We start from the raw sequence: 72,089 nt of genomic DNA, 5'->3' as shown, positions 1-72,089 counted from the left end.
GTGATTATCGTACGATTAGAATGAATTTAAAAATGAAATTTTTATTTGAATTTTCGGGATGTTACAAGTTAGTATCAGAGCCTTGGATTAAGGGATTTGGGCATACTCTCGGGTGTGCCTGAACTCAAATAGAGGAATTGGTAGATTTTCCATAAAAGAAACATTTTAATTAAGGAATTTTAATAAAAGAAAGGTGTGTCGTCACACCCCCAAACCAGAACGGCGAAAACGTCTAGGGGCGGATGACTTCATGTACAGTGTCATACCATTTGAATAGTAGCGATCAAAGCATTAAAACCATTGTATTGAATATTTAATAAGTTTACATTGTGCTTAAAACATTGTTTACATGATATCAAATGCATATGAAAAAAGTAAATAACGTGATGCGACGACGTCCCATCTACCAAAAACTCTTGTGGTTACCTGTTTACTTATTTCCTGAGAATACAAGTGATTTTGAAAAGAGTCAACAATTAAGTTGGTGAGTTCATGTCACAACTAGGAATTTTGATGCCTTGTAAACATTGAACAATGATAACAAATGTGAACCAACAATGTGAAAGCATGCATGATGCTTATTCTATAACAACAAAACTTCCATCAAACACTTCATATAAGCACATCAAATAGTCAACAAAGAATTGGAAGCTCTAGAAATCCCGGTTTAAGTCCATTTTGGATTAGGATTTCCTTATCGGGCATAATGGACCAATAAGCTTCCAATTTAACTATCTTGGACATAGAACTCTAAAATGGGCCCTAATTGGACCCATATACATGAAACTTAATATTTTGGGCCTTACAAGCCTAAAATGAACTAGGTTAACTTTAATGGGCCTTATTGGGCCACAACAAATTTATATAGCCCTAATGGGTCATAAAAATCATTCCTTGAATTATTTGGGCCGAAAATTTACTTAATTGAATCATAATATGGGCTTAAACACAAAAAGCCCAATACTCTTTCTTTCTCCTCTCCTTTTCTCAGCCCAACTACACCAAAAGAGAAAGGGTTGACTTTCCATTGCCACCTCACCATTATTTTTTGGGTCTCCATGCATGCAACTAATGTTTCAAAGCAACCATCTCATCACCACTTTCTCTTCTCCTCTCTCTTTTTCTCTCGGCCGAAACCAACTCAAACATACACACACACACACACACATCTCACTCAAACACTCTCAAAGAAAATCTCTTCATCCTTCATCAAATTTTTGAGATTTAGGAAGCTCTTCAAGGAGATTATTCCACAGATTCATCATCTAAGGTAAGTTCATGCTTGGATCTATGATCTAGATTCTTTGTTTTATCAAAAATCTCTTCCTAATCTATTCAAACTCATGATCACCCTCTTAGAAACATCTAAGTTCGAGATTCTCCAAGAATACTTCCTAGGATCGAATCTTCTTAATTTCTCTCGTCAAAAACCGAACCTACAACTCAATGTGAGCTTCATACCCCTCTCTTTTCGGTTTTCATAAGATTTATGGGAATACAAGCAAAATGAGTAGATCTATGTGTATGTGGGTGCTATGTATGATTTTATGCATGTATGTGTGATTTTATGTGTTTTTGTGTTGAATATGTAAACAAAAAGGGAAGAAATCTCAAGATCTATGACATAAGAAATAAATCAAACATGATCTAAGTTATCTTACACTAAACTAGTTAAGAATAATAAATTATAAGATTGTGATAAACATATTTCACCACAAAACCCATTTTTGGACTTAAATTGTCAAATATACAAAAGTTGGGCTAAAAGTTGCTAATTAACGTTTTCTTAAAGGTCTAAAGGGTCAAAACAGTTACAATAATTGCTTTTTTGAACATTATGATCTTCAAAGGACTTAAAATGTAAATATTAGCTTAATGGGCTAAATTTTTGAGCTTTCGGCCCAATAAGCCCAAAATTGCGAAAATTTGACATTTAAAAGGGCTGAAGTAGTAAACTCTTCAAAACAGGGGATAAAAAGTGTAACAAAACTATTTCAAGGGTTAAAGATGGTCTTCATTTCCAAAAAGGATCGAAAATGTAAAGTTTTTGGATTTTGGGCTAAAAGTGTAAAAATTGCAAAAAGTTAGGCTTTAACCGGAAAATATCATTCTGGAAGGGCTGAAACTGTTAACAAAATAAGTTTCGAGTTAAAAATATCATTTTAACAAATCTATGATGCAAAAGTGTCAATAAAATGTTTTAAGGACCTAAAATGACTTTTCTTTTATACTAATGACTACGTTTGTTATTTTACAAAAGAAAGAGGCTGAAAAGGTTAAACCACTATTTTTAAACCAATTGTTTTATTTATAGAATATTGAGTCAAAAATACTAATCTATGGTTTACAAAAATCGAAATACATATACACGTATAACTCCAAATATCGTTATAAACAAATCGATCGGTTTCGAGTCGATACAAAACAACAATCGTTAAATCGAACTCTCCAGTAGATATGCGATACCTAAGACAAGTAAACATTAGACACTTGGGCTTGAAAGTTTCAAATTTATGCTTGTTGGACCTTGCAAGTCCATTAACATGTTCTTTGGGCCCAGGGGATAATGTTGGTATGTTATTGGGCTTTCTATGACCCAATTCCATATAAAGGGACCTTCAATGGCTCTCAAGTGCTATTGGGCCCTAGTGATCCAATAGTATTGCCAGTAAGGTCAAAGTAATCAAATGGAAGATGGGCCAACGAGTCTTTCGCATCCCCCGACGGCCTAAAGTAAACTCACAGAAGTAGCAGTATTTGTACTCCTCTTTTCCTCGTTTGCTAGGCTTATGAGTAATCAAAGTAAACAGATTCAGGTTGATAATAGAGAGTAATCAAGGTGGTTGGACTTAAGTGAGCGATAATGGACGACACCTCTATGGATTGTTCGCAGTCTGGAGTTATAACTAGTCATTGTCATGTGTGGTTATAACGACTCACAACCTTTAATTAATCCAAAACTACCCAAGAAATCAAGGAAGAGTAATCAAAAATCATTCATTGTGGCCGTATATCAAATTGAGAAATCACTGTATTTTATGTATTTGGAAAACATCGGGTTTTCCTGGGAAGTTCAACATTTTCACTTGTACGCTTAATACCAAATCCTACAATTATACATGTCTTTTTGAAATCATCATGCATATATGTACGGATCTTTACACTTTTTTTTTATAAACAATGGTCTTTTCAGAAAATATCGGATTTTCTGGGTTTTACAAACTACACAAATCATTTTATCACAACATACTTATGAACTCACCAACATTCCATATGTTGACCGTTTTTTAAAATAACTTGTATTCTCAGGTAACAGGTAAGTCGAGGAATAAGTACCAAGTATGTTTGGGTGTTTTGCTTATGAAAACTATCAAACAATTTATGTATGGATCTGTAATCTTAAAACAATGTACTTGATGTGAACAATGACGGTTGTAATATATTGATGCATGGTGATGTTTATGTTATAATTCATGTATATTCATTGTGATGATATTTAATTTAAGTCACACGAGCCCTCAGACGTTTCCGCCGTCTGGTTCGGGGTGTGACAGGTTGGTATCAGAGCTCTATGTATAGTGAACTAGCATATCGAACCACACATTGATATGCAACTATAAACCAAAAAGGGGACAAAATAACTCTGAACAAAACAAAACAAATAAAAACACAACGATAAAACACTCCTACTCGTAAGACACAGAAAAAATAACATAGCACCAAACCAAACAAGATAATGCTGACATCTCGGTTAAGCCGGGATTGTTCATAGTCGTATTAAGGAGTGAATGTAGCCTGATCAATTACATTTCCTCTGAGGTACAACTATCGCATGCCCCGAGGAAATCGCGATAGTAAGTAAACCTAACAACGTACCCCTCTATTACCAAAAAGAGAACATCAACTCAACTTATACAATAATTAAAACGTCTTAGGAATAATGTTAGCATGTTTATACACTCTCACAGACAGCATGGATGGTTTCCATCACCCCGGAGATCCTTATTTCCCTAATCAGGGAAATAACGGATGGTTGGAAGAATCTGAAGAGGAACCCGTGGAGGAGCCTGAAGAGGAACTCGAGGAAGACCCCGAAGAGGAACCCGAGGCAGAAGCCGAGGATGGACCTGCTGAGCCAGTGGTGGACTAGGAAGAAGAGGAAGCCGAAGGAGGTTTCAAGGAGGAGCCCAGCGATGACGAAGATGGTGATTCGGACGCGGAGTGTGAAGTCATCAACCCCCTTATCCGGTTAGGGTGCCAGCTTATCGGATGGGCCCCACTGGTCCTACACCCCTGGGGTATTGATCTTTGGAGGTGGAGCAGACAGCAGGGACAACGACCCCCGTTCGGCATGTCATACGAGTTCTATGACCTGAGGGAAGGAGGACCGGCCGATCGTGCACTTCCGGTCATGGTGAGACGATTGCGGAACACTGGCGACCTAGCTCAGAGCATCGCCAATCAAATGCACCAGATGCGGACTAGGGTCGAGCGTGCAGAGTAGGAGATACGAGAGGTTATCCGAGAGTTCCACATGAGGCAGGTAAGGTGGGAGGCTTAACTCCAAGATGCGGAACGACAGGTAGCTCGCCTTCAGGGAGCATCCACTTCCATAACACCACCCCCTGGCACGTCCCACCACGACTAGGACTAGCTGTATCCGTCTTTAGTATTATGTATTATGATCTATGCTATGGACCGACGACGCTATGTTTAAGTGATTACACTACTCATAGAGTCATTATGCTGCCAAACTTGCACCACTTATGTATGCTCTTTAGAGAAAATTTTCATGTAACAAAGTACGAATATTATTAATGGAAAATATATGCGTTTTGTTGTGATGTTATTACTTCTTATGTGCTATGCTTCTATGTTTATATGTTGATATGTGAAACTACCTAAATACATGATATAAACTTGGTCATGAGGCCACAAACCCACAATAACTTGGGCACTCAACATCTTTCCGTTTCGTGACAGAAAGATGCCTCGACGACCAACCCACGGAAACCCTGGACCAACCCCACCCGAAGTCAACTCAACTGCATTCCAAGCGGCTGTATCTACTGCGGTTACTGCAACAATGGTACAAATTCACCATGGGAACAATGAAGGAGTCAATGGGCAAGGGGATGGAAATTCAAACAATGGGATAAATCAAGGACCTACCAAGACATGCTCCTACAAGGACTTCACCAATGCCAAGCGACGAACCTTTAATGGCACTGGGGGAGTGATAACTCTAAAAAGATGGATCGAGAAGGTAGAATCGGTGATCGAGATTTGCGAATGCCCGGAGGAAATGAAGGTGAAGTTTGCTGCATGCACCTTCGTTGATCAAGCTCTCACTTGGTGGAATGGACATGTAGAGACCATGACTCTCCCCGTAGCCAATGCTATGCCATGGACGGAGCTGAAAGAAATGCTGATGGCTAAGTACTGCCCTCATGGCGAAATCCAGAAAATGGAGCAAGAGTTGTGGACTCTCACCGTCCGAAAATTCCAACATTGATGCATACATATCAAGGTTTAGCGAACTGTCTCTGTTGTGCCCTGGCATGATTACGTCAGAGGGGAAGAAAATCGAGCGATTCATCTGGGGACTAACCTCCCTGATCCAAGGAAATGTGATAGCTACAAATCCCGAAAGCTTCGACAGCGCTAAGAGATAGGCCAAGAAACTGTACGGCCACAACAACAAGAAGGGCAAGAAACCTGTGGATATTGATGGCATGAAGGAGTGTGACAACAAGAAGTGAAAGAATAACAGGAGAAAGGGGCGATAAGGCTCGGAATCGTCCAAGAAACAACAAACAGTGGCAGTCAATGTTGCAACCACCCAAGCTCCATCCACACCACATGCTCCAGCCTCAGCTGCTCCAAGTGCTCCTAGGCAATATTCCGGTAATCTTCCTAAGTGCAACAAGTGCGGTCTCCATCATAATGGGGAGTGCAGAGAGATGCATTGCACAAGTTGCAATCGAAAGGGTCACACGGAAAGATATTGCAGGACCTGTCCTCCCCAGAATCAACAACAAAGAAACAAAAACAGCAACAACAACAACAACACCAACAATAGCGACAGTACCACAGGGTCAATCCCCACCTGCTATGGATGTGGAAAGACTGGGCATATCCGTCGAAACTGCCCCAACACCAACAACCCTGGGAACGGGGGAGCAGGAAGGGTGCTAGCTATGGGTCAGGGAGAAGCGGTTCAGAATCTCGCAGTTGTTACCGGTATGTTTCTCCTAAACCACACTTATACATGCATCCTATTTGATACCGGAGTAGAGGGAAGTTTTGTGAGGAATAAATTTAAACAATTGTTAAAACAACAATCCCAGAAGCTCGATGAAACCTTCACGGTGGAAATGGATAATGGGAAAACAAAATTCACCAGGGAAATCTATATCAGATGTACCCTAGCCTTAAATCATCACGTATTTCAAATAAACTTAATGCCTGTTTCCATTAGGAGTTTCGATGTGATTATTGGCATGGATTTGTTAAACCCCCACCATGCCGAAGTTATGTGTCACGAGAAGGCTGTTCGCCTTCACCTTCCAAATCGCGAAACCCTAATTATATACGGAGACAAACCCAACACAAACCTTCGTCTTATCTTGTGCATCAAGGCACAGAAGTATCTGTGAAGGAAAGACTTGAAGTTCCTGGCTCACATAGTAGACAAATCCAAGGAAGAGGTCAATGTTCGAGACATCCCAGTAGCTTGTGAGTTCCTAGATGTCTTCCCTGATGATCTTCCGGGGATACCCCCAGAAAGACAAATCGAATTTCGAATTGACCTTGTGCCAGGAGCCACTCCCATCGCTAAATTGCCTTATCGATTAGCTCCTGCGGAGATGCAAGAATTGTCCAGTCAACTCAGCGAACTTTTGGACAAAGGATTCATCCGACCCAGTTTCTCACCATGGGGAGCTCCAGTTCTCTTTATCAAGAAGAAGAAGGGATCTTTTAGGATGTGCATTGATTATAGAGAACTAAATAAGCTCACTGTCAAAAATCGCTATCCACTTCCACGAATCGACGATCTATTTGACCAGCTCCAAGGAGCTAGTTATTTCTCAAAGATAGATCTGCGATCTGGATACTACCAACTCAAGGCCCGGGAAGAGGATATTCCCAAAACTGCTTTCCGAACTCGTTATGGACATTATGAATTTGTAGTAATGCCCTTCGGTCTAACGAATGCCCCTACCGCATTCATGGACCTAATGAATCTAATATGCTGACCATTCCTCGACAAATTTGTCATTGTTTTCAATGACGACATTCTAGTTTACTCTCGAAGCGAAGAAGAGCATGGCCAACATCTCCGACAAATCCTGGAAACCCTGCGAACCGAAAAGCTATATGCAAAACTCTCTAAGTGTGAGTTCTGGCTTCGTAGTGTGAACTTTTTGGGTCATGTTGTTAGCCAAGAAGGAATACACGTGGATCCTTCTAAGGTCAAAGCCATCGAAGGATGGGTAGCCCCAACAACACCCACATAAATTCGCCAATTTCTAGGTCTCGCAGGCTATTACAGGAGATTTATCCAGAACTTCTCTAAGACAGCCAATCCGCTTACCATGCTTACACAAAAGGGCGTACCCTTTGAATGGACGGACAAGCAAGAAGCTGCATTCCGAACTCTGAAGCAAGCACTCAGCAGTGCGCCGGTGCTATCACTACCAGAAGGAACAAAAGATTTTGTAGTATACTGCGACGCGTCAAATGAGGGTTTAGGTTGCATACTTATGCAGCGTGGGAAGGTGATAGCTTATGCATCACAACAACTAAAGACACACGAAGTGAATTATACAACCCACGATCTGGAGTTGGGAGCTGTGGTCTTTGCCTTGAAATTTTGGAGGCACTACCTTTACGGTACCAAGTGCACCATCTTCACCGACCACAAGAGTCTCCAGCACATCTTGAATCAAAAAGAGCTAAACATGAGGCAGCGAAGATGGGTTGAGCTGCTAAGCAATTATGAGTGTGAAATCAAGTTCCACCCAGGCAAGGCTAACGTGGTAGCTGATGCCTTGAATCGAAAAGAATACTCAAATCTTCGTGTGAAAAATCTCTCGATAACCATCCAATCCCACTTAACCTCTCAGATCAGGGCAGCCCAGTTCGATGCCATGAAGGCAGAAAACAAAACAAGCAAAGCATTACGTGGAATGGAAAAGAATCTCGAAGTGAAAGAGGGCGGATCATATTATTTCATGAACTGTATTTGGGTCCCTAAACTTGGGGAATTCAGAGATGTAGTCATGAACGAAGCCCACAAGACGCGATACTCCATCCATGTAGGTTCAGACAAAATGTACTTGGATGTTAAGAAACATTATTGGTGGCCTAACATGAAGGCAGAAATTGCCACTTACGTGACCAAGTGCCTCACATGTGCTAAAGTATCAGAAGCCCTCCGGATTACTACAACAACCAGTAATTCCCGAGTGGAAATGGGAAAGGATTACTATGTACTTTGTGACCAAATTACCCAAGTCAACAGATGCATTGGACACCATATGGGTAATAGTCGACAGATTGACGAAATCCGCTCATTTCCTGCCAATAAAAGAATCTTACAAGACGGAGAGGTTGACGAGGATATACATCAAAGAAATTGTGAGACTTCACGAAGTGCCAGTGTCTATCATCTCAGATAGAGATAGTAGATTTACTTCACGCTTTTGGCAATCACTTCAAAAAGCTATGGGAACGCAACTTGACATGAGCACTTCCTACCACCCAAAAACGGATGGTCAAAGCGAGCAAACCATTCAAATGCTAGAAGATATGCTTTGTGCGTGTGTGATAGACTTTGGAAAATCATGGGATACCCACTTGCCTCTGATCGAGTTCTCATACAACAACAATTAACACTCGAGTATCAAAGTAGCTCCTTTCAAAGCATTGTACGGACGTAAGTGTAGATCACCGTTGTGTTGGGCTGAGGTAGGAGACACCCAGCTAGCAAGAGGACAAATTCCAAACAATGCCTTAATGGGACCGGAAATCATATGTGAGACGACCGAAAAGATAGCTTAGATCAGTGCCCGACTGCAATCATCACGAGACAGACAAAAGAGGTACGCCGATAAACGACGAAAGCCCTTGGAATTCAGAGTCAGATATAGGGTGGTGCTAAAAGTCTCTCATTGGAAAGGAGTTATTCATTTTGGAAAACAGGAAAAGCTAAATCCATGATACATTGGACCCTTCGAGATTCTTGCCCGAATTGGTCCAGTGGCGTATAGACTGCAGCTACCCGCTGAGCTCAGCAGGGTACACCACGTATTCCATGTTTCCAATCTAAAGAAATGTTTATCCGACAAAACCCTCGTCATTCCTTTAGAAGAAATCAAAATCAACGAGAATCTCCTGCTCGTCGAAGAACCAGTCGAAATCATGGACAGGGAGGTGAAGTGCACTAAGCAAAGTCGCATTCCGATTGTGAAGGTACTGTGTAACACAAAGCATAGGCAAGAATTCACATGGGAACGTGAAGACCAGATGAAGCAGAAGTACCCTCATTTATTCTCTCATTCTCAAATCTAGCTTTCAAAAGAATTTCGGGACGAAATTCCCTCTAACGGGGGGATGATGTCACAACTAGGAATTTTGATGCCTTGTAAACATTGAACAATGATAACAAATGTAAACCAACAATGTGAACGCATATATGATGCTTATTATATAACAACAAAACTTCCATCAAACACTTCAGACAAGCACATCAAATAGTCAACAAAGAATTGGAAGCCCTAGAAATCCCGGTTTAAGTCCATTTTGGACTAGGATTTCCTTATTGGTCCTAATGGACCAATAAGCTTCCAATTTAACTATCTTGGACATAGAACTCTCAAATGGGCCCTAATTGGACTCATATACATGAAAATTAATATCTTGGGCCTTACAAGCCTAAAACGAACTAGGTTAACTTTAATGGGCCTTATTGGGCCACAACAAATTTATATAGCCCTAATGGGTCATAAAAATCATTCCAATTATTTGGGCCAAAAATTTACTTAATTGAATCATAATATGGGCTTAAACACAAAAAGCCCAATACTCTTTCTTTCCCCTCTCCTTTTCTCGGCCCAACTACACCAAAAGAGAAAGGGTTGACTTTCCATTGCCACCTCACCATTATTTTTTGGGTCTCCATGCATGCAACTAATGTTTCTAAGCAACCATCTCATCACCACTTTCTCTTCTCCTCTATCTTTTTCTCTCGGCCGAAACTAACTCAAACACACACACATTTCACTCAAACACTCTCAAAGAAACTCTCTTCATCCTTCATCAAATTTTCGAGATTTAGGAAGCTCTTCAAGGAGATTATTCCACAAATTCATCATCTAAGGTAAGTTCATGCTTGGATCAATGATCTAGATTCTTTGTTTTATCAAAAGTATCTTCCTAATCTATTCAAACTCATGATCACCCTCTTAGAAACATCTAAGTTCGAGATTCTCCAAGAACACTTGCTAGGAACAAATCTTCTTCATTTCTCTCATCAAAAACCGAACCCACAACTCAATGTGAGCTTCATACCCCTCTCTTTTCGGTCTTCATAAGTTTTATGGGAATACAAGCAAAATGTGTAGATCTATGTGTATGTGGGTGCTATGTATGATTTTTTGCATGTATGTGTGACTTTATGTGTTTTTGTGTTGAATATGTAAACAAAAAGGGAAGAAATATCAAGATCTATGACATATGAAAGAAATCAAACATGACCTAAGTTATCTTACACTAAACTAGCCAGGAATAATAAATTATAAGATTGTGATAAACATATTTCACCACAAAACCCATTTTTGAACTTAAATTGTCAAATATACAAAAGTTGGGCTAAAAGTTGCTAATTCACGTTTTCTTAAAGGTCTTAAGGGTCAAAACAGTTACAATAATTGCTTTTCTGAACATTATGATCTTCAAAGGACTTAAAATGTAAATATTAGCTTAATGGGCTAAATTTTTGGGCTTTCGGCCCAATAAGCCCAAAATTGCGAAAATTTGACATTTAAAAGAGCTGAAGTAGTAAACTCTTCAAAACAGGGGATAAAAGTGTAACAAAACTATTTCAAGGGTTAAAGATGGTCTTCATTTCCAAAAAGGATCGAAAATGTAAAGTATTTGGATTTTGGGCTAAAAGTGTAAAAATTGCAAAAAGTTGGGCTTTAACCGGAAAATATCATTCTGGAAGGGCTGAAACTGTTAACAAAATAAGTTTCGAGTTAAAAATATCATTTCAACAAATCTATGATGCAAAAGTGTCAATAAAATGTTTTAAGGACCTAAAATGACTTTTCTTTTATACTAATGACTACGTTTGTTATTTTACAAAAGAAAGAGGCTGAAAAGGTTAAACCACTATTTTTAAACCAATTGTTTTATTTATAGAATATTGAGTCAAAAATACTAATCTACGGTTTACAAAAATCGAAAGACATATACACGTATAACTCCAAATATCGTTATAAACAAATCGATCGGTTTCGAGTCGATACAAAACAACAATCGTTAAATCGAACTCTCCAGTAGATATGCAATACCTAAGACAAGTAAACATTAGACACTTGGGCTTGAAAGTTTCAAATCATGCTTGTTGGACCTTGCAAGTCCATTAACATGTTCTTTGGGCCCAAGGGATAATGTTGGTATGTTATTGGGCCTTCTATGACCCAATTCCATATAAAGGGACCTTCAATGGCTCTCAAGTGCTATTGGGCCCTAGTGATCCAATAGTATTGCCAGTAAGGTCAAAGTAATCAAATGCAAGATGGGCCAACGAGTCTTTCGCATCCCCCGACGGCCTAAAGTAAACTCACAGAAGTAGCATTATTTGTACTCCTCTTTTCCTCGTTTGCTAGGCTTATGAGTAATCAAGGTAAATAGATTCAGGTTGATAATAGAGAGTAATCAAGGTGGTTGGACTTAAGTGAGCGATAATGGACGACACCTCTATGGATTGTTCGCAGTCTGGAGTTATAACTAGTCATTGTCATGAGTGGTTATAACGACTCACAACCTTTAATTAATCCAAAACCACCCAAGAAATCAAGGAAGAGTAATCGAAAATCATTCATTGTGGCCGTATATCAAATTGAGAAATCACTGTATTTTATGTATTTGGAAAACATCGGGTTTTCCTGGGAAGTTCAACATTTTCACTTGTACGCTTAATACCAAATCCTACAATTATACATGTCTTTTTGAAATCATCATGCATATATGTACGGATCTTTACACTTTTTTTTTTTTTTTTTTTTTTTTTATAAACAATGGTCTTTTCAGAAAATATCGGATTTTCTGGGTTTTACAAACTACACAAATCATTTTATCACAACATACTTATGAACTCACCAACATTCCATATGTTGACCGGTTTTCAAAATAACTTGTATTCTCAGGTAACAGGTAAGTCGAGGAATAAGTACCAAGTATGTTTGGGTGTTTTGCTTATGAAAACTATCAAACAATTTATGTATGGATTTGTAATATTAAAACAATGTACTTGATGTGAACGATAGCGGTTGTAATATATTGACGCATGGTGATGTTTATGTTATGATTAATGTATATTCATTGTGATGATATTTAATTTAAGTCACACGAGCCCTCGGACGTTTTCGCCGTCTGGTTCGGGGGTGTGACAGTTCATAAGCGTTTTGTATAAGAAGGATTTGTAACTGTTTCGAGTAAAATGATAGTGTATACTTCCAGAAAATCCGATATTTTCTTTATAAATGAGCTATAAGTCTTAAATCCCAAGACTAAAAATGTAAGTAATAATGTATTGAAAAATGGTGTTATGAAGTTTTATCTTTATATAGAACTACTTGAACATATGTTAACCCGTAAATCAAATGTGTTGTCAGTACTCTATGTGAGTTACTATAACCAGACTAATGCGACTAGTTGGCCTGAATGACGTTCTTCAGGCGTTAGAACTGTTACGACATTTGTCACCCCAGACCTTCCGTTCTAACTGTAGCTAACAGTTTAGGTGTGGGGCTGTCAATCTCGTATAGATCTATACTCAAGTGTCACACTCTCCCTATAAGAGACTCTAGTTATAATTCAGGGCTTAATGTGTACTCTGGTAGGTACAGTGAAGCTAAATGTCTCACAACCAGTATCAACCGATTTACATGAACTGAAAACTCCTTTTTTCTTGTAAATGAAATAATTATATGTTTCTTCTTAAATGATAGTGTAGTTTTGTGACTCCCAAACTATATTAATTATAGTTTATCTTGTTTGTTTGTTGAGACTATTTGTACAATCTTTTATATAAATACAAAGTTGTTATCTTGTCTAGTGTCAAAATTTAGGGTCAAAACATTATATTTTTGGGTTGTAACCCGCAAAATAGTCAAATAACTATAATGTAACTTTTTTTTGTTAGAAAAACTATATTTTGGTAAAGAGCTTCCAAAAATCTTGTAGTTTTACAAATCATAATTTTTTTTATGATTTGTATAACATAGATTATGTTTTGTTTTTTTAAGTTTTGCATTTCAAAACTAATATATCTCAAATAGTTGTATAAAATCTAGTGAAAACCATATCTCATGCAAATAATGTTTTATTTTAAAATAGTAATCGATCATGCAAATGTTGGTGTTAAAAGTTAACTTTACTAGTATCCCCCCGGTCCCTAAAAACATGAAAAACTGAAAAATGTGGAGGTATGAACTCACCTTGAGTGGATTTATGGGATGTTTGAAGAGATGGTGTGAAGATTTCCAAGCCTAAAACACTTGAATGTGGTTGATGAACTCTTTGAAGGTGATATTACCCTAAGAGTTTGAACACATAATAGTATGTGTAAATAAGATGAAACTAACATGATAGTGTATAAGAATACTAGATTAACAAGAAAAGATTACCAAAACTCTAGGGATAAACTTGAAGGATTTGAACTTGGAAGATTTTTGGCATGCTCCTTGAAAGAGAGAATGGAGTAAACTTTAGAGAAAATGGAATGGGTGGGGGTTTGTGGGTGTGTTCTGCCGTAGTTAAGGAAGAAGGGATGATATGATACTTTCTTAGTTATCTGTTGGTTAATGCATGGATATTTGTTAGGTAAACTTTATTATTGGAAAAGGGTGAGATATCTAATCATAAAGTCAATTTTCCTTCTCTTCCTTTCCCACCGAAATCACCCTAAAACTTCCAAAATCACATGTGATTTTGGCCTTGTACCAACCGAGATCACCATGTGATTTCGGTCATGTACAAACCGAGATCACATAGTGATTTCAGTCTAGGCACAAACCGAAATCACAAGGTTTTGGTGTTCTAGGCCGAAATCTCTAATGCATGATTATGATTGGTTCTAACTTGTTGACTTTTCAAAGGCGCTTTACAAGTATGATTTTCAAAGCATATATATTTACTTATACAAATCATGCCCTTTTGGTTTACAAATTTTTATTGCATAAAGTTTTGTTATGAATTCACTTATACACAGTTACAATTTAGACCTTGCTTGCTCCAAAATTTTCCAGTTGTCACATCATCCCCCCGTTAGAGGGAATTTCGTCCCGTAATTTGCAAATTGGATGAGTTCTTGCAACTAGAGGAAAAGTTGTGGGTATTTCTGGTTCATTTGATCTTTCGTTGCCAGGTGAATTCGGGTCCTCGCTTTGCATTCCATCAGACCTTCACTATTGGTATTTGGCTTTGTTTCATTCTCTTGATCTCCTTGTCCCTGATTTCAACCAGTTCCTCTATGATGTGTAGACTCTCGTTTACATCGATTCCGTCGTACGGGAATACAAGAGATTCGTCGGACATACACTTCTTTAGGTTGGATATGTGGAAAGTGGGGTGTATGTTACTGAGTTCTTTTGGTAGTCGAAGTTTGTAAGCCACCAAGCCGATTCTAGCAACTATCTTGAATGACCCGATATATCATGGATTTAATTTCCCACGTTTCTCAAAACGAATCATTCCCTTCTAGGGTGAGACCTTCAACAGAATGCAGTCACCAACCTGGAATTCCAAGGGTTTTCGTTGCTTATCAACATAACTTCTTTTGCCAATCCCAGGACGCCTTTAATCGTTCATGGATGTGAACGATCTTTTCCATAGTTTCTTGTATGATCTCCGGGTCGATGAGTGTACTATCAGGCATTCGTCTTTTTTCCAGTTGCGCGTCACCCACCTCAGCCCAGCAGAGAGGGGATATGCACCTGCGTCCATAGAGGGCTTCGAATGGCGCATATTTGTTGCTAGCGTGATAACTGTTATTATAGGAGAATTTGACGAGCGGTAAGTGGGTGTCCCGGTCTTTACTAGAATCTATCACACAGGTTCTCAACATGTCTTCCAGTGTCTGAATGGTTCTCTCGCTTTACGCATCAGTTTGAGGGTGATAGGCTATACTCATGTTGAGTTTAGTCCTCAAGGACCTCTGTAGGGACTGCCCAAACCGCGAGGTGAAACTACTATCCCGGTAGGAGATGATGGATATTGGTACCCCATGTAGTTGCACGATTTCTTTAGTGTACGTCCTTGTTAGCTTCTCCATCTTTTCGGTCTCTTTTATTGGTAAGAAGTGTGTGGATTTGGTTAATCTGTCAATGATCACACAGATGGTGTCAAGTCCACCCGTCGTCTTGGGTAACTTGATTATGAAGTCCGTCGTTATCAGCTCCTACTTCCACTCCAGTATGTCTGGTTGTTGAAGCAAACCCGAGGGCTTTTGATATTCTACCTTGACATTGGCGAAAGTCAGACACTTTCCCGCATTGGTAGTGACCTCTTCTTTCTTGTTTGGCCACCAATTGAGTTTCTTGAGGTCCATATACATCTTGTCTGGAGCGGGATGAATAAATTATTTGTCTTGTGAGCCTCATTCATGACAACGTCTCCGTACCCGCCGAATTTCGGTGTCCAGATTCGATTCCTGAGATAATAAGCTCTGTCATCCTTAACTTCAAGGTTTTTATCCATTCCTCGTAAGGCCTCTCCTGCGATGTTCTCGGGTTTCAAGGCTTCTAACTACACCTTCTTAATTTCTGTGGACATGCATGAATGGATGGTCATGGTCAACGATTTTTACTCTGCGGCCCGAGTATTCTTTCCGACTTAGGGAGTCTGCTACTATGTTGGCTCTGGACAGATGATAACGAATTTCGCATTCGTAGTCATTTAGCAGTTCCACCCATCGTCGTTGTCTCATGTTGAGCTCCTTTTGATTAAGGATGTGCTGTAAACTCTTATGACATGCAAAGATGGTACACTTTGTGTCGTAAAGGCAGTGTCCCCAGATTTTCAGGGAAAACACCACAGCTCCTAGTTCGAGGTCGTGCGTGGTGTAGTTGTTCTCATGAGTCTTGGGCTGTCTCGAGAACCTCTTTCTTTGGAACTTTGTGCTGAGGATGTCTCGGCCTTGGACCAACTTTTTGTGAAATATCTCATTCCTAGAAGTTGGTTGAACGGGTCGTCGATTCGTGATAAGGGGTATCGGTCCTTGATGGTTAGTTCGTTCAGCTCTTGACAATCAACTCATATACATAATGATTTGCCTTTCTTCTTTACGAACAAGACTGACGTTCCCCAAGGTGAGAAGCTTGGTCTGATAATTCCTTTACTCAACAGCTCATTCAGTTGACTGGACAGTTACCGCATTTCAGTCGGTGCTAAGTGGTATGGGGATTTGGCTACGAGGGTGGCTCCATGCATCAAGTCGATTATGAATTTGACACGGCGTACGAGTGGTATTCCCGGGAGGTCTTTTGGAAATACATCGGGAAAGTTACAGATTCCTGGAGTATTCCTGGATGTACTACACTTCCTGATTCATATTCCTATCGTGGCCTAAGGAAGAGCATGGTACCTCTTTCCTAGGTACTTCTGATCCTTGATGCAAGGTACGATTCGGGGGTTTGTGTCGGATTTGTCATCATAGATAACAAAGGTTTTGGTTATTTGGTGAGTTAAGTCGAACGACCTTTTTGTAACATATGGTATTGGTATGATGAGAATTTAACCAAAACCTGTAAATGGTTGCGTCGAAGTTTCCTGTTGTCATTAGTATTAGGTTGGTTTAGAATGAATGTTTGCTTAGAGTTAGAGTGCATCCTAGGTATGCGTTGTTGGCGGATTTAGTTCTTCCGGTAGCTATTGCTACCAAGAATATTTTCGTGAATGTTTGAGGGTTTTGATTTAGTATGCAATTAAACTTTGTGAATCACGAGTTTCCTCTTCGCACTCTTATTGTAAAGGTATGCATGCATATGAGTTATTTGAGGAGGAAACATACCAGTAATCACAACGGGGTCCCTTGTTGCTTCCTCATGTCCCGTTGTTGGAAATCCGTTGATGCTTCTAACATCTTTGTTTCTAGTCTTTGGGCACTTCCTTTTGAAATGCCCTGCCTCCCCACATTTGTAGCAGGTCTGACCCACCCTAGCATTTGCATCTTGGGTGGTTTGTTATGCTGGCGCCTTATAGAAATGGGTGGTATGCCCCTTTCTGTTGAAATTATTGCAGTGAAACTCTTGGCAGAATCCAAAGTGATGGAAGTTACACTTGATGCATCTAGGCAGGTTCCCATCATATGGTTTCATCGGCACAGAGACAGTGGGGGTAGTGGTGGTATGGACTACCATAATTTGTTGTCTTTTGGCAGATTCCTGAGTCAAACGACCCCCTTTTCTTGTTCCAGAACATTCGTTTCTTGAGTAGTACTCTACCCTTGTCGTGGGAGTTCCTAGGTTTGTAATTTGGGGTGTCCTTGTAGGAATACCTCCGCTGGCGTCCTTGGTTTCCACCATGATTGGAACTACTGGCACCGTTCCCATTTCTGTTTGCGTTGTCAGTGCTACGTTGTACCATGACGGCTATCACCGTGACTGTTACAGCGACTTGAAATGTAGTGGGGTCCATTCATATAACTGGTGTTGCGCCGGTATGCTGGCTACTTCCTTATTGCAGCATGATTCCGTTGTATGGTATGAAATGAGTTCATATGTAACCATGGACATTGCTAGTTGTATCCCATCTAAATTTATATTTATATACATATAAACTATACATTTTGCTATACGATTTCCAAATGTTTCAACCAACATCATCATAATGAACTTATGGTAGTAAGTAGTAGTAGGTATTGTACGAAAGTTAAGTTACCAAACTAGGACATAGACGTCAAATACAATATGTTGATTCGGGTACACGGGCTTCAGAGAGCGTATCTCGCTTGATTTACTACTATTGGTTGTGATAAAATCCACAATAAGTCTAACACCTAGTGGAAGTAGCTTAGTCACTAACTCACTAGGCTATACTAGTTTGCGCAAGGTTCCCGTTATCTGAAACATCTTGCGAGTGGCCACCTCCGCTCTCTATTATGCTATGACTATCCTAGCTTGAGCTATGATTACCCTTTCCTCGAGAGTCGAGTGCCTCTCCTGGTACTTCCCCGTTTCCGCTCGAGAGGTGATGAGGTCCTTATGGAGGAGATCAATGAGATGACATGCCCGGGGTAGTCCCTCTCCAGTTGTCGAGTTCGTGCGTCAGTGGCCTCAATAGCGACCCCCAACTCTATGATCCGATTCACCGATGCCCTGGTCTGATATCCAAGATGTGTGGTTTGTTGAACCATAATAGGGAGGTCCCTGTCTGCTGGTCCTCCGTGACTAAGATTATAGAAACCTCACTCCATGTCGTTTGGAGAATGCTGGTGTTGCTTCCTGTTCCACCTTTCCAAGTCTTCCACCCGTCGGGGCGTGGGTCCTTGGTAATCCAACGATGTGCGGGAACCCGGGTGATGTAAGGAGGTTTATGACTTCGAACTCTATGTCCGAGTCCTCCTTTTCTTCTTCCTCATCTGGATCCGCATACGGGTTCTTCTTCCACTATTTCCTTAGGATCCTCCTCGGGATCCTCTTCGATCCACCCACCATTTCCTTAATTAGAGAAATAGGGGTCTCTAAGCATGTGAAATCCTGCCATGACGTCTGTGCGAGAATAAATATATGAGAAATATATGAAGGCTTAAGTGTATGATCCTCTAGTATCGTAAAGTACTTCTATAGTATTTTATACTTAATGTTTGATTCTAGGATTTCTTGGTATATAGGGTTGGTAAGTTTTGGATTCGTTGCCCACAACGATCATTCCTAAACACATGTTGGTCATCTCTCATATAAATATAGTTGATCATACTATATTTATCCCATATATGATTACATAACTGTCTAGGCTTAATCGTAGTGTTTAACTCCTCCAAATACTTTTTATATAGTTTTTATTATGACACTGTTTCTAGTATGTATGCATGTATGTATACTTTTTAGAATAATACTATTATATTTTAAAAGTATACTTCTTAGTCAGAGTGTTTTAGTCCCAATATATTTATAGTTGTATATCTTACGTGGGTTGATATACTTAGTTCACTATAAACAATGCTCTGATACCAATTTGTCACACCCCAAACCAAAACAACAGAAACGTATGGGGGCGGATGACTTCATGTAGAGTATCATAACAATTGAATAGTAATGATCAAAGCATTAGAACCATTGTATTGAATATTTAATAAGTTTACATTGTGCTCAAAACATTGTTTACATGATATCAAATGCATATGACAAAAATAAATAACGTGATGCGACGACGTCCCATCCACCAAAAAGTCTTGTGGTTACCTGTTTACTTATTTCCTGAGAATACAAGTGATTTTGAAAAGAGTCAACAATTAAGTTGGTGAGTTCATAAGCGTTTTGTATGAGAAGGATTTGTAACTGTTTCGAGTAAAATGATAGTGTATATTTCCATAAAATACGATATTTTCTTTATAAATGAGCTGTAAGTCTTAAATCCCAAGACTAAAAATGTAAGTAATACTGTATTGAAAAATGGTGTTATGAAGTTTTATCTTTATATAAAACTACTTGAACATATGTTAACCCGTAAATCAAATGTGTTGTCAATACCCTATGTGAGTAATTATAACCATACAAATGCGACTAGTTGGCCTGAACGACATTCTTCAGGCGTCGGAACTGTTACGACATTTGTCACCCCAGACTTTCTGTTCTAAATGTAGCTAACAGTTTAGGTGTGGGGTTGTCAATCCTGTATAGATCTATACACAAGTATCACACTCTCCCTACAAGAGACTCTAGTTATAATTCAGGGCTTAATGTGTACTTTGGTAGGTACGGTGAAGCTAAATGTCTCACAACCAGTATCAATCGATTTACATGAACTGAAAACTCCTTTTTTCTTGTAAATGAAATTATTATATCTTTAAATAATTATATGTTTCTTTTGAAATGATAGTTGTGACTCCCAAACTATATCAATTATAGTTTATCTTGTTTGTTTGTTGAGACTATATATATATATATATATATATATATATATATATATATATATATATATATATATATATATATATATATATATACAAAGTTGTTATCTTGTCTAGTGTCAAAATGTATGGTCAAAAGATTATATTTTTGGGATGTAACCCACATAATGGTGAAATAACTATAATGTAACCCTTTTTATTAGAAAAATTATATTTTGGTAAAGAGCTTCCAAAAACATTGTAGTTTTACAAATCATAATTTTTCTTATGATTTTTATAACATAGATTATGTTTTGTTTTTGTTAGTTTTGTATTTCAAAAATAATATATCACAAATAGTTGTATAAAATGTAGTGACAACCATATCTCATGCAAATAATGTTTTATTTTCACATAGTAATAAATCATGCAAATGTTGGTGTTAAAAGTTAACTTTACTAGTATCCCCCCCCCCCCCCCCCTAAAAACATGAAAAACTCACAAATGTGGGGGTACGAACTCACCTTGAGTGGATTTGTGGGTTGTTTGAAGAGATGGTGTAAAGATTTCCAAGCCTAAAACACTTGAATGTGGTTGATGAACTCTTTGAAGGTGATATTACCCTAAGAGTTTTAACACATAATAATATGTGTAAATAAGATGAAACTAACATGATAGTGTATAAGAACACTAGATTAACAAGAAAAAGTTACCAAAACTCTAGGGATAAACTTGAAGGATTTGAACTTGGAAGATTTTCGGCTTGCTCCTTGAAAGAGAGAATGGAGTAAACTTTAGAGACAATGGAATGGGTGGGGGTTTATGGGTGTGTCCTGCCGTAGTTTAGGAAAAAGGGATGATATGATACTTTTTTAGTTATTTGTTGGTTAATGCATGGATATTTGTTAGGTAAACTTTATTATTGGAAAAGGGTGAAATATCTAATCATAAAGTCAACTTTCCTTCTCTGCCTTTCCCACCAAAATCACCCTAAAACTTCCAAAATCACATGTGATTTCGGCCTTGTAACAACCGAGATCACCATGTGATTTCGGTCATGTACAAACCGAGATCACATAGTGATTTCGGTCTAGGCACAAACCGAAATCACAAGGTTTTGGTGTTCTAGGCCGAAATCTCTAATGCATGATTATGATTGGTTCTAACCTGTTAACTTTTCAAAGGCTCTTTACAAGTATGATTTTCAAAGCATATATATTTACTTATACAAATCATGCCCTTTTGGTTTACAAATTTTTATTGCACAAAGTTACGTTATGAATTCACTTATACACAATTACAATTTAGACCTTGCTTGCTCCAAAATTTTCCAGTTGTCACAGGTGTGATGCGTGCAGTCAACCGAGCTCCAGTAAGTCTTCTCAAAATACGCATACATGTTATATGTTTTACGTTATGACATGTGAATTTCCTGTTAGTTTAGGATTAAGGATCTGCTAATGATTGCATGATAGTATGCAAGGAGATATGTCTTTATGTGTTTATTGTATGAGATTGTAGAATTGCATGCTAGTATGAGATTAGTTATCTGATAGGTTGGCCTGTTTTGGTTTTGTTATGACTTGAATTGCTTGATGCTCGCATGCTGCGTGCTTTGTGCTTTTAGGAAATTTTATTTGTACCACCTGACTAGTGGACAAATGCCTTTGATTACATATTATTGAGATTAGATAATTTTAGATTGATAGGTTTAACTCTATTGTGCAGCTCTTGTTTGAGTCCAACCATTGTAGTGTGGTAACTTTCATTCAAAGAATTATCTTGTACCGATAGTATGTAATTGTATTCGTGTAGTAGTTAGACGGTATTAGTGAGAGTTCCTTCTGCAACTGATAGCAGAGAGTGGTGAGGAAAGGAACCCAAGGAAGTCCCTGGAGTATGTATTGGTGCGTAGGACACCTTATAGTACGAGGATAGTATTAGATGGGAAGGAGTGACTTGAAGGAGTCGAGGTAGTGCTTGAGGAGGGTATAAATAGGTGTGGAAGGTAGTATTAGGCCTGTACTGTCACACCCCCAAACCTGAACGGCGGAAACGTTCGGGGGCGGATGACTTCATGTGGTAACGTAACAAATGAATACATAGTAAAGAAAGCAATACAACCATCATATATATAATTGCAAGTTTACATTTGTCAAAAGTTACATGTTCAAAACCAATTACAATATGATGTCAAAATACGAGATTAAACTGGCGCCGCAGCATCCCTTCATCAAAAAGTAAAATGAATACCTGAAATTACTGATTTCCTGGGACATACAAGAAATTTTGAAAGAGTAGATCAGCATTTAAGCTGGTGAGTTTCATAAGTATTTAAGTGACAATGTTTGTATGAAATGAAATGTTTTGTCTTTGTTTGTTTGTGTTTAGAAAATCCTATATTTTCTACTAGTATAAAAGTAGCCTTCACTCAAGACCAATGTTTGTTTCTAAAAATATATGTAAGTGTAAAATAACCAATGTGTTTGAAAACCTTGTAAATCAATGCATTTTTAATACCCCATGTGAGTTTTATAACCATACTATTGACTCGGAATGCCTATACACAACGTTCTTCAGGTATTGGAATGTTATGACGTTTGTCACCCCAAACGGTGGACTGCAGCTAACAGTCAGGGCGCGGGTTGTCAAGCCCGTATAGATCTATACACAAACACCATGCTCCCCCTCCAAGGGATTCTGGTATATAATACAGGACTTGAAATGTGTACTTGAACGTACATGAAGTTAGTGTCTCACAAAACCGTGGTATACAAACATATCTACTTGTTAAAATGTTACGTTTGTTCTTGTATACGAAAGTGACTTCTTGAAATTCATGATTCTAGTACATAAGAGTTAGAAATTTGTTCGTAAAACTATACCTTTTATAGTTTTCTAAAAGTGTGTCTCGTTTGTTTAGAAATACTTAGAAAAAAGGAATCATTTGTTATGAAAGCATAGATTTTTGGTGTAGAGTCCAAGATAGACAAGTATACATATAATCTAAGAAAAGTTTAGTTTATGCATGCATTACGACAATTTATATTTCAAAAGATAGAATGCTATTTTAACATATGTTATATATATATATATATATATATATATATATATATATATATATATATATATATATATATATATATATATATATATATATATATATATATATATATGAAAGTTCCTTATAAAGTTTGTAAATCGCATGTGATTTGGATATATAACAGCATATAAAAGAGTTCTTTATGTAACACACGATAATACTCGTGTGTTTTACTTGTAATCCCCCCCTTGAAAGCATGTAAAAGAATTTATAGAACATTTAAAAGGTAAATTAAGGGGTATGAACTCACTTGAAAGTTTGAAGATAGCGAGATGGAAAACCGGGCAGAGTTTCGTCTCGGGAAACGGATTTTTCTCGGGATTCTCGGAAATAAAATTGACCCTCGGGACTTGAGCAAAAAGACCAGAGCTTCGGGTTTGAACGGGCACGGAAAACGAGGCAATATCGTGAGAGAAAGGAGAGAAATGAGCCTCTTTTTCGGAAGCCTTCGCATGCTATTTATAGGGGGGTCTGAGAAGCCTCGTACGCGGGGCGTACGCTCGTACACAGCGCGTACGCGTACGTCATGCATGACCGAAGCCTCGACTGCCTCGGCTTCAGATGGGACGGATCAGTCTGGCGGGTCGGATGGGACGGCGGGTCGGACGGGCGGGTCGGACGGGTCAGTAGTCTCGCATAGGGCGACGTGGAGGATCATAGACCAAGGCCCTAGGGTACGCAGGGCGTACAGGGGTACGCAGCGCGTACCTCGGATGAGGACGCTGACTCCTCTTCGGATAATGCTTGATTTTTGAATTAAATAAATATATAATTTATTTAATAAACTTCAAAAATTCATATCTTCTTCATACGAACTCCGTTTTCGATGGTCTTTATATCCCCGCGTAGGTGAGACTACGCTCTACAACTTTCGTTTAGACTCCGTTGGCAAATTCCGAAATTATTTATATTATTTATTTTATAACTCATCGTGTTTAAGGAATTTCTTCAAAAATTTATAACTTCTTTATCTGACGTCGGTTTTTGCCAGACTTTTTACCGCTGAAATACCATTGTCGAGACCTTCGATTCTCGTTTAGGTCATTCCGGCCAAAAGTCGCTCGATCTCCGATTCGAGTTTTTAGCTGTCTGTTGCTAAGCTGAACTTGGAAAAATCATAACTTCAATATACGAAGTCGGATTTGGGCGTTCTTTTTACGTACGATCATGGTTTAAAGACATTTAAACATAGAAGGAATTTAAATAGAACTATTTGGACATTTTATTATGAAAGTTAAATTTTATTACTCAAAAGTGGTTACAATACTTGACCTTTTAGGTCATTACAAAGAGTTGAAATATCGGGTTGTCACATGTACTACTGAAAACACATGATTTATACCCGAGACCAGGAAGACCATGATGAATCTAGGAACCTCGAGAGTGTGAACCTCTTTGTGTGTTTACGGATTGTTTAAGTGGTTATGTTTCATTATGGTGGTGACACGCAATGGAGCAGGGGGTTCATGGATCTAGTTCAGGCACAAGCACCAAACCAATTGATGAGGGATTACAAGAGTTCATTGCATCAAATATTACTAGAGGCATCCATGATGCGACCCCGGTGATGTTTGGATCGATTGAGGAGGGTATCATGGAGCTGATGGAGGATTGCCTTCATATCTTCAGAGTTGATTTGGTCGATAGCCAGTTTAGGGCCCACACTCTCTCCTGCAAGGATTTCAGGGGATGTGGGGCACCAGAATTCTTTGGGGTGAAGGACCCCATTGCCTCCAAGCGTTGGCTAGTAGATATTGAGTGTGCCCAGATGATGAGCTTCTGCCCCGAAGGGCCGAAGGTGAGGTTCACTGCAGGATGTATGAGGCGGAAATCTCGGGATTGGTGGGAGGATGTTGGCTATACCTTGGGAGCCCCAACCATTGAGGCCATGACCTGGTCGGATTTTGTGACCCGGTTCCGAGCGGAGTTGGGACCAGTTGTTGAGGTGCAATCATTAGCTATGGAGTTTCTAGATATGACACAGATGAATGAGGCCGTGGCGGAGATCACTGCTAAATCCAAGAGAGAACTTTATTGATACCCCAGTACGCTGCATATGAGGAGATAATGAAGACCCAGTACCATGACATGTCGAGACCTAATATCAGGGAGTTTGTTAGCTTTTTCGCCTGACCGACTCCGACTCTGGATGACATGATATCCAGGGCTCGGGAATGGGAGATTGATTTGGAGCACATAAGGAAGAGGAAGGCAGAGCATGGGCAGACGACTGGGGTTTCAGTGAAGAAACCCAAGCAATTCGATTCTAGATTGAAGGGCCACCAGGGCTGGAGCCACTGTGGCAAGTGAGGCAGGGCACATGATAGAGTCTACAGAGCTGGTGGTTCGGGCTGTTACAAGTGCGGCAAGACAGGGCATTTCAGCAGGGATTGCACTGCTACTACCATCACTACCCATACATTAGATCTGATTTGCTTCCATTCCAATCAAAGGGGCCACGAGAAGGCCAACTGCCCGAGTTTAGCATCAGAAGGACTAGTAGTAGCACCAGCTCCAGTGACTCCGAGGATCACTGATGGCTGCCAGGGCAAGGCGGAGGTGCCAGTTGTTTAGAGCAGGGCATTTTAGCTGACAACCGAGGAGGCTCGTGCAGCGCCCGATATGATCACTGGGTCATTCCTTGTGAACAATATTCCTACATTGGTCTTATTCAATTCAGGGGCTACCCAATCTTTTGTATCTCTTGCGCTTAGCAAGAGGTTTGACGATGCTCCAGGAGAGTTGTATTATCCATTAGAGGTTGAGATTGCCAATGATCGTCCGGTGCAAGTGTTGAGGGTTCACGGGGGATGCACTTTGGAGTTATTCAGGGAGCAGGATCCGATTGATTTAGTTCCGATTCCCCTGCTCGAGAGTAAGGTCATTGTGGGGATGGATTGGTTGAGCTCCAATGGGGCGATAGAGCAAAAGACAGTCCCAATGAACTACCATTAAATTCTGATCGGGACTTTGTTTACCCGGTTCCCCTCGCGGCTAAAGGGTACATCCGGGGCCGGTCGCATGGACCTACTTACCTTTCTTGTAGAAAGAAAGAAAAAACTTCCCTTTCTTTCTTTCCTTTTTTTCCTTCGACGAATTGAAGATATGACCAATGGCCCCCTAGTTTAATAGGAGTAAGAAAGCTACCTGAGAAAAAGGCAAGGTTCACCTTGGATTGATTGATTGTGGGCTTTAGTTGGTATTTGTTTGGACCCCAATTGGGATAGAGTTGGTGATCAACGGTGAGGGTGCTCAGCATGGGCTGACTCTCTGTTCGGTAGCCAGGTCCAAGCGTTATCTTCAGTAGGGATGTTATGGGTTCGTGGCCTATGTGATGGATGCCCGAGAGAAAGGTGGAGTGACCATTGATGATGTACCAATTGTTTGGGAATACCCAGATGTGTTCCAGGAGGATTTTCCTGGAGTGCCTCCGGAGACACAGGTGGAGTTTCAGATTGACTTGGTTCTAGGTGCGGCTCCGATAGCCAAAGCACCTTATCGGTTGGCACCTCCAGAGATGCATGAGTTGTCTACACAGCTGCAGGAGCTGTTAGATATGGGATTTATTCGGCTAAGTAGTTCAACTTGGGGAGCACCGATCTTATTTGTGAAGAAAAAACATAGGACACATTGGATGTGTATTGACTACCGGGAGCTGAATAAGCTAATGATGAAGAACCACTACCCACTCCCAGCGATCGACGATTTATTTGATCAACTTCAGGCTACATCTTGGTTCTCGAAGATCAACATGTGTTCGGGTTATCACCAGATGAGGGTCAGAGAGGAGGATATGCAGAAGACGACCTTTCGGACTTGTTATGGTAATTACGAGTTCGTGGTGATGCCTTTCAGGATCACCAATGCTCTAACCACATTCATGGATCTCATGAATCGCGTATGCAAGTGTAACGCCCGTAGATCAGGGCTAGTCAATTTAAAGACGATAAGTGTCAAAAATGAGTTTCTGATAGAAGATTATTTAGAATGAATAATCTTAACTAGGTTATATTATATGTTACAAGGATTCCGTACATATAAAGAACGTCGAAATCCGAATTATAATGAAGAAGTTATGACCTGTTGAAGTTTCGCGACAGAACCTGCACGACGCTGAATGACGTAAAAAGTGAATTTATGTTAGAGCGATATTTTGCCTTAGTGATCTAAACGAAAGTTGTAGAGTTCGTTAAACCGTGAGCGTGCATAAAAAGAACGTCCAAATCTGACTTCGTACGAGGAAGTTATGATTTTTCTAAGTTTCAGCTTAGCAGTATGCATCCTGAATACTCGATTTGAGATCGAGCGGTTTTTAGCCAAAACAATCTAAACGAGAATCGAAGATCTCGTCAATTGTAGTGAAACGATAAAAAGATAGGCGAAAACGGACGTCAGATGAAAAAGCTATAAATTTATAACGGAGTTTTCCAGTCCCGGCCTACTAAAAATAATATAATAAAAATAAATTCAAAATTAGCCAACGAAGTCTAAACGAAAGTTATAAAGCGTAGTCTCACCTACGCGTGGATATAACAAACGTCGAAAAGAGAGCTCGTATGTGAAAGTTACGCAATTTAGAAGTTCGACGAGTCAAATTACGCCCAGTGTAATTTGAGTACGCCCAACGACTCAAAGGGGTAAAACTTGTCTGACCAATACTCGAGTGCCACCAGTCGACGCACGCAATGACGTCAAAGTTAACTCGAGTACGCCCAGCGTACTGAGTACGCCCTGCGTAATTTGAGATTACGCCACGCGTAATCCCAGACCCTTAGCCTATAAATAGAACTCGAAATCAGCCATTTTCTCTTGTTCAAACTCTTTATTCTCTCTAGTTTTTGCCTCGTTTTGCGTGCCGTTTATACCCCGAAGCCCCGGTAATATTTCCGAGCCCCGAAGAAAGATCCGAAGCCCCGAGGATCCCGAAGAGCGTTATTCCCGAGCCGAAGCGCTGCCCGCGAGGAGCCGGTTTTTGTGAAGATCTTCCAGATCTACGGAGAAACACTACTTCAGCAAGCCGTAGTGATGTCCGATCATCTTCTGATCAAGTGAGTGTATAGTCACTTTCATCTTACACATAAATATGAAGTATTTTATAAAATACGTGCTATGTGTTATATATTAATTATCTATTTGAGATGGATTTGGAATTGATGTTTTTATACGGGTGTTAAATGATTTAAATTGTGTTTGTATTTATATCTACAAAAATGTTGGGTAGAACATGGGTAGATGGAATAGTTGGTGACGATGCGACTTCGTACCTATTGAGTAAGCCTTGGTGACGATGCGACTTCGTGCCTATTTGATAAACCTTGGTGACGATGTGACTTCGTGCCTTTGGTGTAAACCCAGGTGACTATGAGACGTAGTGCCTATTGTGTAAACCCTGGTGACTATGAGACGTAGTGCCAATTGTATGAACCCTGGTGACTATGCGACGTAGTGCCTGTTGTATAAACCGTGGTAGCAAATGGACTGTGTGCCAGTTCCTTAGGTAAACCCTTAGGAATGAATGAAGAAAGTATAATCCATTCTTAGGGTAAAACCTTAATAAATAAAGAAGATAATGGGGATGGGTATTTGGGTTGATTGTTGATAATTGTATTTAATAAATGTATTATTGTGGGTTGAAAACCCTATATGCTCACCAGGCTCCCAAGCCTGACCCACTCAGTTTTCTTTGTATCACAGGTATCAATACGAAGACATAATTCACTGAGAGAATAAAGGAGATGTAAATCATTAGTGTAAATAATTGTAAGTTCTGTTTATGCTTATGTGTCTGTATCAGAACATGACATCCCGAGATTTTGTTATATAATGAAAATACTTTTCTTTAAGAAATGCTTTGATAAATTCTTATCATATTTTTTTATTTTGGGGACAAATTCCGCAACAATTTTCTTTAAACGATTACTCTGATTTTAAAAACAAAGCATAAACAAATCGGTCTTTTCTGGCCATGAAATTGGGGATGTCACAGTTGGTATCAGAGCATTAGTTTAAGCGAACTAGGAATTTGTAGGAAATTTCTAGACTTAAACTTAGAATGCTAAGTAATGATTGTGAGGAGTGTGTCTAAAATATGTTAGGTAGTACACCTAAATTGACACAAGCACTTGATGCCTAAAATGATTTTATGTGCAAAATGTTTTGTGTGATAACTATATTGATGCTATTCTTTGTTCGGATCTATGGTTTGTTGCCGACCGGATCTGGAAACCTTATGTGTTTAGAATTCTAAGCGTATGGTTACGATATTAGAACTAGCATATAAACGTTTCGGAGTGATAAGGACGATTTGAATATCTATCGTGAATGAGGATCTAATTTCACCTTATTCGGTGTGTAGATAAAAAATGGTGGGAACAAGAAGTGGAGTTGGAAATGCTAATGAAAACAGGAATCAACCACCCCGTGATTGAGCAAATACCTGTTGTAGCAGCAGCACCTGAGCTGATAACAATGGTTGGTGTACAATTGATGATTCAGCCGATGTTGGATCGTCAAATGGAAGAAACTAGACGTCTGCTTCAACAAAATCGTGAAGAACTTTCAATCCAAGTTGAAGAACCCGAAGTGAATGGAGGGCCATCGGAAGATAGAAACTTCAGTGGTACCGTTGGTCAAGCCAACCCACCAATTGTTAGACAAAACAATTGTGATGGAGGAAATGATGGAAGAGGATGTAAATACAAGGATTTAATGGCATCCAAACCACCGTGTCTATCTGGGAGCCCGACGCCGGTGCAAGTCATGGACTGGATCTCCAAGATGGAGACAATGTTTGGAAGTTGCGAGTGTAGTAACAGACAGAAGACCGCTCTTGCAATTCCTCTATTAAAATCTGGAGTATTGAGCTTGTGGAAGTTACTGGCCGGTTCGATGCCCAAGGGGGAAGCTAGCAAGATGTCTTGGGAAGAGTTCGTGGTACAATTGAAAATGCAATACTGCTCTGAGCAGGATCTCCTGGAAATCAACAATGAGTTCCAGAATCTGAAGAAGGGAAGATTGAGCATCACTGAATACGCCACAAGCTTTACGGAAAAGATGAAGCTTATTCCATACCTACTTCCAACTGAACTTTCCAAGGTCAACAAGTTTGCCAATGGATTACCAGCGGACTTTGGTCCGATAGTCAAGCAAGCAACCACTTTGAAAGCCGCCATCTGGGCAGCCAAAAATGTTGAAACCCAAATAACAGAAAAGGTTCTGGAGAGAGCTGAATTTGGAGAGAAGAGGAAACATGAAGGGTGTTCAATAATCAACAAAGAAACCAAATTCTCGAAATCTGGAGGAAGAGATGAAGCTAAGTGGTGCGAGAAGTGTAAAAAGAAACACTTCGGGAAGTGTAGCGAGGATATGACTTGCTACAAATGTGGGAAGACGGGGCATTACGCCAACAAGTGCGCATCCAACAAAAAGGTGTGCTACGGATGTAACGAGGAAGGGCATATTTCTAGAGACTGCCAAAAGAAAAACGCACCGCCACAGCCAAGGGCATTCCACATGATCCTCGACGAAGCAAATCAAGGATGAGGAATTTATATCCAAGGATCAACTTATGATGTAGCCAATTAAAGGCATAGTATAGGGTGAACTTGAACTTTTGTGTAATCATTTCAAGTTATAATGTAAACCCTGGTTTTGATATTTATGTGATATTTATGGTTTTAGTACTTGATGTGTTAAATGATTGTGTGATTTTTGTATAGTGACTTGGTTCGACTGAGAGACAATACTTGGGACGAGTATGAGTAGGTGTGAAAGGTAGTAGATGCATATACTACCGGAAGCACAGGACTCGCACTTGGATCAGGGAAAGTCACAAGGTTACCAAGAAGCTAGTGATTAATTCCATTTTATTCTGGTATGTCATTACCATTGTTTCGGTAATGACTAGTAAGATTGTTCTTGTTCCGAACCTAGTGGTCATGTTTAAATTTGAGTTCGACTACGAGGAGTATGTTACGTGGTCTAGAGGACCAAGTTAGATGTAACATCTGACTTAAGTCAGAAGGTTGAAGTTAATGCGATTGATAGTGTCGCGCTCGCTGTTAAAAGAAGTTTGTAGGCAGAAATGCTACATGCTGAAATGTGATTATATCACATTAGAATATGAAGGAAGGTATATTCCATTTTGGAATTTAACTCTAAGAGACCTGAGTCTAAGCATTACATCATTCGATGAGAGGTCATTAGAGCACGACTCATCAGTCTGTTACAATAGATAAAGGAAAGTATTTATCCTAAGAAGAAGAAGGAGTCCACAATAAGGACTTATTTGGCAACTTGAAGGTTACGATTGAAAGTACAACATGATACGATAAGCAGATGCAAGATTGGGCATCTTCTGCTGTCAAGAAAGCCATAAGAGTTAAATACTCTTTCGAGGAAACATAGAAGTTAAGGTTATTACCTAGGATGAAGAAATAACGTGTGGAAACATTATGCAAGTCCTATTTCGTTGATGATTCCGGGACGTAATCATCCTAAGGGGGAGATAATTGTAACGCCCATAGATCAGGGCTAGTCAATTTAAGGACGATAAGCATCAAAAATGAGTTTCTGATAGAAGATTATTTAAAATGAATAATCTTAACTAGGTTATAGTATATGTTACAAGGATTCCGTACATATAAAGAACGTCAAAATCCGAATTATAACGAAGAAGTTATGACCTGTCGAAGTTTCGTGACAGAACCGGCATGACGCTGAATGACGTAAAAAGTGAATTTATGTTAGAGCGATATTTAGCCTTAGTGATCTAAACGAAAGTTGTAGAGTTCGTTAAACCGTGAGCGTGCATAAAAAGAACGTCCAAATCTGACTTCGTATGAGGAAGTTATGATTTTTCTAAGTTTCAGCTTAACAGTATGCAGCCCGAATACTCGATTTGAGATCGAGCGGTTTTTAGCCAAAACAATCTAAACGAGAATCGAAGATCTCGTCAATTGTAGTGAAACGATAAAAAGATAGGCGAAAACGGACGTCGGATGAAGAAGCTATGAATTTATAACGGAGTTTTCCAGTCCTGACCTACTAAAAATAATATAATAAAAATAAATTCAAAATTAGCCAACGGAGTCTAAAAGAAAGTTGTAGAGCGTAGTCTCACCTACGCATGGATATAAGAACGTCGAAAATGGAGCTCGTATGTGAAAGTTACGCAATTTAGAAGTTCGACGAGTCAAATTACGCCCAGCGTAATTTGAGTACGCCCAGCGTACTCAAAGGGGTGCAACTTGTCTGACCAATACTCGAGTGCCACCAGTCGACGCATGCAATGACGTCAAAGTACGCCCTGCATAACTCGAGAACGCCCCGCGTACTGAGTACACCCTGCGTAATTTGAGATCACAGGTATCAATACGAAGACATAATTCACTGAGAGAATAAAGGAGATGTAAATCATTAGTGTAAATAATTGTAAGTTCTGTTTATGCTTATGTGTCTGTATCGGAACATGACATCCTGAGATTTTGTTATATAATGAAAATACTTTTCTTTAAGAAATGCTTTGATAAATTCTTATCATATTTTTTTTTTTATTTTGGGGACAAATTCCGCAACAATTTTCTTTAAATGATTACTCTGATTTTAAAAACAAAGCATAAACAAATCGGTCTTTTCTGGCCATGAAATTGGGGATGTCACAGCAAGCCCATCTTGGATCAGTATGTGATAGTGTTTATGGATGACATCCTGGTCTATTCCAAGACCCAGGAGCAACATGAGGAGCATCTGAGGGAGGTATTAGAGACTCTAAGGAGGGAGAGACTGTATGTAAAGTTCTCCAACTGTGAGTTCTGGTTATGTGAGGTGTCGTTTTTGGGACACCTTGTCAACCAGATCGACATTCTGGCCGATCCGGCTAAGTTTGAGGCAGTGATGAGGTGGGAGGTTCCAAGGTCTCCATCTGAGATTTGGAGTTTCCTTGGATTGGTAGGTTACTATAAGATATTTATTCAAGATTTCTGCAAGATAGTAGTCCCCTTGACCAAGATGACAAAGAAGACTATCACATTTCGTTGAGGGCCTGAACAACAGACATCTTTTGAGACCTTGAGACACAAATTATGTGAGGCACCAATTATGACCTTGCCATAGGGTGTTAAGGACTGTGTGGTATATTGTAATGCTTCAATCATAGGTTTAGGTGCAGTGTTGATGAAGTGGATTCATGTGATTGCGTATGCTTTGAGCCAGCTAAAGCCTCATTATTTGGCAACATTACCTCTATGGGTCTGTTGTACTATCTACATAAATCATAAAAGCCTTAGGTATTTGATGGAACAAGAAAATCTGAACATGAGGCAACGCAGATGGTTGGATGTGGTGAAAGATTATGATTATTAGATCCTTTATCACCCGGGGAAGGCCAACATGGTGGCCGATGCTCTCAGCAGTAAGGCGGTTGTAGCTTCGATCGTAGATTTATGTTTGAGGATGACAGTGATTACCCCATTATTAAATCAGATTCGAGAGGCTTAGATTTAGGCTATGAAGGAAGAGCACCGGAAGTGTGAGCACATTGTAGGACATGTGGCTTCCTTCGATTATAATAGCCGGGGGTTAGTGACCCTTCATTGGAGGGTGTGGGTTCTGTACTAGGATGATGCATGGCAGATTTTGATGGAAGAGTGCACAAGTCGAGATTCTCTATTCATCTCGAAGTGAAAAAGATGTATAAAGGTATCCGACCTGATTATTGGTGGCCATGTGTGAAGCGAAATCTGGCATGCTAAGTGGAGAGGTGATTGACTTGCAGGAAAGTCAAGGCCGAGCATCAACGATCCCACGAAAAAATGGAGTCGTGGGATATTCCTATTTGGAAATGGGAAGAGATTACGATATGGGTCACTAAATTGCATCGGGAGGCGCATGGAGTGGATTTAATATGGGTCATCATGTATCGATTGACCAAGAGTGCGCATTTTATCCCGATCTAGGAGAGTATCTCTACGAAGAAGTTGGCAGACATCTACATTCGGGAGGTTGTGGCATAGCATGGGGTGCCGGTTTTTGTGGTCTTGGATAGGGATGTTCGGTTCACTTCCATGTTTTGGAAGAGATTTCACGAGGATTTGGGTACTCGTCTGCACTTCAGCACAACTTTTCACCCGCAGACGGATGGTCAGAGTGAATGGACCCTCCAGACATTGGAGGATATGATGCGGGCTTGCATTCTGGATTTTGGTGGTAGTTGGGATACATATCCTCTGTTAGCAAAATTTCCGTATAACAACATTTATCATGCTAACATTGATCGAACTCCTTTTGAGATGATCTATGGGAGGAAGTGTATGACCCCGATGTGTTGGGGTGAGGTAGGCCAACAATTCATGAGGAGTACTGAGGTGGTACTCAAGACAACCGAAATGATTCAACAGGTTCGTGGTAGACTTCAGACAACGTAGAGTCAGCAAAAAAGCTATGTAGACAGACGCCAATCAGATTTGGAGTTCCAGGTCGGGGATATGTTACTCCTGAAGGTGTCACCATGGAAAGGTGTCATCTGGTTCAGGAAGTAGGTTAAGCTAGGCCCCAAGTATATTGGTCCTTTTAGGGTTGTAGCCCGGGTGGGCAGGGTGGTGTATCGTTTGGATCTCCCGGAGGAGCTTAGGTAGATTCACGGTACTTTCAACGTCTCTCAGATGCGAAAGTGTTTGGTTGATGATTCTACAGTGGTTTCGTTGGAGGATATTCAGGTGGATGGACGCTTAGACTACATTGAGAGACTGGTGGCGATCCTTGAACGGAAGACGAAAACCTTGAGGAACAAGATTGTGGGTTTGGTAAAGGTGTAATGGCAGCACCGAAAGGGCTCTGAGTGGACGTGAGACCCTGAAGAAGAGATAAGGGAGCATTACCCCGAGTTATTTGTGGCAGCATACTTCGAGAATAAAGTCTGATACAAGTGAGGGAGAATTGTAACACCCGAATCGCCAGGTAAAATCTTTCGCTAATTATTTGATTATCTATGGACCGGACTTGAGTTCACTGGGCGTAAACAAGTTACACACAACATACTCTATACATGCACGAAGCGCAGTGTCCCCTACGTACACTACGCATACCCATGCATACACAGTACGTACGCAAGCTAGGGGGAAACCCTAATTTTTAAGGTTTACACACTATTTAAGGTCATTATGCTCCTCAAGTCCTTCACCTACTCAACCTTCATTGCCTTTTTTAGCTAACCTTGAAAACCTAATCAATTTTCTAAAGATATTAAGCTTGTGTGTGTGTGTTTTGGGTGTGTGTAGTGCTTAGTGAAGAAGAAGAAGACTAGTGGAGGAGCATTAGTCAAGATGAAGTTTGCAGATCCAGAAGTTATTAACCATTTCAAGCTTGTTAGAGGTAAAAAGCTCCTACCTTGATGATTGCATGTGTTAGTTCTAGTTTAGGGCTTATTTCTTCATAAAATGGTCCTTAAAGTGTTTCTTGAGAGTATGAGCTACACTAGAAGGTTATAACGATAGATCCTAGGGTTTTTAGTGTCCCTTAAGCATAAAAATGGAGTCTGTGGTTTCAAGAAATTAGTGTAATAAAGTCCAAGATTTGACTCTTTTAAGACACACAAAAGCATAAAGTTTTCAATTTTATGGATTAATACATTTTAAGGAGCCTAGATCTTAAGTTGGACGTTAGGTCTTAACTGATTAAGACCTTAAAAAGGGATTTTGGCCATTTGGGGCGTACTCATATGTACGGTGAGTGTACACACTTGGGGTCCTTACAATGCAAAGCTTCCGAGTACATCGGACGTACTGATGGTACACTTAGCATACTCATGAGAAGAGACTTGGGCTTTATTTCGGGCCATTTTTGGGACTTAGGGATTTTGGGCCCCTTTTTGGGTTGTGAGCTTTTCTGTGTTAGGCCTTTGGACTTGGGCTAATTTTGGACATGTTATTTCTTTTGGGCTTTCGAACTAAGTGTATTTGGGCCTTGATGAATTAGGGCCAATAAGGCAATGACTAAGTAGCCTTTTTCATTTAAAGCCATGATTTAGGGTTTGGACTCTTGGGATGGGTTATTGACCTGATTTCTAAATAGGGTTTTATTACTTGTGATTTAGAGTGAGGATTTTAAGAGTCAGTAGCTCGAGTGTGATTTGATATCTTCAGTCTAAGGTGAGTTTCCATCACTGTATCCGTGGGTTGAAGGCACCAATGCCGACCCACAAGATTATGTTTGTAGTATGATGATTGTCTACGTGACAATTACCTGTTATGCATGTATCTGCGAGATGTCTCTGTGACTCTTATTGTTATGATTATATGTGTTAGTGGTAGGGGTGAAATATTCCCGATACCGGTTGAAAGATACCGAAAGGGGTGAAATAGACCCATTACTGATTGGAATATACCGAAGGGGGTGAAATAGACCCAATACCGGTTGAAAGATACCGAAGAGGGATGAAATAGACCTAGTACCGATTGAAAGATACCGAATGGGGTAAAATAGACTCACTATGTTTTTGACTGTTATGTATGTATGGTATAGGGTATTTTGGGGGAATTCACTAAGCTATGTGCTTATAGTTTTTAATTTATGTTTTAGGTACTTCCAGCTCGAAAGGGAGGGGCCCGAGCTGATTGCACTGCATCCACCTATGTTTTTCCACATCACGTGATTTTAGGATTTTGTACTCTAATATCATTTTACTACACTATACTTTCGATTGTTTGATGTGATTATCGTATGATCAGAATGAATTTATAAATGAAAATTTTATCTTAATTTTTGGGATGTTACAAATTTTATATGCATGTGTTCGCAAAGTGCTATTTCAAAATTTACTTATAAGTGTGCCATACTTTTTGCAACGAGCTGTTTTCTCATGTTCAACATTTCACACAAATCATAATGTTCCTAAACATCTTTTGGCCGATCGGTTTATAAGATTTTCACCACATCAACGTTCGAGTCTGGAACGGAATAATGTCTTGACTTTCTTGAATTATATGCAATTTTTTATGAGTAGAGATATGTGTTTGCGTTTTTTTGTGTGGAATACTAACATCTAACGTCTACTGTTATCAGTTTACAGGGGGCATAAAAGCCCATAAAAGTTAATATAGGCAATTTTTTTTTATTGTTCTCCCAAAGTTAGAAAAAAAATAACTAAATGTTTTCGTTTATAACGAGTATAAAAACTTGTTTGAAACTGGATTCATATACATACTATTCAAAAAACTATTTATAATCTAGGGATAAATCGGTCTTAGGTATAGAATTATGATCCAGTTATAATTCGATGGATTATATTATCCAATCCGGTTTAGTAAAAATCTAGTTTTGATTGGATTTAGATTTTGAATCAGACTGGTTTGGAATCGATTATCCGATTTTGGTGTGCACCTTTAGGCATAATAGTAGAACATCCACATCATAGGAGGTGATGCCCTTGTATGTTCAGAAGGGAGAACCATCACATTAGATGGACCCAATACCGTGAAACTTGGATCAAATGGAGTGTTTCCCCTTTTAGTAGGTAAAATAAAATTTTACGAATTTAATAAGTACAATAAATGAGTACACTTCAAATATTTTATAGCTCGTTTGATTACAATGAAATTAACCCGTTTTGAAACTCATAGGAGAGTACCCACAAAAGTTAGCAAACTATAAGGACAATCCCTACAATTTTCTCAAATTTAGTAAGATGAACAAAAAATTATAACATTTTGAATCGAAGGGACATAACTATAAAAAAAAAAGTAACACCCAAGTTGTGTTTGACGTGTTAATCTAACTTTTAACTTATAACTAACTTATAAATAACCTATTTCAAATAACTTATCAAAAACTAGTTTATAAACTATTATTAACTAATTTTGTGGTATCATATAACATTAAATTGCAACAAGCAAATGACTCTTGAGGGTAATTAACTTTTGCGTTTGTATTTATTTGGTCCCTTTTCTTTTTTTTGTATTTAATATACCATCGAACTTGTTGTTGGTGTTTACCATAGCCCTTTTGACCGGCTTTTGACCTGTGATAGCCGGTCAAAGGGTTATGGTGAACACAGACAACAAGTTCGATGGTATATTGAGTATAAAAAAAAAAGAAAAGGGACCAAATGAGAACAAACGCAACAGTTGGTTACCATCCTGATTCATTTTCCCTTTACTCATTTACAACAAATCCCACATCATTTCCTACTGATATTAATGACTTTTATGAGATTCATTCTTGCTTCTCTTCAAAACATAACCTACGAAAGGACATTATTCATACATGTACAACAATGGTGTATTGTACATACTGATGTTGTATCTTATCCCATGAGTTCGATCTTAAAGCTAAGTAAACTCAAAAATCATAGCACTTATGATTCCACTCGTTTGTAGACTTGTCTAGAATCCATGATACGATAAATCATTTGATTGGAAATGTAAATGTAGTCATGAAATGCGTCTGCTTAGTCAACATTCCCCTAATAAATATTCAAGTGCATTACAAAGTTGTACATGTATGAATAATGTCCTTTCGTAGGTTATGTTTTGAAGAGAAGCAAGAATGAATCTCATAAAAGTCATTAATATCAGTAGGAAATGATGTGGGATTTGTTGTAAATGAGTAAAGGGAAAATGAATCAGGAGGGTAACCAACTGTTGCGTTTGTTCTCATTTGGTCCCTTTTTTTTTTTTTTTTTTTTTTTGTACTCAATATACCATCGAACTTGTTGTCTGTGTTCACCATAACCCTTTGACCGGCTATCACAGGTCAAAAGCCGGTCAAAAGGGCTATGGTAAACACCAACAACAAGTTCGATGGTATATTGAATACAAAAAAAAAAGAAAAGGGACCAAATGAGTACAAACGCAAAAATTAATTACCCTCAAGAGTCATTTTCCCTATAAAATAAGTCAGATTATAAACAAGCTTATCCACATACACCTCACACAAATTATATATGAAAGAACTAGTAAAAATTTCGAATTTTGTAATTTTTTATTCACAAATGCCAAAAACTAATTAAGATGTGGAATAGGGCGGAGATATTTAACACTGCATTTGGATAAAAAAATAAATCTTGATGTTGGATTGAATACCCATTATTAAAAAAATATTACATACTTGATTGTATATTACTTGTATGTAAATCCGATCATACATGAATACATATGAATATTTCATCTCATCATACCTCAAACCATAATGTCATTTTCTTATGATATTTACACATGTTTTTCAAGTTTTTTGATTATTTTACTTTTGCATGATATCCTTTTCTAATTGAGATGATCAACATACATCTACTTTATGATATTTACACATGTTTTTCAAGTTTTTTTTGATTATTTCACTTTTGCATGATATCCTCTTCTAATTGAGATGATTTACATACATCTACTTTTTGAAATTCTTGGTGTATATAGGAAATTAATTATATTAGAAAGAAGACTTTTACATAATTAAAAAAGAACTAAAAATAAAAATTAGAAATGGTACACAAATTACATTAAGAAATTAAAAAGCAAATGGAAGTTAGTAGCATTGGTTTCATTCATACTGTTGGAACAGAAGCAGCATCAGAGGGCAGATTAGTACTATCACCAAGTACTACTACTATACTACACAGCAAAAATCTATCATACCGAATCACAACAGTTGCCCAATTACCTAAATGGGTCCCCTCTATTTCCCTTTCTACCCCTAATAATCATCGCCTTTTTCCTTTTTTTTTTTTTTTTTCTTCTTTTGCAATTTTTCAATAGATATTTCGATTCATGGCTATCTTGTGGGGTTGTGAAATTCGTCTATATAATATTTTTTTTCTGGGAGTTTTATGTACTAAATATTTTTTGAGGGGATTTTAGTGTTAGGATTATATGAAAACATGGGATTTGGTCTTCCAAATAGTTGGGCAGAATCCAATGGAAAATAATTGGTGTTTGTTGACAAAATTGAGAAATCCAATACATGTCACATTCCTCAGATCTTATCCTTGGTGTTGGTGGTACCTCATCTGGCTGAAATTGATGTTCTGTTACAAACACACAGTAGCACCCACGATTAATTTAATAATGTAACAATACTAATAATATCTCTTAGCTTTAAATAATATCATGAAAAGAGAAAACACAACTTATTTATCTTTGTTAATGCTTGTATATAAATATAACATACAAGAATGATATACTATGCTAAAGGTTTTTCTTGAACAATGCTACTTTGCTAGATGATAACTTTGGTTAAGTTCAAGACTTACAAATGAACATTATTTATTATATATTTTTTTTCTTTGAGAAAATAAATAAACACACATGTAAATAAATTCACAAATGGAGACACGATTAATGAAGAGAAGATATAAGTAAGATGGCTTTTGGTATTGCTTATTTAAAAAAACTTAAGTTTCTTTTGTATTATTTTATGAAAAAAAAATATTTAAGTTAACTAATTAAGTAAAAAAACATAATAAGCTGATATGTTATTTTTTTATGAATAAGAATTTTTGGTTAAACATGTGAAATGACCGAAACAACATTTATATAATTAACTTAATTACCTTATGTTTTACAAAATATATCAAAACTACGTCATTTGAAGATTATATATATATATATACCGGAAAGATCTAATAGTTTAGGAAGAATCTTAAATTCTATGTAAGACTTAAAAGCTTGTTAGAATGCAACTAAAAAAAGTTATATTTTGGTCCAGTTCTATTTACATTTGATGTGTAACTAAAGTCAAAATATCGGACCACACTCTCTCACTTCCATTTCAAATCTTTGTCATGCGGCTAGAAATTTCTTTTTCTTCTTCTTTTTCTTTATTATTATTATTATTTGCCTTCACACCATTTTAAATTTTTTGCCATGTGATGTGAGTAATAAATGCATTGATATTAGTCTCCTCTACTAATATGTTGATTTCAATTTTCTAGAAAAATAACGACCATATATTATCTAAAGAATCTTATTTATATAAGGAAAAACCATGATGTATATATATATACCATCTAAGTTGCATTTATTTGGAAATAATTAAAACGAGGGACAAACTAGTGATGGCTTAAAACATCTACAATTCCATTTACAATAAAAGACGCTTCAAATATGTTGGTCCATTTATGTTTTTGATGTGGCATTAAAGTTCAAATTTGACAATTCAGAAATGGAATTAAACTTCATACGGACTTTTCTTAATTAAAAATTATTAAAAAATGTTTTTTCATAGCACCAGTTGCATATATATTAATAGATGTAAAGTTAACGAGGCAGTTTATTGCAATGGCAATATGCATGCACATTACCATAATTCCAATTAATAAATATAATATTTATGACACTTAAGAGTTTGACCAGTCTAAATATATTAATTAAATGTACAGAAAATATATGCTTCTTTAGAAGAGGCAGCAAAATCATTACCAAATATTTCCACTTAATTATATACAGAAATGAAACACTTTCCCCTAGAAAAACATCCATAGAGTACCACTTTCCAAATAAATACATTTTAAGATTAAATTCAATCATTTAATTAAATATTACTTTATACTAAAAGATTTAATTCAAACACAACAGTTTAAAATAACATTTTTAGTTGATCCACACTCTTTATAAAACACAAAACCCAAAGCTTGATTATACCAAATACAGTTGTGTAGTTATAAAATGAAAATAAAAACACCATTTGAAAAACATAGAAATATATGCTGACTCTTATATATATGTAAATGGAAATATATAGTACTTCACTATTAATCTATCTGACTAAATGTAAAATGACAACTTGCTCAAGTAAAAGGTCAACAATTTTCAAAGCACAAGGTTTGGATTAGAAAAAAAAAAAAATCCCATCTTTAAGTTCATCCATTCAATTACCAAAATGTTTAGACGATACAAAAGACCATCATAACTTCATTTTCTTCCACATTATTTTCTTTAATATTTCTTGAAAACATAATATGAATACTTATCTATTGGTGATCATTTAATATAAAACCTTCCAAAATAGAGTTAATCAGGTTGGATTTTCACAGACTTCAACTTTAAAATGATATATATATCGATTCAAAAAATCTTTTAATTAATTTATAAATCAAGGAATTGGGATTTGGGGTTATATACTGTTACACTAATAAACATAGTACATAAATAATAAAAATACGCACACAAATATATAAAAAAAAAAAAAGCAACGTACCATATTGTGATTGAGATCGTTGGAATTGGCGTAATATTGGTAGTGGGGTTGACCACCATGGCTCGATCCATCTGGAGTGGATGGCTCAGATTCATCTGGGCATTCAAGGTTCACACCAAACAGTCTTACCCTCCTTGGGTTCCCACTACTCACCATATCTCTTTGGTTATTTTCTACATTATAATTTATACCTCCTGCATTTCCATGATTATTATTATATCAATATTTATTTATATACTAGAAAACATTTATTTTATCAACTTGTAAATATGTTTTACTCTTATACATGAAACTAAGATTATACACAAAGAAACTATTGAAAAACATTTAAAGATATAATTTCAAAGATAGACGCGAGATTTGAATATGTCAACATGAATAATGTAAATTTCTAGTTTCTTTAAGAATAAAAAAAAAGGTTATTTTTGGGCTATAAAAGATAACATTAAATATGTTGGAACTTATGTAATCAAATGAGGAATTTTCTTAAAAAGAGGGAGTAATTATGTGATGAACTCCAAAAAATTTGGTGGGGAAGTGTGACGATTTGTAATTAATATCCAAATGCACACGTATACATACAACATAATTGGGAAAAATGAGAAATTTTAAATTATTTTTTTTAGAAAAAAACAATTATAAATTACCTGCATGAAGACAGTCAGGTTGGTATGGATGAGGAAGAGATGGAGTTAGGTGGTGGGAAGGATAATTATACTGCGCATCATAGACAACTCCGGTGGTCCACCCATTAATCTGAGGACCACCGCCGCCGGCTGCAGGCGGAGCCACCGCTATACTATCTTGCACCGGCCTTCTTCTCCACCCGATAAACAGCCTGTCGCAGTCGAATCTATGGCGCTCAAATAAAACAACATCACCCGCATCCAAACGTTTTTCTTTCACGAAACGACTCCACCCTTTTGTCAACACGTAGCTTTGACTACTGTTCCAATAGGAGTAGCGGAAACGCCACGGCTTTCCGGTCTCATCCTCGAAACTCAGCAACAAGCCTTTCTGCTGGTCTACGGCGGCGGCGGAGGTAGAGTCAGTGCCGCCGAGTGGGAAGTATTTCTCGGCGTATTGTTTGGGAATGACGAGGCGGTTGAGTTTTCCGACGTCGCTGGGAGTTAATGGCTTCTCGAACATGGGTTCTTTAGAAAGGTGGTCGGTGGAATCTTGTTCGTCGGATTCTTGTTGGTGGTAGTATTGGTTGTTAATGTCGAAATTGAAGGTGGAGGTGGGTGGTTGATGGTGGTGGTCGGTGGAAGAGACGGGGGGTTTGGGGGAGGAGTCCATAATAGGGTATGGGTGTTGTTGCTGTGTCCACCAGAGTGTCTCTGGTAGGTTAAAAGGGAAGTGAGTTAAGGACATGTGTGTGTTTGTGAACGTGAGAAAAGTATGTGTGGGGGCAGTGAGAGAGAAAGAATAGAGGCGTGAGGAATATGGTTTTTGATGTGGAAACTATTTGAGATATGTATATGTAGCTGTGAGACTTGGGTTGGGATGGGGCAGTTTTATATTTATTCTTTTACTTTTATGGGGTGGGGGTGGGGTGGGGGTGTATGGACAGGGTAGCCATAAGAGAAAACTTAAAGGCATAACTCATAGGATTTTTTTTTATTAGTATTATTTTTGGAAAATATCATAAGCCATTTAAATTAAAAATTTTGTATTGCTTTAAAAATAGTTTTTAGTGATTATACTCATAATTCCACAATTTTTTTATTATTTTGTTTTAGATATAGCAAATATTCGGTTTTTGCCATCACTTTTAGGACTTTGGTGGCTGATCAACACCTCAAAATATAAGGAGAAAAAAGGAAGACAACACCTCAAAATATAAGGAGAAAAAAAAAAAAAGAGGACATTGTGTCGAACTGAATAGCTTTCACATTGTTACAATATAAGTAATATTTTACCGGTTGGACTGAGAATCAGTGACGATAGCGTTTTAACAACGATTAATTTTATGTCAAATTCTAAACTGGATCGAACCAAATAGTTTCTTTCAAACCGGGATGAACCGGTATGATAGATCCAATAAAAAACAGTCTGAACAACAAAACCGGTTTATTAGATTTGAATAGTTGGATTTCTTTTGTCCCGTTAAGTTGTCCAGAGTTGCATGCCACATTTAAAAATTCCATTTCGCTACTACATACCCAATAGGAGTTTATTCTTGTTCTCTCTATTTTCTTTGTGCTTAATTGTTTATATACACAATAAGGATATTGTATAAATTAAGTGTGGGGTATGAGAATTGAATAAATTATAGAGCATAATAAAAATTTGAGTTTAAATTTAAAATTTTACCATAAAAAACACAGTAAGAATTGAAGTTTAGTTTCCAAGAATATGTGTAATTGCATTTTATTATTTTTAGTTATAAAGATTTGTAGTAGAACCAATCTGTGACCTTCAAAGTTTGACCAACATTCCTGATGGATGTTTTACATCTAACCACTTGACATACATTAACTCAAATCAGATCAGAAAGAATGTCATTACATGAACTTCATAGAAAGTCATGAGTTCTACAATAGTCATTAAGTTTATCTAATTTAGTTATATAAATAAAAAATAAGAGAGTTAAAAATAAAAATGAGTAAAGAAAGAGGAAAATAGAAAGCACAGAAAGAGTTGTTAAGAAGTATCAAAGTCAATAAAAACATGCATATTTGAAATTATGAAAAGTATATAACAAGGCTATAGCCAAAAGTATATAACAAGGCTATAGCTACAAGATTGCATCAAATTGTAACATTTAGTGCTTTTAGGAAATTCTCTTTACAGTGAATCGTAGGGGTGCAAACGAGCCAAGCTACTCGTGAGCTACTCGAGATCGGATCGCTAAAAGCTCGACTCGAAATCAATTTTAAACGAGCCCGAGCCGAGCTCGAGCTTAATATTAAGCTCGTTTATTAAACGAGCTCGAGCTCGAGCCTATGTCACTAAGCTCGATTAGGCCCGCGAGCCTAAACGAGCGTTTATATAATATAATTTCTTATTTTTTATATATTAAAATATTTGTGGATTAGGAATTTAGGATATTAGTAAACGAGCTTCTTAACTGAATCGCTTGGAACTTAGCTAAAACGTCTGGTTATAGGATTATGATTATAATTTTATATTTCCTTGAGGGCAAGCCAAACTTAAGTGTAGGGTACGTTTATATCGTCGTTTTTATTCATATATTCTATGTGATGTATTGGTATTTTTAGCTACATTTTAATCCTAACTCGAGGGAAATGATACTTAATATGTTTAAATAGTGTTTTGTAGCTATACAGACATTCTCAGAACAAAAGAAGACAAATTCATAAACTAAAGTGGATAAATGGAATGAATTAATAAAAGCAGAAAAGGAATGTGAATAATGAAGATTGTGGCACGCTCATATAGCCTTGGCAATGCAAACTTAATGGCATCATAATGGCGTTCAAATAATTATTATAACATCTTGGTTTGAGGTACTTTCATTGTTGACCCTTATATTGAATTAATTTCATATTGGACCCTAAGTAAAAGAAAGAGTGCAAAAGGGCCATATTGGCATTTTGGTAATTTAAGACTTTGGAGTATGCTGAGCGTACGTGTGTATGCTAAGCGTACTAGGGGCAATCCTTAGTACGTAGGGAGTACACCTCGTATGTTGGAGAGACGTAGGCCATAGGGTCATGGGAAGGACTGAAGTAGTCCTTCATACCACGGAGCTTATTCAGCAGATCAGGCAAAGACTGCAGACCGCTCAAAGTTGGCAGAAGAGCTATTCCGATCGGTGCCGATCAAAGTTAGAGTTTTAGGTTGGCGATATGGTGCTCTTAAAGGTCTCACCCTAGAAGGATGTGATAGGCTTTGGGAAGAGGGGGAAATTAGGTCCTCGGTATATTGGACCTTTCTGTGTGATCGCCAGGGTAGGCAAGGTGGCTTACTGGTTGGATTTGCTTAGCAAGCTCATTTATATCCACAACATTGTCCATGTCTCTCAGTTACGGAAGTGTGTGTTGGACAACGAGACAATGGTTCCTTTAGATGATATCCAGGTCAATGAGCGCCTGAATTATATTGAGAGACCGGTGGTTATTTTGGAAAGAAAGATGAAGGTCATGCGCAACAAGGAGATACCTTTGGTAAAGGTTCAGTGGCAACATCGGAGAGGCTCCAAGTGGAACTAGGAGCTGGAGATTGAGATGAGGGAGCATTACCCCAAGTTATTCCCTGCAGCAGAATTCGAGGACGAAGTCTAAGTCAAGTGGGGGATAATTATAACATCTTGTTTTGAGGTACTTTCATTTTTGTGACAACCCGTAATTTCAATCTTGTAAAAGTCAAACTTGAACAACTAAATTCAAACTTATCCAATAAAAGTCAAACTTGTGCTTTGATGTAATTTTATGGTTAGATTAATGAGTCATAGGCGTATAGACCTTGTAGTCAAAGGTGTTGTGTGTTTAAGGATGGAAACATTTGGAACCGAGGACCTTCGCATGAGCCGCAAACCCTCACATGGGCGATAAACCCTCGGACCACAAACGGTTCGGATCGTAAACGGTTTGCAGCTGTAAACCTTCGGTTCGCAGCCGTAAACTCCTTCGGACCGCAAAATCTACCCAATATATACATGTCTGACTGAAATAATCCTCACTTCTACACTTCTAGCTGTAAACTCAAGCTTTTGCTCTCAAGATCTTCAACCGAAAACCCCTAGTTTTCTCTCAACTGTCAATGGAGGATCATTTTATTCACCTTTGGATCTTGATAAGAACATCTAGTGTTCTTCTTTTCCTCGATCAAACACCCTTCATTTCTGGGTTTACAACCGTAAACCCTTGAATCTCATTGGTTTCACCAAGAACACCAAGAACACACACTTAAGTTTATAGCCGAAAACACTTGAATCTTTAAGTGGTCGTGAACCGTTTGCGGCCGTAAACACTGAAGCCCAGCTGTGAACTCCAAGCAGTCACTCGATTTCGCTTCTAAACTTATTTTGTAAGTAATTCTTACATCATAGGTTTTTTCCTTAACACCTTTGAGGTTATATTCACTAATTTCATGCCAATATATCACGTGAATTGCTATTTAAGACTTGGTTTTGTCCCGGGAGCTAACTAGTGGAAACAATCATCCTATATCGAACTTACAAACGAATCACTCACTTAAGGTGGGTTCATACCCCTACAATTTACCTTTTAAAATGCTTTTAGGGGGGGGGATACAAGTAGAACACAACATAATTGTGTTAATCATTTACATATGGAAACAAACAAACAAAAGGATTTCTTATGCTTAAATGTTGTTAAAATCACTTCAAAACTCTTTTAAACTACTTTTAGATTTCTGTTTTTATCAAAATCATATTCGTGTATATATTTATGTATAAGTATGCTTTAACGGACTTAAGACTATTGCTAAATACCGTAACTCATGTTCCTTGTTTAGTTGTGGGCTTATGGTAGGATCACTAGTCCGACTGTCGGTTAAATCATAGTTATACTTGCTAAATATATGCATGAATATTAAACCCCATTTTCAAGAAACATACTTAACTCGGTTGTATATGTTGCACAATTGAGTCTTTTCTACAAATCAGTAACAGTTCAAACAAACATACTAGTTAATTATAATAGGTATAGTTTGGAGCATCACTACATACTATTTCTAGAACAGAGAAACAATACATGAGTCAATACATACATACTATTCCTATTCATTACAAAGTATATTATTCATTTACAAGAACAAGAAGGAACTTACATACTATAACAAGAACAAGATAACTAAAATTTGAGATACTATTTCATGGCATAACAATATTCTTGCCATGTCACGTTTTGTAACCAGAGCCTCCTAGAGGGAGAGCATGAGTTTATGTATAGATCTATACGGGATTGACCATCCCAGACCTTGCTGCTAGCTACAGTGGGACCTGCAGGTTTACGGGTGACAAATGTCATATCATTTTTGACGCCAGAAGAACGTCGTATTTTATACTAGTCTATCAAACATGGTTATAACTTAATCATATTTTAACCTTAATTAACCAGTTTGGTTTCAAGGTAGTTTATGTATCAGTAGTGTATTTTATACAATACTAATGTAAATCTTCATTTCCCATTACATTCATACGGTGATATTCTCACTGGAGAAATGCATATTATTTTTCCAGAAAAGATAGTTTTACAAATATGGAAAACATACATTTTATACTATTTCAAGTACAAACATACGTTTTATACTACTTTCAAGAGAACATAACATACAAATAGATGGGTCTTGGGTAGAAGACTACTTTTCATTTAAAGCAGAAAATATAGGATTTTCTAGGAAGTATGCAAACATTTTCATGAAACAAATGCAAAAACTTGACACTAAAATACTTATGAAGTCACCAACTTAAATGTTGATACTCTCTTTTAAAATAATTTGTATTCTCAGGAAAACAGTAGACAGGTACACTGGATTAGGTTTTGAGAAGACGGAGCATGTTTAAACTCGTCTTTTATTTTTGCTTTATATTTTTGGTGTCATACTACTATTCAAAGAGCACACATGTATTAGCTATATTATTATTGCAATGGATGTTGTTTCTTGTTTTACTATTGTGCATTGTTATGATACTGTACATGATGTCCTCTGCCCCCGAACGTTTCTGCCGTTCTGGTTTGGGGGTATGATAATTGTTGACCCTTATATTGAAATTTTTTGCATATTGGTCTCTAAGTAAAAGAACGAGTGTAAAAGGGCCATAGTGGCATTTTGGTATTTTCGGACTTTGGAGTATGTTGAGCGTATGTGTATACGCGAAGCCTACTAGGGTGCACCTTAGTATGCTAGGCGTACACCTCGTATGCAGGGCACACATGAGGATCATGAAAACCCTAATTCTTAGGGTTTGGCTCATATTTAAACATCACCATAGCGTCACATCTCATTCTTATTCAACATCTTTTTGTGAAATCGACCCACCAAGCAAACCCTAAGAGTAGGAGAGCATTTTGGAGCCTTTAGAGTGTTTAGAAGTGTTCTTGGAGAAAGAATAAGGTGGTGAGAAGAACTTGGAGCTTGAGAGCACTTTGGATCTAGGATTTCATTCTTGTTTGCTACCTCTAGGAGGTATAAAGCTTGGAACTTTACCACTCCATCTTGTAGATCTAGACATTTCACTCTTTTAAGTCACTTTTTGGTCCCAAAATGGTGATTCTTGAGCATGGCATGTTCTTGACCCATTAAGCCATCCTTTCAGACCTTAGGAAAGGTCTTGAGTCATAAAAATGGGGTCTTAATGGTTGGTTTTGCTCCATGCATTTTTTAGAAGATCTTAATGTATTAAGATATTGAGTTAAGCACTTAATGGACATGAAAAGTCATAAAGTTGGAAACTTTATGACTCTTAAGGATGATTTAGCCTTGGATCTTAAAATTAGACGTAAGAGCTTAAGGCATTAAGCTCTTAATGAAGTTTTGAGAGGACTGGGCGTACACCCTGTGTAACCTGAGTACGCATCACATACGTGTTTAACTCTCTCGTCTGTGGTCAAGATTTGGGTAAGCCATGCGTACCTTTGGAGTACGCCCTGCGTACACATTCTGTGTAGACTCGGCTGGGCTGACTCAGTTGACTTGTTGATTTTGATTAGTTTGAATTTGACTTTGACCAAGTTTAACTAAAGGGTATTTTGGGTATTTTTAATGGCGTTTGAGAATTGGTCATTTGGATGAATAGGGGACGGTTAGAGCTGAGATTCGGAGTCCGGACCTCGCCAACTATTGTTCAAACTATGAGGTGAGTTTTCCTCACTGTACTTACAGGTCGAAGGCACCAAGGCCGACCCATTGGACTGATATCCCGCTATACATTGATATGATGAGTATGTGATAAATCTTCCTGATTATATGCTAGTTGCTGATATGCATAGAATCATAGATCCTTAGGATTACCTTTGATTTCTGTCTGCATGATTATCTGTCTGTTGCTTATGTTTTTTATATGTTATATGTCGACATATTGTGTGGGGTTGAGGCTGTACTGCTTTGTGTTGTAGCCAACAAACCAAGGAGAATTCAAGATATGAGCTGAGCATCGTTTGGCATGTCAGACTCATATTGAGGGCTCGAGAACATTCCAGATACGATTTGAGGGCTGGTTGGCATGCCAGACTCGTACCGAGGGCCTGAGGGTATTCCAGTCCGATGACTGAGTGGACCCGTTGCATATTGGCATTTCCAACCTGGGGGTATTCCATCCCAAGGATGACTGGACCCAAAGGTTGACAGTGCCTGGGGTATTCCAACTCGATGGTTGATTGGACCCGTCATGCTATTGTATATGTTATTTGTTTGTGTGTTGGTACGTTGGGGGAACTCACTAAGCTTTGGATTATGGTTTTTAGTTTTTGTTTCAGGTACTTCTAATATCGCGGGAAGGCGAAGGCGTGCCATACACATCCTCTGTTTATGACTTTATGATTTTGGGACACTTTGATATGGATAAACAATTTGTAAACAATGACTTTGTAAACATTTTATGACTATGCGTTGTTTTTAAAAGTTTAATTTGTTGTGATTTTTTAGTCGTTAGAATTATTCCTTGTTAAACTCACAGAACAAGTGAGTACATATTCAATGTAGCGGTGTGATACCTTATCCATCACGGCTCGACTTCCTAATATTAGGAAACTCTATAAATACACATATATTTTAATCATTAGAGTAAGCAACAAGTTTGTCATGAAGTTTTATGACGAAGAAAATTTTGGAAGTTTAATCTACTTATTTAAATATTATGTTTGCTTAATTAAGAATATCATTATGTATTAAAGTTGTTATCTTTATTATACTTTAGTATATTTAGATTTGATGAACATTCATTCTTTGTATGCTTGGATTTTATTAATTTGATGAATCGTAGAATTGTATGACTAGTGTTTGATCAAAACCTAAGGTTAAATAGTAAAGTTTGTAATTTATATATGTAAGAATATATATGATGATCAACTATATATAGTTAATTGTATTTCATGAACATTGATTTCAATAATAAATTAAGTCTCTTATATTATGTACTGAACATTGATTTTTATGATCATTAATTCAATTGATCATTGTAATTAAAAGCTGTTAAAATCATATGATTAGTAATCCGATCATGAGAACTAGTCAATTTAGGAATCGGTAAATAACAAAGTTTAATCTGTTGCACATTTAGAGAAATCAACTATAGTCACGTAGGGGTGTTGATCAAGTAATTTTTTCGGGGCTTCGGGTAATTCGGATTTTTCATGTTAAAAAAATTCTCATTACCTGACCCAAATTAAATTCGGGTAATTCGTGTTTGAGTAATCCGGGTAGTGGGTCGGGTTTGGGTAATTTGGGTATTACTCGAAATATATATATATATATATATATATATATATATATATATATATATATATATATATATAGGGAAGATTATTTGGATAACAAAAAACCCTAAAAATCATAAAAATGCATAAAAAAAATACTTAGAGATCACAAAACTTTTTTTTGAAAAAATCGTAGCTTTTTATACAAAATCGGTGAAAAAAATTTTGAATTTTTTTTTTACAAAAAAAAATTGATTTTTATTTTTTTCCAGCGAATTTTAACAAAAACCTGCGATTTTTTATAAAAAAAATTCAAATTTTTTTTGTGGTCTCTAAGTATTTTTTTATGCATTTTTAGGGTTTTTTTTGTTTTCCATATAACCTAAACATATATATATATATATATATATATATATATATATATATATATATATACATATATATATACATATATATATATATATATATATATATATATATATATATATAATGGCAACTGACAATAAATTCATAAATATGTCGTGCTCTTTTAGTCTTGTTTATATAAACAAACGAGACATAAACGAAGTTACTCAAACTTTGAACAATGAGATTTTTTAGTTAATAATACTTGAGATATCAAGTAATATTTTAACAGATTAATCTAATCTAATACGATGTTAAAAAACAAATACTTAAAGATCTTAGTTTAAAAGTTTAAAATGTTTAAGATAATTTTAATCATAAGTTTTGCCATGTTCTGAAGTTTCGTTAATATAATGAGTTTGTTAGCTGTAATAAAAACTATAATTTAGAAAATAGTTAAGTTTTAAAGGACATGGTGACATATAAACAAATTCTTTTAATATTATTGGTGCCATATTGCCATAATAAAAAAGTTTTATGTTGTACAATAATGATAGTTAGTTTAAGCATTATCAAATACCTGTTACATAGTACAAGCTCTACGAAAGAAAAAAAAAGAATTTTTAAAATAATTCGGGTATACCTGAAACCTAACAAACATACCCTATAACCGACCTGAAAAAAAATCGGGTTACCCGAATACCCGAAAAAATTAACCCGATACCCGAAAAATCGGGCGGGTAACTCGGGTATCGGGTATTTTCGACAGGGCTATAGTCACGTGGTGAATTAAATCTAGAGAAAATTTCATATATACCCTAAATAAAGAAGGAAATATCATATTTGCCCTATTTAATTCCTAAATATCGTATATACCCTAAATAAGCATCTATAATATCATATTTGCCCTAAATGTTTTTTTTAATATTTTATAATCATTTTAAATCATTATTTTATACATTGACTATTATACCCCTTTTATAAAACTATATTAAAATTTCATATATACCCTTGAATTGTCAAAATATCATATTTACCCAAAATTATCATTTTATGACTTAGTATAAACAAAAGTGTTTTAATCGATTAAGATCTTATTTTATATGTTTATTATTAAAAAAAATTATCGATTATATTTGTCATTAGAAAGATAAATAATAAAGATGAGAAATGATAACAATAAAAGTAACTATTAACCTATTAGTCTATAAGAAAAACCATCGACACACACATATATATATATATATATATATATATATATATATATATATATATATATATATATATATATATATTCATGCAATCTTAAAAAATTAAAAAGTACTACATCTAAGAACAAAAAATCAAGTTTACCAAATTCAACTAATAAACAAGTTTACCAAGTTTAAAAAATTGAATACTAACGACATATTTTTCATGTGGACACTTAACCTTGTATGTCTCAAGTTTACAAAGTTCTCAAAAACAAAATAATTTTAACTAACAATAAAAACTTTTGAAAACAATTAATTATCAAGGACACCGGTTCCTTTTTCTTGAGGTTGATGTTTCACTTGGATCTAAATCTTGAAGTGCGGGGTTCTTGCATGTCTTTTCACGATGTTCGTATTCCCCACATCGTGGACATTTGTTCCTATTTAGCAATTCTTCCCTAAATACATCCATCTTCATGAAAGAATCTTCCCATTTACCATGCATATCAGTATATGCTTGCTCTTTCCCTCTAAATACTTTCAGATATGGTACGTTAACATTGTAAGTTTTCATATTCCACTTTCTAAGCTCCATGGGAGAAATGTCACCATCAGATTTCAACTTATCAGTAATTATATTTGCAATCCATCCTTGAGTGACACGCTTATTACCACCCATGTTACTTCGAGTACAAGTATGTCCTTCTTCAAGTTTCTTAACCTGCAAAATAATTAAATGAACATAATAAATATATTTTAATTGGAAATCATGTTAAAAATAACTTAGGTATGTACTTACTTCAAAGGTAATACCATCTTGCATGACAAACGCATAAATTCTCCAATTGCAATCTATGTTTTCACACCTTGCTATGAATCGTGTCAGATCACTTTTTTTAATATAGTAGTCAAACTCATTTATGATTGCGTAATGATTCAAAGCTCTCCGAAAAGCAACCACATTTTCAAAATTTGTACCAACTTTCATGCTTATAGTATTCTTACTAAAAGAGTAAGCTTCTTCATCATCATTTGTTGGCTCATCTTCATTCTCATAATTAAGGTGAGTATAATAGCTTTCTTCACTAAGACAGTAGTTTGAATCATCATGGGGTTCATTTCTGTTGTCACATAAATGGTTATGCGCACACTGATTATTTGAGTTGTGGTTATTCTCTGTTGTGATGTAAATGGTTACTTCTTTCTCTTTTTCATACATATTAAGCATAGCCATGAACTTCTCATCAGAATCAAGCTCAATAAACGATTGGCTTGATGCACACTTATCAACATAGGAAATTGACAATTTTGGATTGTTCTTTGATGAATAACACTTTATAATTTCTTCGTTTAGTTGACTCAATTTGTATGACCATGTGTCTATGTGGATGCATTTTTGAGAGCCAAAGCAATATATTTTCTTACAAGTGTTCTTCGCTAACCGAAAGACACCCCCATATTTTAAATTTAGCTTGTACTTGCCCATTGGTATACTTGCAGGAACGTAATCGATTATTGGAGACTCGGCCCTATTTTCCCATACTGGTTTCGAGGTGTCGTCAAGGATAATGTCAAAAGTATCTTACATCTATCAATTCTCGATCATAGTAAAAAAAATCTTAAAAAATAATCAAAACATTAATATACATTAACATTTCTAAAAAAATACTATAAGAAACTTAAACATCTAGAATATTACTATGTTTTTAGTTGCTTTATCTTAAAATTGAGCAAATTCGGCAGCCTCATGACAGTGGTGGGAAAGAACTTTAAGAGTCATGAACTACTCATCCACTTCTACTCTTTCTGGAATAAAAAATGCATAATTTATTGACACACTTCTTGAAATTAATGTACATTAAAATGCTTCAGTTTTCAAAAACAAAAAGGTTAGCGTGACAGAGAGCTTTAAAGCAAGTAGTTGTTTTTGTGTGATTATGTATGAAAGTATGTACAACATGTTTTTATGGGTGATAATAAAGTAGATAATCAATGATATATATACACCCAACACAATTTTCAGGATTGAAGTCAATTTTCACAGTTCTCTTCGCCTCAGGCTACTAAATGGGACAGCTGAGATATTTGGGACCGAAATGCCCCCAGAAAATTGGCTCATCTTCCCACAACGAATGAAATTTGCTGTAAACTCTTAATAACTTTGAAAAAAAATCCACTAGGAATATTAAAGATCACTTGAATCTTGTCCTATTATAATACTTCTGTTTCCTTCTTTTTGTAATTTCAGATATTTACATGGTATCCGACCACCATTGAAATGCAAGACAACACTGATCGAAACTGATTACGTAGGAGATGAGGTAGGATGTTATATCATCTCACCATTGGACACAACACTCCAACCTAACAATCTTTTACTCACTCATTAATATGTCCTACTTTATGGTTTATAAGATTTTGTTTGAAAATTTCTTACTTTTGTTTTGTAGTGTTAATGCAGATCTTTATAGGGTATTAGTAAAGGAGCTAGCACAGATATTGGAAAGGCTCGACATATAGGTGTATAATCACATAAAACACACTTCACGCATGTATAAGCAAGAACCAGAGATGAAATCACTAGAGATATGAATGACGTATTACCTCGTGTCGAAGCCGCTAATATTAGAATCGCTAATCGGCTATGATCAGTCGAAGTTTTCTGTACTAGATGACGACAGGGCAAGAATGATGAAGGCGACGATTGCATCTTTCATCAACGTAGGGCTTTGGTAATTTGTTTGGAAAGGGGTATTATGGTCAATTTGTTTATTTTTTATAATTAAAATGATTTTAAATAATAATTACTGATTATAAAAGTATTAAAATTTAAAATTAGGGCAAATATGATATTATGGTTGTTTATTTAGGATATATATGATATTTAGATATTAGTTAGGGTAAATATGATATTTCCTTTTTTATTTAGGGTATATATGAAATTTTCCCTTAAATCTAAACGGAAGCACATTTTATAACTTGTTATCTTCTTTTCTATGTGTAGTTTAATAAGTTATTTGCTATTTAATTATCAATATTATAAGTATCTAAATTCTAAAATTAGAAAAACCCCATCTTTAGTATTATTTTATAGTATAATTATTAATAGATACTCAGTATCTGAATAATACTCATTCCCCAAGTGTCATACACTATTTTCTTTTCACGATTATACTATTCCACGATCAGGTACATTCCTTATTGTATGACAACTAGTTAATATAGAATTAGATTTATAAATTTAAAACTAATATATAAAATACACATCATTGTTACATGGCCACTCTGACTGCATCTCAATCTATTGATCTTTCATTTCCTGAAGTTGACTTGTTATCCTCAATTCCAAAGATGCAAGTTCAAAATTCAAGTTGTCTACAAAATCTCGAGCATATTGATTACCTTCCGCTATACAAAATGCTTGTGGAATGTTTACACAATTCTGTTATTCATAAAACCCAAAATGTTCACGAGAAATATTATATTTTTCTTATTTCTACCGGTTTACACAACAAAATACAATGATGAGAAGAATATTGTATCTTTTTAGTTGAAGGAAATAGAGAATTCAATTTCACTAAACCAATATTTTCGAAGATGTTAGGTTTATCAGATTCTGGCACTATCCAAAATCCTTCCAATGAACATCTAATTAAAATGTTCAGCGAAATTTAGCAAAAACCTTATATGAAAAAAATATTTGATTTTTGCAAGAGTAGCTTCTTTCCCTTTAGTCCTAATTCATTAATATTTTCTTAGAATGCCTGACTAGTCATGTCATGGGATTGTAGTATGCTACTACTACTTTCTACCAATTTTTATTTGGAATATATCGAGATGTTCCTGTTGATTATGCATCAATCATCTAGAATGAGTTCACTAATAGTGTTCAAAAAGAGAAGTCTAAAATAACATCTCATTGGTTTTGGCCATGCATCCTATTTCATGCATATTCTTCAAATCGGATTGCTTATGATATGGAAGAAGAATCAATTCAATTGAATAAAAGGCAAATTCAAACATCTTTTCCACATTAAACCAAATTTCTCTTTTTTGGTCAGATTCTAGAATCCATGCTCATAAGAGTACATGAGGAGTTGGACTTATTAAAAGATTAAATATCGAGCTCAATTGATCATTTCGTATCTTAAGAGATTCATTCCAGAAGACATAACCATTCCAAATGTTACAAAGCGTGGACTTAAGATAAAAGAAAAGGTTGATATGAAGAAATGAAAAAAACGACCTTTCAAGATACCAAAATCACCAAAAGTATATGCAGTTAATGAATCTGCCGAAAAAAAGTAATCACATGGCAGATACTTTAATTCCGTGAACACCTCCGTTCACCTCAAAATTCTTAACTTCTACTATTCCCCCAACTTCCATTGTTCCCCCCTCATCATAGCCTAAGAATCCTCCCGGTGATCACCCCCGCTCACCTAAAAAATCCTAACTTCTACTATTCCCGAAACTTCCATTGTTCCTCCCTCATTATAGCCTAAGAATCCTCCCAATATTTCATCACTTATCGAAGATAATATTTTCATAATCAACTCAAATAACCATTCACTTCCTTGACTCATTATACACATCTTATCCCTCGATGAGTTCCTATTTTAAATCATTCTAGTCTTAATATTGATCAAAAAACCATGGATGACAATGATTATGACAGTGATCAGGATAAATTTTCTATTGCCCCAATCCAAATTAAAAATAATGATGATGCCAATTTTGGAGTTGATGATGCCCTAATGTTAAAGGGTAAATTTAGGGTGTTATATAGGAAATTTAAATCCTTGTACAATTCTATGACGTGATTAGTCAGCCATTTTATTCCACAAAGTCATATAATTCTTCACTTTAATTATGAAACATAAAGTTTGAGGCTCAAACACTTGAAATCAAAGATATCGTAGAATCTTTTGCTAAACATGTACATGAATCGAAACAACACTTCTCCATATTGAACCAAAGTTATTGTGCTAGAAGACGCTCAAAAAGAGCTGAGTGAAAAGATTGACAAATTGGTGAAAGAAGTTTTGGAATCTAAATATACCTAGACCATCGAGTCCATTGATGAAGCCTTGGAAGCAGTCCATTAGAAAATTAAACTCTTAGCAAAACCCATTGATCAAGTAAAGTTCGTACAAGAATTTACAAAGGTTGTCTTGAACAAATTTGAAGTTGGATTTCATGGGATGTTTGTTTAGTTAAACCTATTGACTACAATGATATAAAAACTCCCTAGTATACATGTTAAAAAATCATTGGTTGCATCACAGGGTGGAGATACGGGATTAAATAAGCTAGAGCAAACCACAATTTTAATAGGAACTACTCAATTGCCTTTTTTCAATCCTTTGAATGTCTCTAATAACTTTTAAGGTGGGAAACGATCTATAGCACCCCTCTTCACTTTTGAAAGACAATAAATTATAAACATCTCTTTATAAAATTCAAAGTGAAAATATATTAATTTTTGGCCAAAGTAATCTAAAGTAAAGTTGAAGTATATGAAATCACAAACATGTGGATATAAAGAATGTCAAAATCAGAACATGTATGAGAAAGTTATGACTATCTGAAGGCAACAAGAAAATAACAACTTCCAACCATCACCCATTTGCTAACCACAAGAAACTTTGGATAGCACGCCGACAGCATGGGCATTACGCATCCATCAAAATGCCAACCTATAAATAGTGGGTTTCCCATATTCCGTTCCTTGCACATTTCACTCTTAAGTCTTTCTCTTTCTCGATCTTATTCCCTCGTGATTTGATTTCTCGTTCTTGAGTGTCATTATTGAAGTCTAAACCATTGGAAAGATCCAATAAGAGAAAGATTAAGCACCAAAGTTACACTTTTTGTTTTCCAAATTTGTAACACCGTAAAAATTTAAACAATTTTTCACAATTGTAAACACATTTTTAACAAAACCATTCGTTCATAAAATGTCATAGCATCATGTTTTTGTTCATAAAATATCTCCCAAGATCAAAATACATCAACTCCCGTATGTGTGTGTGTACGAATCAATCCGGTGCCTTCCTGCGGTCATCACTGGTACCTGAAACACATAACACTGAACACTGTAAGCAAAAGCTTAGTGAGTTCCCCAAAATACCACACTAACACATAATAGCCACTCGAGGCTGTAACTCTGTTGACCCTCTGGTCAATGCGTCTCAGTGGGGCCCTCCAGCCCCAACTCTCTGTGAGCCCTCTGGCCATAACTCTAGGGACCCGAAAGTCCCAACTCTGTAACTCTGAATCATGCATATCACATATCACCATAAATCACAACACATAAATAACATGCAATCACACTGGCATATAACTCTATAGTACTCTGTCACATAACTCTATTACCACACTAGATAAAGTATAGTGAGAAGCCTCACCTCGGTATCTCGGTAAATCTCTAACCCGGTAAACGCTGGCCTAGCCTCCGCCTAACCATATGAAATAAACACTCTATTTAATATAACTCTCAAAGGCTAGGCTTTGCTCTCTTATGACACTCTCAGAAGGGTAAAAGACCATTTTACCCTTCTCATAACTCAAAGGCCCCACAATAGACCATACCCTAAAAGTCAACCAAAAGTCAACTCTCTGGGTTACGCTGTGTGTACCAGATGTGTACGCTGAGCGTACCCGGCTGCACCTCAGAATCGGGGAGTGCCACCCAGTACGCGGCGCGTACTAGGGATTACGCCCGGCGTACTCCCCTACTTCAGCCCTTTAGGTCTTGAGGTCTTAAACAGCTAAGACCTATGTCTATATTTTAGATCTGACCCCATCTAAGCCCCTTAATCCATAAAGTTGATGACTTTAAGCCTTTGCATGGCTGAACAAGTCACCAACTCTCACAATGATCCAACCTTCAACTCTAGAAGGCTAAATACTCATGCATGACTTCAAACTAACATCCAAGATGGAAACTTTATGACTCTAAATCACCAATAACACTGAAAGGGGACAGATCTCGGACCATGGAGCACTTTACACTCATAAAGTCTCCACCTTTGGGGGTTTTAGCCCTAAAAAGGGCACATACAATAACAACCAAAAGAAGAGGAAAGTTTTGAACTTTATACCTCCAAGTGTAGCCCTTTTCTCTATAGATCTCAGATCCAAAATGGCACCTCAAGCTTTAGCTTCCAAGAACTCCCTTCCTTCTTCTTCACCAAGTCACTAAAGCACCAAGAAGCTCAAATCAACACTCTCACACACTAAGGACGATGGGGCTCTCTTTTAGGGTTTCACTCAATGATATGGAGGCTAAGGAATGAGCCATAACACCCTTTAAATAGTGCACAAGGTGGATTAGGGTTTTTGCACCTAGGCCGGGTACGCCCGACGTAACTCTAGGTACGCCGAGCGTACCTTGGCGACTCCGCGTCCAAATTAAGCGCATGGGTACGTGCAGCGTACCCATATGGTACGCCTAGCGTACTCACTTGCTACAATCCCACCACTCAAGGACTAAACATTCCCAATCAATAAAGAGCAAGGATGAAAGAAATATACCTGAATCTCGGGGTGTTACAAAATTATTCGTCAATTGGGTAACTTACGCTATAGCTTAAGTATAACTTAATATTGAGTATACTCATTGTCATAGTTAGAAATCTAAGTATGATATTAATCATTAATTCTTGTTATTATACTGATTGATCTACTGAAGGAAGCAGTTTCTAGGATAGACACGTTGCCACGTTATTGAATTTCAGAAAACCTATATGCCAAAATGGTTCTGTCTACCAACTGTCTTAACTATCTTAACCGGCGAGCCCTTACTATATAGTCATTTCAATATGATTGGGATTAATGAAAGATCTAGTTATTAGTTACTAAATTTCATAGTTATTGATTAGTTATGGTACCATATGCATATTATAGGTTAATATGTGAATGACGTTCCTACTCTCCAATTGAACGACACTTAGTTGTTCAAGTGACTATCAGTTGAATTCCGCTAACTCATTTATTATGTTGACTATGATTGTATATCTCTAGTTTGTTCAATATACGAATATTAGAAAAAAGGACTAAGTTAGAAGATTCTTTACAAAATCAATTAGGGGTGGATGACCATGACACAATGTGTGATCGGTAATGAGTTAGTAGTCCATGATCCTTTATTAGAAAGACATGAACATGATTTATATATTAGTGAAAAAGAACTAGCTGAGGATATCCTTCATGGAATTGGTTAAGGGCAAATGATCGAGACATGATGTAATGCCCGTAAGTTCGGGGATGTCACAGTTTGCATCAGAGAATTAGTTTAAGCGAACTATGAATTTTGGTAAATTCTTGACTTAAATTTAGAATGCTAAGTGATGACTTTGAGGTCTGTGTCTAAAATATTTTAGGTTGTATACCTGAATTGACATAAGCCGTTGAATACTTTAGGGTACGTTCCTTAATTGCTATTATGTAGCATGCTTTAGGTTGTCTACCTAGATTGCTATTACTTGAATAGATTTAAGATTTGTTGCCGACCTTGATTTGGAAACTTTTTGTGTTCAAGATTCTAAACATATAAATTAATGTATTAGAATTGGCATATACATTTTTGAGTGATAGAGAGGATTATACGTCTAACGTTAATAATACATTTCCCGGTCGTAATAAAGTCGCATCTCGGTACAATGAACAATTGTTTGGTTTATAGAACGTCATGATGAGACTGCGTAACAAAGTAGGAAATGATAATTGAGACCGACAACCTGAGCCATAGCCTCATCATATAAATGAACTTGCAATGGAAGCTGTACCAACAAATAAGCCAATCACGATGGCAATAATTTGAGCTATAATTTGGGAAATGTTAGCTTAACTAATGGAGGAGATCAGACAACTATTCCAAAGGAATAGGAGAGATCTCACTGCATTAGTTGTAGAAACAGTGATAAATAAATCTAATCTGAAGAAGGAAGCTACAGTAAGATTGTAAATCAAGCTGAATCATGAACGGTTTGGAGGGACAACACCAAACAAAATATTGACAGAAATGGATGCAAGTATGAGGACTTCATGGCATCCTAATCGCCAAGTATTTTTATGGAACCAACACCATTGACAGTTATGGATTGGATCTATGAAATGGAGATGACATTTGAGAGATATGACTGCATTGATAGACGAATGACAATATTCATAGTCATACAACTATAGACTAGAGTGTTAAGCTGGTGGAGACGATTGGCTGACACTATGCCAAAAGGAGAAGCAAGAAAGATGTCGTGGGAGGATTTCCTTCTATAGTTAAAAAGGGAATACTACTAAAAAAGAGACCTTCAAGAAATAAGTAAGGAATTCTAGAATCTGAAGAAAGGAAAGATGAGCGTCAGTGAGTACATTGCAACCTTTATTGAGAAAATGAATTTAGTTCCTTACATGGTTGCTACCGAACTCTCCAAGATAGAGAGCCTTTCTAAAGAACTACCAATTAATTTTGGTCCAATGGTAAAGATAGCAACTAGAAACAACCATCTGGGTTGCCAAATCTATTGAAAACATGGTCAAAGGGAGAACTGCCGACCACGATGAAATTGGAAAGAAGAGAAAGAATGAAGGATTCTGAAAGTCCAACAAAAAAGTAGATCTTCAAAGTCTAACCCCAACGACAATAAGCTTGGGGGTAACAACCATGCAAACTGATGTAAAGGATGCAGAAAGAAGCATTTTGGACAATGCAAAGAAGAAGTGACTTACTACAAGTGTGGAATGATTGGTCACTATGTTGATGAATGAAGATACATTAAGAGGGTGTGTTTTGAGTATAACGAAGAAGGGCATGTAAAGAATGTCAGCCCAAGGAAGAAAGAAGTTGCAAAGCCGAATGTGCCACCAAAACCAAAGGAACAGGCATTCCAAATGACCCTGGAGGCGACAAAAGATGAATCAGATGTCACTTAAGGGAATTGAGAGAAGGAAGTTGCTTATTCGGAGTTCAAGATATGAAGTGGTCATCCCATATAGATAGTATTATCTTATGTAGCCTGATGTAATAAGCATGTATTATGGTGATCTTTGAATATTATTGTAATCATTTTTAGAAGTTATAAAATACCTAATTATGTTATACCATTCAATGTATGTTCAATTGTGATCCAATTCGTATCAATGATGCATATTTTTTTCTTCAAACTCATACATGTACATATAAATATATAATCATAACATTTATACGAGACCATGTAACTATTCTTTTGTTCTAGTTAGAATTAATTAAATGTACGATTAAAATAATAGATTATTTTTGCAAATTAGTTTGTAAGACGCATTTAAAGGAAATAAATGATATATATATATATATACATACATACATACATACATATATATATATATATATATATATATATATATATATATATATATATCCGGTTTTATCTGGTTTTTAGGGCCGGTCCAACCGGTCTGACCACTTTAACCATCGAACCGGTATGGCGGCCGGTTCAATGTCCGGTCCGATTTTCCAAACATTGGAGGAAAGAAAGCTTGAAGAAACTTTGGAATACCAAAGACAGATGGAGAATGAGGCAAAAGAAAAGCATCTTGCAGAGCAACTTAAAAATAATCATACAGACAATGAGTAAAGGGAATGTAAGAAAATTTTAGTGATAATATTTTTTATATTTTTTTGTTGTTTTTTATATTTTTGCTATTGAATTGTTTAATTTCTATTTAAATCTTGAGATTGCCAATATTCATTTCCACCATCTTTTTCTTTTGTTTTTCAGTTCGACTAAACATTAATTATTGGTCTTTCCAAATCAATAATCTGATGTATAATCAACATTCAAGTCAATAAATTTATCTGATTTTTCTTATACATTTTCGGATGTGGAAAGGCTTCGTTTTCAGTATCACCTCAGGATTTTGGAGTTGGAGAAGGTGGGTGGGCAGGGCTTTACTTTAGTCCAAGTCAATGGTCAATGGTACTTGTTTAATCAATATAGTAAAAACATGCGTTTTTTAATCCAAGTCAATGGGCAGGGCTTTGCTTTAGTCCAAGTCAATATAACGAGGTACATAGTATAGTAAAAAACATTAACTTTGTTACATTTAATGGTTGAATATTAAACTTGATAAATACTTTATACTTTAATGGAACCCGTAATACTACCTGGATCAAATATCATATCTCAAGTGCGGTCCCACATTCTTTGGATGGAGAAAAGGGTAATTTCGTCTTTTACAACTAACATTCCATGTTTGATTCTTCTAATAATTATATTAGCATATTAATTTTTTGACTATTATTTGATCACGTCACAAGAATTATCGGAGCAGGGGTTCATTAGTCTTAAAGAATTATGAAAGGCAAGATGTAACTCTACTTAGTTGGAATTTGATGTTTATCATCTTTGTGTATATCTTTTTAGTTTATATAGCATTACATAGCAGAAGGTGTCCCTTAATAGCAATGTAGTATTAGGTTATGTAGTTAGGGGAAACCTCTTAATAACCATGTACAATTAGATCACCTTAATATCAATGTATTACAATTTTTTGACATTATGTTATTGGATGAAATTGATTGTTTTGGTATATATTTGTTTACATATTTTTGTATTATGCGTAAATGAGTATCGTAAAGATGCATTGTAAATGCATATCGAAAATGGTTACTGAAGTTTATGACACGCAAATGCGTGTCATCTTCATTTATGACAGGGGCTTCTTTGATACGCATTTTGTGTCATAAACACGCACGTTGCAAGGTTATGACACGCAAACGCTTGTCGTCTTCCTTTATGACAGGGCCTTCCTTAATACGCATTACGTGTCATAACTGCGCATCGTAAATGCGTTTCATAAATGCACGTCAAAAATAGACGACACGCAAAAGTGTGTCGTCTCTCGTTATGACAGGGCCTTCCTTGACACACATTTGCGCGTCGTAAAAGGCTGTTTTTCTAGTAGTGTTTTGCTAGCTCTAGTTGTTCATTGTATGTTGTTATCAAGGTGTATGACAGATCTTTTTTGTAGGATGGGTGTACTCTATTAATTTTTAATTGTTTTCCGCATTGTACGCTTTTGTTTTCAACAAAACCCATCGATGGTATCAGAGCCAAAATTTTCAAACATTGATTACACATGAGTTGAATCAAACTAAACCTATTTTTCACAAAATTCTGATCTCATGACGTGACAGTGCATCTGTCATGACGTGAGATACGGTTTTTTTAGATTTTCGGTAATTATCTTTCTAATCTGATTTATTGTGTTATTTTTGGTAATGATCAAGTATTGATTCTGGTAGATTCCGATTTTTGAATGCCTTGTGATAATCCATAAAACCCTAAATATTAGGAGATATTCTTATTTGATAAATTTTAATTATCCTTTATGGATTTAATAATTAATTTAATTGTCATGTAATTAAAAGATAATTATAAAGTGATTATATGTTTAAATTGATTAATTAATTAGATGATAATTTTGATAACTAATATTTAAACCTTGTGTTTTGATAAGATTTTAAATACACCTTATACTATATATGATTTAAAGTTTAATACATTATGTGTATAAGATAATTCAGTCAAATCAATAGTAGGCCTCATTCACAAAGTCATACTCTAATGAGTTATAAGGAAATGACCTATAAAATGACCGTCATTGGGTGTCCACTCTCACCCACCGCTCCCTTTTATTATGAAGGGTCGTTAGATGAACGAGTTTGATTGGACAAAACCTCTAAAATTATGATACTATAGTTCATAAACCTTTTTATAAATCCCACTGTACTTTAGGAAAAATGTGAAATGTATGCTAATCCATGAAAACACACATCATTCTTTATATGTCGTTAGTGGAGTGTACGTGGTTAAACGACACACTAATTTGGGACTATAAAGTTGAGGTGATGGATAAATAAAAAATAATTGTTATTGATGGAGCGTGTGTGGTTAATCAACACATCAATTTGAGATGATAAATGACCTTGAGGTTGTCAAGCGGGTTTGCATGGTTATTCAAATCTTAATTGTGATCATCGGCATCCCAATCACAATTGGTAAGAGCATAATCAAGATTAAACATGTCAATAATAAGATTCAATGGATTTTAAATATCTAGGAATAATTCATGTGATTGAAATTGGTGAGATGACTCTACCTACCTAAAATAGATTCAAATTTTATTACAATATCCATCTTTAAAGGTCGAATTGAAAATATGGATCCTAGCCTTAATTTCAATTATGGGTTATTAATTAAAAATTAAAATCAATTAACTTGAATTATCTCTTCTCTTAAAATTTTAGATGTCAAATCAAGACAATGATGGTCTTCCTCATTCTTCTGGAAATGTTTCACCGCGTTCTTTAGGAGATGGTTTTCCACATTCGAGTGATGGTGAAAACAGTTTCCTTTCCTTAGGAAATGGTGCAACTGGACATCGTCTCTATTCAAATCTTCCACCTCCTCCTCCTTTGTCTCTCCCAATGTCACATTTTCCTTAAGTTGAAAGATATGAAACTACTCAAGCCTTATTGGCTTGTAAGCACAAAGATGGAAATTTTGTGTGTACGCACATTCTAGAAATGAATTCGTACATTGAAAAATTAGAAAGAATGAGTATCGTATTCCCAAGGGAATAAGCCATTGATTTGGTTCTTCTTTCACTTCCTAGTTCATATAGACAGTTCACAGAGAACTTTCATATGAGGAATCTTGATGTAAGCCTAATTGATTTGAATGAGATGTTGATATTTGCTGAAGCAAAAATACATAAGAACACATCTGTAGAAGAGTTGCTTAAAGGGTCTAATTCCAAGAATTCAATGGACATTGATGAAGACAATGTTGATGATCTATAAAAAAATTCTCTTCCCAATTGAAAGGTATCAGCCAAGATCAATCCGTTTGATCGTATCATAAAGAGAAAGGCTCATTCTGAGATTGTTTCGAATGTTGACCCCAATGATTCCATTTGTTTCTACTGTCAATTGAAGGGACATTAGAAGCGAAGCTGTCCACATTACTTGAAAGATCTTAGAGATGGTAAATTCAAGTCGTGTGACTTTACTTCAGGTACATCCATTATCTAATTCCATAAGTTCATATTCTATAGACTCTTAATACATGATCTGATGATCACTTTTTTATGGTATCGCACTATCTAAAAGAAAGAAGGAAGCTTAAACAAGTGAGCTGAATTCCATCATGAGAGTTGGGCATTTGTCACACGGTTCAATGGTCAAAATTGGAACTACTACTAAGGAGTTAGGATAATTTAGTAGATTGTTATTACTCTTCAGAGATGTTTAGAAATATAGTTTTTCATTTCATTCATTGGAAGTAAAAGTTCCGATTTTCATTTTATTTCAATAAAAGTGAAGTTTGGTTTACGTAGTTTCCTTATATTATTTCCTTGCAATGACATTAATGAAAGTGTTTGTTATGTTTCTATTAATACCCGAATTAATTATGGATTTGATTCTTATGATATCTCTTGTGGTAATGTCATAATTGACCAAGTGAAAAGAAATCTCATGACCAACTGGACAAATGCTTGGTGTTGTACAAGTCGTATTATATAATATATGAGAATCTTGTATTGGAAAATTTAGACTTAATTAATTGTTCACATGCTTATGTGAGGCAAGTGAATGGCTAACATATCAAGTACATGTAGATAGGGACTCTTTAGATTCACCACAAGGTAGGATAACGCTATTCGTCGTGATTTGTTGATGTTTAAGTAAATATGGTTTTATTTATAAGAATAAACAAAATTCTAATACTTTTGTAAAGTTCATAAGTAGCAAAACAAATAGAAGAATCTATTAGGCAGAAAGATAAATGATTCTCCAATATGAAAAAAGGAGAATACTTTAGTATCATTTTTATGATCATCTTAGTAATTGTGGAGTTGTATCAAAAATAATCATTCAAGAACATCTTAGTGTAATTGTATGACTGTAAAGAGAAATCAAACATTGTTGGAAATGGTTCAATCCTATATAAATCATTCTTCATTCCAAATCTAGTTTTAGAGCCATGCTCTTGTAACTATGAATCGTATCTTGATAGTAAATTCAAACTAAGAAGGATGATAACACCTTGTAATATGTGGATTAATAATGCTTTCTTACTCTAGCACATTTGGAATTAGAGTTTTGATGTTTTCATTGATCGAGAAACAAAAGATAAATCTGAAGGGTTTTAGTATACTACAACATCGTATGGAGCACATACAACCCTACATGATTTGGATCTATGTTTTCTCTAATTATACATGCAATATTGTATCCAAAGCATTAAGCCTACAACTAGCACGGAAATGACATAATCAACATAAAAGAGAGATATAGAGTTACCTCTTTGTTGTAGCTTGTAGAACTTCTTGAGTTTGGCCTTTAAGAACTTAGTGCCCAATATGTTGCACCTCAAATGGAATCAAAACACACCTAGAACAAAGGAGACTTTTGAGACAATATTTCTTGCACCAAAATTGACTCAATGAACTTCAAGATCACTAGTGTGTCTAGTAGCCAATTTTGGATCCTAAGGGGCTTCCCATATAGTGTGGTAAGATTAAGGTTACACCATGTAAACCCTAATGTGGATGAACTTCCATATTCCTAAGGCTCCATGGGTTTAAACCTCCATGGATCATCCGTGGGTTGTTACATGGGTTTAGTCCAACCTAAGGAATCATGGATCATTGGCCCACACCATAAGAATGCATGATTTACCAAATCAACCCCTTATATATAATTAGTTTCTTTTGATCACAAAATTAATTCTTGATCAATACTAATTAAATAATAATATGATTTCATATTAATATATTAGAACTTATAATATATTAACAAATCATAAGTAACCTCTTCTCAAAAGTCCATCCTATCATATTGTCCTGGTGATATGCAACCCAAATGGACCATGCTACTCTCAGGTCAAGTTCATACCAATTATAGTTATAGACTTAGACACCTAATCCAACAGTCTCCTACTTGGATAAGTCTAATAACTATTATTGCAAGTACGACTCTACAACCCGACTAGCAATCGTAGCTCTTAAAAGCCGCTGTCGAACTCTGACCTAGTCAATGACGTGTCCATTTGATAAGGGATCATATATTCCTCAATTCTAGGTATCATATAGACATAGGACATGGATTATAATCATTCTCTCTATCCATCTGTTGTTTCCCGATTTCCGATTTATGTTGACTGACTAACTGAAAATCAAATCAGTCCAGGCTTGGCTAAGCATTTAAGGGTGTCATCACTAAATCATTGAGGGGCCCACAGATATCGCTTTTATCCACATAGGGTAAAAGGAACGGATAAAATTCGACCCAAATGCTTGCTTGTAGTTACTCATCAAATTACACACAACAATATGTTTTATAACATCTAAGTTACTGGTGTGTTTACATATGTCAATGTGCAACGTACTGGAAACTACAACTCACATGTCTCCGTTTCAAGAATATAAGATATTATCGTCTCACAATCACTCATGATAAAATCCATGAAGTGATTTAGATGAGCATGGGTTGAATCCAATACTCGAATCTAATTCCAGGAGTACTCATGAACACTGTAGCCACCTTGCCCTAGACAAACTACAGACCCATTCATGACAGTCTTGCCGCAATACCTACTTCCAAAGTATGATCGACTGTGGATGGTTTGAATAAACTAGTTATTTGGGAAGTCAAAACATGTAAAGTGAAACACAAGTATAATATTAATCCTATATGGCCCTAAAACTTTTGAGTGCCATATTGATTACTCATTATTCATTGTATAATGTTTTGAATAATCAACTTAATACTTGAATTAAAAACAATAGCTATGCCATGCTCCAAGCATGCACACAATGTTTATCTATGTTCTTGACTTTGTGAAATAGATCAATTAAAAAACATTTCAATGATGCTCATTTCACAATCCCAAATCTTTATTGCAAGTATAAGAATTCCAAATTCTTGCCACTATTAGAATGTGTTAGTATCTAAACTATCATGCAATGATTCTTTTGTAATGTCTAGGTACCAAAAGTCATAGAGACTTGACCAATGATGTTACAAAATATTCCTTTGGAGATTGTTACAAGGCAATTCCATGGAAATGAAGTCTCAAATTTAAAGTACATTCCTTTGAACATCCTTCTTGCATAAGAGTTTCTAATCTTACATCTATTCTTCAACTCCCAATATGGAAACATTCCATATTTGCCATACGATAACTCATAATTAATAGAATCCTATCTATTCATAGTAATGTCAATATGGTCCATCCATTACTATACTTCCAACTGTCCTTAAGCGACCAATCCTTGGCGAACCTTAGATTGTCCTTAACAGTTGTTTAACCACTTTAGTCATATCCGGTTCTATTCCTTTTTCCCTCTTAATTCCTTAGGCATTTGGAAAATTAGAATACGCGAATATTATAGCATATGCAATCGATCCTATTCCGGAAGCATATGGGACCCGTTTCATAATGTCGAACATAAAGACATGATAATAGATCAGTCTTTTGCTACAATATTTGTATTTGCCATGTTCTCATAATTTTGATTATGAAGAGGGATGCCGTAATCATAATCAAATTTTGAGAACGCAATTTGTTGGATTAATGTCTAAGTCCACAACTATAATTGGTAAGACTTGACCCGACCCGGCATGGTCCATTTGGGTTGCATACCATCATGCACTTGGATAGACTATAATGAGAGAAATAAGACACTTATGGTTATTAATATATTATAAGTTCTAGTATATTAATAATAAGAATAATAAGATTATTTAATTAGTATTGATCAAGAATTAATCTAGGATTAATTAAGTGATCAAAAGAAGACTAATTAAATATATGGGTTGATTGTGTAAATCATCCATACTTGTATAGTGGGCTAATGCTCCATGGATAATCAAGTTGGGCTAAAACCCATAGGATGGTACATGGATGCTCCATGGTGTATTTGTACCCATGGATCATGGAAATGAAAGGCCATGTCAATTAGGGTTTACATGGTGTAACCCTAACTATATAAGCATCTTATTCTTGACCAAAATCGGCCACTAGAGTGAGAGTAAGAAAGGGCTAGCCGATTTCATGAGTTGTAGAATTCTCTCAAGTTATTCTAAGTGTTTTGGTGATTGTGATTCCATTTGAGGCTTCCACACTATTAGGGCTAGGCACTCAAGCTTCATGAAGACTTTCTACATCAAAGAGGTATGTATTCTATCTTGTTACACTCATTGTTTTGTATGCTAGATTAGGATTATACCTTGGATGTTCTTATTTGTATGTATACTAGAGAAAACATAGATCCAAGGTATTTAGGGTTGCATGTACACTTAGGAGTGTTAGAATGCTCAAAACCCAACACAATTAACATCTCCATATATATAGAATTTCCTTATGTTGAACCATTCCAACATAACATTCATATATATTTGACTACATTTGACTAAAAAACTCAATCTAAGCTTTTAGATTTGAAATGAAGTATAATGTCCTCTCCCTTAATTATAGCAAAACAACTTTTCAAACCCTGCAACTTTGCGATTTGAAACCTTTTGTTTT

General features: G+C 36.5%; 1 protein-coding gene across 1 annotated transcript; it reads right to left on the bottom strand.

Moving 5' to 3' along the window:
- Positions 1–39,901: 39,901 nt before the first annotated feature.
- On the bottom strand, positions 39,902–44,090 carry LOC111884699 (B3 domain-containing protein At2g36080). The gene is made up of 3 exons (XM_023881016.3): positions 43,274–44,090; positions 42,627–42,820; positions 39,902–40,455 (listed from the first exon to the last, which is right to left on the bottom strand). The coding sequence occupies exons 1-3, from the start codon at positions 43,998–44,000 to the stop codon at positions 40,411–40,413; spliced, it is 966 nt and encodes a 321-aa protein (XP_023736784.2). The 5' UTR covers positions 44,001–44,090; the 3' UTR covers positions 39,902–40,410.
- Positions 44,091–72,089: the final 27,999 nt, after the last annotated feature.

The sequence above is a fragment of the Lactuca sativa genome, chromosome 2 (assembly GCF_002870075.4).
Source record: "Lactuca sativa cultivar Salinas chromosome 2, Lsat_Salinas_v11, whole genome shotgun sequence".
NCBI lineage: Eukaryota > Viridiplantae > Streptophyta > Magnoliopsida > Asterales > Asteraceae > Lactuca > Lactuca sativa.
This window is presented reverse-complemented; position numbering and strand designations above follow the sequence as displayed.

Bases quoted from the DNA above. Each gene is read 5' to 3' on its own strand.
- LOC111884699 (XM_023881016.3), bottom strand. From the start codon at position 44,000: ATGTCCTTAACTCACTTCCCTTTTAACCTACCAGAGACACTCTGGTGG. The intron at 42,821-43,273 runs GTAATTTATAAT...ATGGAAATGCAG, and splicing joins ACCTGACTGTCTTCATGCAG to GAGGTATAAATTATAATGTA. The intron at 40,456-42,626 runs GTACGTTGCTTT...TGTTTGTAACAG, and splicing joins ACGATCTCAATCACAATATG to AACATCAATTTCAGCCAGAT.